Source organism: Sciurus carolinensis, chromosome 11 (genome assembly GCF_902686445.1).
Source record: "Sciurus carolinensis chromosome 11, mSciCar1.2, whole genome shotgun sequence".
In the NCBI taxonomy this organism is placed as follows: Eukaryota; Metazoa; Chordata; class Mammalia; order Rodentia; family Sciuridae; genus Sciurus; species Sciurus carolinensis.
This window is the reverse complement of record NC_062223.1, coordinates 29,266,144-29,338,232: the sequence shown is the minus strand read 5'-3', so window position 1 is coordinate 29,338,232 and position 72,089 is coordinate 29,266,144. Positions and strand designations below refer to the sequence as shown.

The 72,089-nt window shown below is 36.6% G+C and overlaps 3 pseudogenes; 1 reads left to right on the top strand and 2 right to left on the bottom strand.

Annotated features, from left to right (window-relative positions):
* The first annotated feature begins 26,346 nt into the window (after positions 1 to 26,346).
* Positions 26,347 to 27,214, top strand: LOC124958139 (olfactory receptor 4C6-like; annotated as a pseudogene).
* Positions 27,215 to 39,460: 12,246 nt separating this feature from the next.
* On the bottom strand, positions 39,461 to 40,372 carry LOC124960656 (olfactory receptor 4C11-like; annotated as a pseudogene).
* Positions 40,373 to 52,604: 12,232 nt separating this feature from the next.
* LOC124959887 (olfactory receptor 4C15-like) lies at positions 52,605 to 53,541 on the bottom strand (annotated as a pseudogene).
* Between the last annotated feature and the right edge of the window lie 18,548 nt (positions 53,542 to 72,089).

Here is a 72,089-nt window from a genome sequence, read left to right as displayed (position 1 = left end):
TAAATACCTGATTATTCATTCTTACATGTTGCTGAACATTTCACATGTAACTTGAATAAATTATTTCCTTATTTGTTTCTTTTTTCCACTTTGGTTTTATCTTGAATATGAAACATTGACCAGATTGATATTCTTATAATATCAATAATTATAATAATAATTTTTTTTCCAAAATTAAACACAGACCTGATAGTAACAACTACTACTGACCGTAAATCAGTTAGGAGTAGAATGTTTGGGACCACAAAGCAAAATGAAAGTGCACAATTAATTCCTTTTACTTTTTATTTTTAATCACAGACTTTATTACTATAGAATGAAATTCTACTTTTTTCTTTTGCCTCAAAATAATAAAAATTTCCAATCTTTATGGCATAGTTCTTTAAGGTTTTTAAAATGCATATATGTATGATCCATTAAAGTATATAAAATTCATCTCTTAATAATATTTTTGTTTTCTATTTATTTGTGGAGTTTATTTGGACATCTCTAGAAAATGGTGACCATTGATAAAGGATCTAGGTAAATTTCTCCAGAGATGTTGAGAAAATATTTCCAGGAGAGGGCAAGACACAGTAAGAGGATTAAGAAGAATTTGGAAGAAGGATACTGGATCAACTTAAAAATAAATGAATGAATAAATTGAACTCTTAAAAAATAAATAAAAAAAAGAAAATAAAGTGCAGGGGCATCCAGAATTCCATCCAGTGCTTGACAAAGATCCTCTGGAGGATGATTACAAAGGCTCATCCTAAAGGGAATTGCTGGATGTTTTGATCTGGAGCATGGTGTTTTTTCTGCTGTGTTTTTCTGATAATATATTACTCATTTCAGTCTGAACAGATTGCTTAAGGGGATGAGGGGAATACAAAAAAAATTCCAGAAAATATTACTTACAATCTGAAAGACAATGGGTCTTTACCACTAACAAAGTTAAAAATAATTTTGCGACCATGCAATGAGTCCCTGAAAGACTCTGGATAAAATAGATATAGATCTGCCTTTGTCTCCAACAGGCTGGTTAAATTCTAACGATTGTGGTGGAGTAAAAGAATAAGGTTTTACAACATTCCTTCCTTCCTACAAAGAACAGGTCACCCCTATAATAAACGGTGCACAATGCCCTGTTCTGGAAAAAAAGAGCTACATAAACCAATGTAATCTATTCAGTAAAAAAAAAAAAAAAAAAAAAAAAAAAAAAAAAAACTTGGCCACAAGAACCACTGCGACCATTGCCCTCCTGTAGCCCTTAACTCAGCAATTTAGATATTAACCAGATGGAACTAGTAGAGATGGTCACATGAGATTACTTGTCTATCACTTTAACCGGGAGAGTAATAAGAATAGTCTTAGGTCACATAGACTTTAGATATTAAGGAAATAAACATTGTATTAGCTCATTGACGTAGTTAGATATTCTTAAAACAATTGTGATTAGGTAAGGATAATCTGTAAGATTGCTGTTTTCTGCCTATGCTTTGGAAACTTCTTTAATTTCATTAACCACAAGACTGCCATTATAGCCTGAAGAAAAATGTATATAAACCCAACCTCCCCAGGATAAAGTGGGAGTGACTGCACCAGAACTAGAGTCTGTGTCTTTCATTCTCCATCCATCGCCGACACTGTCTCCCCGCGCCCCGTTACCAGTGTGGAACCCATGGACTCCTGCTAGGGCTGGACCCCGGCAATAATGTATTTGGAAAAAGGAAGAAAACAAACATTTTATTCATCTATACAGAAATGCTCTGGGTACTAGTTTCAGTATCCATAAATATTTCCTGGATATTATCTCTTGATTAATTCTCAGCACAGCATGCTCTACCACATATTGACTTAAGGTTTTCAACTATGGTTATGATACTGAAGAGTCAATGATTGGATTTCTATCCTTGCTGTGTAACACAATGCTGTTTAGTGCATAGGGAGCCCACCATAAGATTAGTGGATATGGTCAAGTTAACCCCTTACTGTGATGTCTGGAATCACCTCTGTGAAGTAGATGTTCCAGGTCCCAGGCCACTAGGAACATGGTATTAGAGCTTCCCTCACTAAATTACAGGAACCCATAATAAAATTGCTCTCAGAATGAACTTTGGTTGGATTTGGAATCTTTGTTATGAGTTTATTCTTGTTTGTTTTCATATAAGCTTTGACAAAAAATTCATGTAATTTAACCTCAGGACCTATTGGTTCTTGGTATAGAAGCAAATGTCATTCATTATGTACTTGGTCACTTTTGCTTCCACTTCACCTGTCAATGTGACAGTTTTGGTTATCTGGAATTAAGATTTATTAATGACCTTAGTTAACTTGATTTTCTAATTATATTATCATCAATTTTAAATTAGTTCTGAATTATTTTTAAAAACACAATTTATCATGTGTGCTGTTGTGAATCCTTTCAGTATTTTTTTCTTTCTGATAATGTGAGATGGCAGAGTGAATATTCTGATTTTTAACTAATCACTATCGATTATGGTTTAAATATGATGCATCCCTTAAAAACTCATGTGTCAAACAACACAAGAATGTTCAGTGAAATGATTAGATTGTGAGAGTTGTAACATAATCAGTAGATTAATCCACTGATATGAATTAACAGTGAATGAAGGTAGGGTGAGGCTGGAGGGCAATGACCACTTTGAGGTTTATATTTTGTCCCTGGTGAGTGGTGCTCTCTCTGGTCCTGATTGCCATGTCCAGAGCAGTTTTCCTCCAACACATGTGTCCACCATGATGTTCTGCCTATCCTGAGGCCCAGAACTATGAAGTCAGCCTTCTATGTACAGATATCTCTGAAACCATGAGTCCCAAATAATCTTTTCTTCTTCTACATTGTTCTTGTCAGTCCTTTGTGTCACAGGAACAAACAAGCTGACTAAATCAGAAATGAGCACTGAAAAGTGAGATGATTGTGGTGACAAACCTGACCAGGGAGTTCAGAAGTGTTTGAAGCTGGTTTGTGGGGAAAGGAATTTTAAAAGGTTTAGAGATGCAAGCTGGAAAAGTTTTAGAATGCTGTAAACAGTGGTAAATGTTTAATTCTGGTGGAAGCTTAAAAAGACAGAAGCTGACAGGACTGTGGATATTAACAACTGGACTCATGAGATTTTAGAGGAGATGGAGGACTCTATTGAAAACAGGACTAGAGACCATTTGTGTTACATTCTGGCAAAGAAGATGTCTACATTTTTTTCCATGACTTGGGACTTTCTGTGAGGCTGAATTTAAGGGTAATAGACTGATCTGGTGGAAGAAAATTCTTGGCAGCATAGCATTCATTCAGTGACTTGGGTATTGTTGGTGGCTTTTAGCCAAGTTTACTGTGATAATCAGGAGCAGAAAGCAGAGCAGAGAGATTTGAAAATGCTGGAGTCAATCAGAAGAGTATGAGTAATACCGGGACTAAGGAAGATGTGGTTGGTAAAGCGATTATAGCCACTAAAGTGATGCTAAATATGTTATCCAGAAACAATAGGAAAGATGACTTGGAAGTCTCAGGAATTGACAAGACCACATCAGTTCCCAACTGAAGGATGCAAATGTAAAAATCCTTTGTGAAAAGAATATGGGGACACCTGGCTTGCAAAGGGGTGCTTAAGGTCTTTCACTGTGCTCTGTTTCCCAGGTACTCAGAGGATGCTAAAGGCATGGTATCAGGAGATGTGAGTACTGCTCAAGATGGTGTCAGACCTTGGCATCAACCATGTGATGCTGATTCTGTAGGATTTAGGATGCTACAGTTAGGGAATTATGGAGGCTTCCACCAAGATTTCAGAAAAAGGCCTGGTAGATCATGGAAAATAAAGGCCAGAAGTCCCTCCAGGTAGCCCCTGAGAAAATGATGAATGAAGATGTGAGAAGAAAGCCTAAGCTACAGTAGATACCCCTGAGATTAAAACATGCTCATACTTAGAACAATTGGGAAAAGTTGCAGGAATCAAGCAAAAACCAGTGAAGGAGAGACCATATAAGATACAATCTGCAAGTCCACAGAGGCAGAGCTGCAAAAGACTTTTGGAGAGACAATTGTATACAACCATAGAAAAAAATAATGTACCCCATTTGTGGACAATGAATCAAAATGCGGTCTGTAACAAATCAAAAGATAAATTAAAATAATAATAATAAAAAAAAAATGCCAGATGCCCCAAGTGCTGGACATGGAGCTCCAGGACTTGTTTGCCCATTTGGATCTCAAACTTGCTTTGATCTTATCTGTCCTTTCTATACCTTCATTTCAATCTTTGGAATGGAAGCGTTTACTTTGTGCCTTTAAATTTTGAATGTATTTAATTTGCTTGTGATTTTTACGGGAGAAAATGTCTAAGAGTTTGCCTTAAAGCTCAGGAGACTTTGGATTTTGACTTTTGTGGAATGCTGTAACTGTTAAGACCACAGGGATTCTTGAAAGTATTCTGGATATATTTGCACTGTGAGATGGGCATGAATTTTTGGGGGTCAGAGATAGAATGTTATGGGTTAGATAGTATATGTCCACCAGAAGCTCATGTGTGGGATGATGGAAGAGCAATCAAAGTGAAAGGAAGATTATGAGAGTTGTAACCTAGTTAAACTAGTCAGTGGATTCATCCACTGATAAGGATTAACTGGGTGGTAACTGAAGGCAGATAGGATGTGGCTGGAGGAGATAGGCCCCTGGGGGCATGACTTCATATTTTTCACCCTGATGAGTGGAGCTCTGTCTGCTTCCTGATTGCCATGTTCTGACCTCTTTCCTCGCCATGCCCTTCCACTGTGATGATCTGCCCTATGCCAGCCCAGAGCTGTGGAAGTGAGCCATTTATGAACCCAGACTTCTGAAACCATAAACCAAGTAATCTTTTCCTCCTCTAATTGTCTTTTTAGGTTGTTTGGTCCCAGAAATGAAAAAGCCGATTAAAACAATATACGATGGAAAAAATTTTCCCAAAAATGCTTTTTCTGGAAGAAACCCTGACCAAAGTGAATTAAATATTTTAAGTTGAAATAAAATCACTGGCTAGTTTTATTAGTTATAAAAATATGATTTTGTGTATTTATTAGCATTTTTGCTATTATTTATTGATTTAGCTGTGGGATTGAGCCCAGTGATGCTCCACTGAACCACATTCCCAGTTCCCCCTTTTTATTTTGAGGCAGGGTCTCGCTAAACTGTTCAGCTGGCCTGGGACTTGTAATTCTCCTGTCTCAGCATTCCAGGTAACTGAGACTGCAGGTATGTGCCACTGTTCTCTATCCCTTTTTTTAATTGACACATAATCGTTCATATTTATGGAATACAGTGTGAAGTTTCAGTAAACATATATGGAAAACAGCAACCAAACCTGCGTACTTGGCATATCTATTATCTCATGCCTTTACCATTTTTTTGGTAGGGAGCACATTCGAAATCCTTTTTCCCCCCTTTTTTTTTGGGGGAGGGGACAGTAACAGGGATTGAACTCATGGGCACTTGACCACTGAGCTACATTCCCAGCCATATTTTTTGTATTTTATTTAGAGACAGGGTCTCACTGAGTTTCTTAAGGTCTGGCTCTTGTTCAGGCTGCCTTTGTACTCATGATCTTCCTGCCTCAGCCTCCCAGGCCACTGGGATTAAAGGCATGTGCCACCACACCCAGCTTTTTCAGCTGTTTTGTAGTATTCAATACAATACAAAATTTTTCCAATGATTTCTAACATCTAGTAACTCTTATGGTCCACCTCAGGGGTCTGCATTCACTTGCACTGAGGTGTATGTATGCTGTATTGTTAATTCAAAATTTTTATAATTATTACAGCTTTGTGATAAATGTTCACATCTCACAGATCTTTTCCCCATTTTTTTTATCTGAACTTGTCCATGCTTTGAATATTTATTTTTCAATATTACTGTTTACTTTCAGTCCATTAAAACATATATTGTTAATGATTTTTCTAGGGAACTCTTTAGTATGTGGGTTAATGCGGGGCATCTGGAATTCCATACAGTGCTTGACAAAGATCCTCTGGAGGATGATTGCAAAGGCTCATCCTAAAAGGAATTGCTGGATGTTTTGCCCCGAAGCATGGTATTTTCTCTGCTGTGTTTTTCTGATAATATATTACTCATTTCAGTTTGAACAGATTGCTTAAGGGGATGAGGGAAATACAACAAAAATTCCAGAAAATATTACCTACAATCTGAAAAACAATGGGTCTTTACCACTAACAAAATTAAAAATAATTTTGCAACCGTGCAATGAGTCCCTGAAAGACTCTGGATAAAATAGATATAGATCTGCCTTTGTCTCCAATGGACTGGTTAAATTTTAACAATGGTTTTGTTTATGTGTGGTGGTGAGGTAAGAGAATAAGGTTCCACAACATTCCTTCCTTCCTACAAAGAATAGGTCACCCCTATAATAAATGTTGGTACACAATAACCATTGGGACCGCTGCCCTCATGTAACCCTTAACTCAACAATTTAGATATTAACCAGAGGGACCTAATAGAAATGATCACATGAGATTACTTGTCTATCGTTTTAACCGGGAGAGTAATAAGAATAATCTTAGGTCACATAGAGTTTAGATATTAAAGAAATAAACATTGTATTAGCTCGTTGACGTAGTTAAATATTCTTAAAACAATTGTGATTAGGTAAGGATGATCTGTAAGTTTGTTTTTGCCTATGCTTTGGAAACCTCTTTAATATTAACCACAAGACTGCCATTATAGCCTGAAGAAAAATGTATATAAACCCAGCCTTCCCCAGAATAAAGTGGGATTGATTGCACCAGAACTAGAGTCTGTGTCTTTCATTCTCCATCCATCACCGATGCTGTCTCCCCGAGCCCCGTTTACCTGTGTGGAACCCATGGACTCCTGCTAGGGCTGGACCCCGGCAGGTTAATTTATGGATAGTTGATACACTGAGGATTTTGATATCTTTGAATCAGCAAGATTAGTTAATTTTAAATGGAACAAATCCTGGTACTCACACAGGACATGGATCAACTTGTACTTTTTGCTCAACAGAATGGAAAGTTTCATAATTCACAGTGTACAAAATAGAGTATTCAGAAATGTCTGGACTCAGTAGTGGAGGAAATTTTACATAAACACTCTTCTAGTCCCATTTAATTAAGCTGTAGAATATTGATAGTACTCCATGACCAGTGTAAAATTCATAATGTCTAGCATACAATAATATTTTTTTCAAGTATGCAAAGAAGCAGGAATACATACTCTGTAATAAGGAGAAAATTCAATAATTTCAAATAAGCGCAAAAATGATGGTGATTACAGAATTTTTAAATGAGTGCATTAAAACACATTTTGTTCAATATTTTTGAGAAAAATAAAAAATAGAGTGAGCATAATATGCAGAGATAAGAAAAATATAAGAACTTCCAAGGTGAAATTATGGCAATAAAATATACAAAAAAATTAAGAAGTACTTGATGGCAGATGAGCATAAACCTGGCCATTGCAGAAGCCTGGTCCCTGAAGCCAAAAGATCAGTAAAATTAAAGATATAGTAATAGAAATCCTGTAAAATTAAAAAAAAAATGAAAAAGAAAAAAGAATGAACTGAAAAACAAATGAACAGAACATCAGTGGTTTGTGAGAAAATATCAAACAAACCTAACATGAGTGCTGTCATCAAAATCCTCAAAGAATAGCATGGAGAAAGGAAAGAATAAACAGGAAATAATGATCTTATCCAAAATTTGATGAAAACTATAAATACCACAGATACAATAATCCAATAAATCCCAAGCACATAACCTAGGAAGAGAAATACACTTTAAGGCATGTCATAATAAACGGTAAAACAACGATTAGAAAAAAAAAAAATTTTAAAGCAGGTAAGGAGAATGGATAACTCAGGTACAGTGGCATAACACTGAGAAGTGCATGGAATTCTCTGAAGAAATGTGTAAACCAGAAGTGAGAGGACCAGCATCTCTGCAGCACTCAGATGAATTTGTCAACCTAGAATCAGTACCCAGCAGATAAGTCTTTCCAAGACTCTGGTGAGATAAGGACTTTCTGAGATGCAAAGTCAAGGAACACACCTGCACCAGACTGGGCTACAAGATGTGCTGACCTGGTCCTCTAATCACAAGGGAAATGATTCTAAATGGAAATCTGCATCTGCTGAAAGGAATGGAGGGCAGGATGAGTAAATGATGGTGTGAATGCAGATACTATGCCTTCTGTCAGCTGAAGTCAACATTGATTCTCTCACTTTGCCTTTAAAAATATAAAAATATTGTCACAAAATAGAGGAATGTCTATCAAATATTCTTCCAACCACATACCAAATATTAAAAGCAAATTTGTAAGTAATCATGGTACTGGGGATTGAACCCATGGGCACTCTAACGCCAAGCTACATACCCAGCCCTTCTTTATATTTTTATTAGTGAAACAAGATCTTGATAAGTTGCCAGACTGACCTCGAACTTTCGAGTCTCCTTTCTCAGTCGCCCAAGTAGCTGGGATCATACGTGTGCCCCAGAGTGCCCAGCTAAATATCCAAATTGTAATATCCCCTGGATACACAAAACTAGGTGTATCACCTCTTTTAATACAGTTCCAAACAAGAGTTAAATATTGAGCTTTTTATAGTTTTAAGTTTTTATTTTCAATTGAAAAACACAAATTGTAGGATTTATCGAGTCCAATGTGGACTTTCCATGCATTGTGAAATGATCAAATTCCACAATTAACATACCTAGTCCCTTACCTTACCCTGTAGTTTCTGTGGGTGAGACCATTTAAAATTCTTTTTAATCATTTTGAAACACATTATTTAGCTCATCACATTATGCAATGGATCACCAGAACTTGTTCCTACAGTTGAATTAAAACTTTGTGTCCTTTACCCAGTGTCTCCAGGTTTCCAGTACACTCTCCACCCTGTCAGACTCTGGAACCCACAACCTATTCTGTCCTATGAGTTCAGCTTTTTTGATTCCACATAAACATGAGATCATGTGGTATTTATCATTTTTAAAACCTCATGAACTATGAGAATGAGCATCAATTTTTCAAAACCATCTTTACCTTAAAGGGAAATAAGTCAGTTTTAAGGAAAGCTTCATACTAAATAATTCTACTTTGACAGATCTCCATCTGCTTAGGTAACTGCCTGTCCTCTGAGATTAGGAACCTGTGAGATTAGAATCCTGGGGTAAGCAGAAGTTAATGGGTTGGCTGGGGATCCTAGAATTGTAGTGTTCTGGGAGGAAATGAAAGCGTGTGAGGAAGGTATCTCTAGCAATCTCTTCAGTGAAAACTGATTGGAACCATATTTACATCAATAACTACAAAACAGTGGAGGAATTTTGTTAATTATAGGAAGATTGGAAAACAAATACATAGGATAAAATCAGAAGCAGATGTTTCTTAGTGTTCCCAGGGCAGCAGCAGCTGCTTTGGTACTAGGTTGCTTCCAGATTTAAGATAATTGGAAAGGTGCAAGAAAGGCACTTACTCTCAGTTGAAGCCCAACAGTGTTCAGACTTTTTAGAGAAAAACAGAGAGACTCTTAACTAGAAGGGAAAATGGAGCTTTGTTATTAAGAAAGTTGCCAACACATCTTTTAAAGTAGAAATTTATCATGTTTGTGGATAAACAAATTAAAAATATGATATAATAAGTGCTTCAACATGATTTCCTAAATAGGAAATGGAACAAACCATGCCCTCTAATCCCTGATCAGATTAGAATAACCCTGTTAATTTCTGAAGTTTTACTAGCCTTTTGATTAATTTAGCCCTTATGTGATTACCGCTAGGTGGCGCTCAAGTCAAATACGAAACCAAGTCTCAGCTTAAAATTTATCCAATGATTTTACCAATTTACCTGGTTTCAGAAAATGATAATAGATTGTGTGCTTTTTTGAAAAAGTTGAGTTTAATTCTGTGAGCACTACTTTGGGACCAATAACTGGTCTCGTATTAGAATCATGACCTGGGTCTCCTGTGAGCTCTTAAAGTTGCTAAAGCATGATCATACCCTTGGTCCAGTCTGATAGGACTCTTTCACATCATTGGTTCTACCTTTTACACTTCAATAGTGCCTGCCTTTTTCTTCAAGTCCAACTGATGACATCACTTTCTAAATCATAGAAATACCTTGAGTCAATCAGAACAGAATTTTCTTTCTTTCTTTCTTTTTCTTCCTTCCTTCCTTCCTTCCTTCCTTCCTTCCTTCCTTCCTTCCTTCCTTCCTTCCTTTCCTTTATACCAGGCACTGAACCCAGGGGTACTTATCTACTGAGCCACATCACTTACCCTTTTTTTTTTATTTGTTTGTTTGTTTTTCTTAAATTTTGAGACAAGTTCTGGTAAAGTTCCTGAGACTGGCTTTGAACTTGCAATCCTGTTGCCCTCAGCCTCCTGAACCGCTGTGATTGCAGGCGTGCACTGCAAGAACTTCCAAAACACATACCACTCATCTATCCACCAGCATCTGGACTCACATAATCTCCCTGCCTATTTCTACAGAATCCTGCTGCCTATGAACTGCATTGCTTATGCCCAAGTTCCCACAGCCTAAGGAGTAGATGAAGTATTCCAGTTCTTAACTTCAAAATCCAGTATTCTGCATGTTGATAAACAACTTTATTTGGTGTGTATATCTCCCTACATTCGGTTAATCCAAATGCAATTGTATTTTTAGTCATGAAACAATAATTTGACCAACTTGTTGAAAAATCTTGACAAAGTTGTCACAGCACTCCAAACTCTGTGTCTTCTAACAATAATGGTTTGTCATGGAAATTAAAAATAGACACTTCAGAATGGAACATGTAAAGATTCCTTGAACTATATACTTTCTGTTAAATATTCTTATTTTCCCAAAACCTCCATGGGTCTCTCAACCTCTTTTGAATCTGTTGAAGATTGACTAATGGCATTCCCACTCCTGGGTAACTGCAGGCTTAAGAATAGCTGTACTGATTAATTTTAGAGCAGTTCCACTTATTTTTAGAAATTATAAATCCTGAAGAATATCATAAGCAACAATTGAACAATTCAAAGCTGATGATAGTTGCAATTGTTGCTGAAAATTAGATGCAACAGAAATAAAAATATGAGGTAACACATACCCTAATCATTTAATTCAATGTTATCAATTCCCAATATGATCATATTTCAAAACAGCTTGTTGTTCATAAAAAGTAAATGAAATTTTTATTTGTCAATAAAAATAAATAATAAATATGAGCATATGTATATGAAATAAATATAAATTTATAATAATGAATGTAAATATTTTATTTATATAAATATTTGTAAAATGTTTACATTTCTAAATAAATTTATTATAAATATTTAATTATAATACAAAATGAATGGAATCAAATATTTCTTATCATGGTGAGTGTCACTTCCTGCTAGGGAGGTTGATATACAACCAAGGGCAAAGGTCAGCTTTGGAGAATAATTGGAAAAACTTTATTCAATCCAAAACATAAGTAAGTTTAACAAAAAATATTAATGAATGTGGGTCTGACTGAAATGCCAAGAACCCAATGAGGAATGTGCTAAAATAATTACAGCTGAGATACACACACACACACACACACACACACACACAAAATAGCAAATCTGTAAATGTACACACACACACAAAAAAAAAAGACAAAAACAGCAAATCTGTAAATGACAGAACACCAGGAGGCCACATAAGTAATTTTGACAATCTCAGGATAAAAGGTTTCTAGTTCATGAATTTACTTAAGGAATCAAGTCTCTATTTTTGCTTATGATACAGAACTCCTCAAGGATGCAATGGTCATCCAAGACATCTACTTTACAAGGAAATAATTCCAAAGGGAAAAAATAAACAATGCATATTAAGAAGCATATGACTCTGTTTGGAATAACAGGATAAACCTGCACATTCCATTAAGAAATGTGATCTCATGTGGATACTTAACCAAGGGGATGAACAAAATTTCATTCAATACTCCCACGAGCCAGGTTCTTTGGAATGTGCTTTACAAACCTTTGAACTATCCCTTTCTTTCAATGCACGATGTTAGATGAGCTTGACAGCTTGTCATCACTGTCACCAAAACACCTGACACATAACTTGAAAGAGGAAATAATCATTCTAGCTTACGGTTTCAGAAGTTTCAGTCCATGGTTGACTAACCTCATTGCTCTGGACCTGAGGTGAGGCAGAACATCACGGCAGATGGGCATGCCTGAGGATGGAAGAAAGCAGCTCACCTTTGGCAGCTTGGAAACAGAGACAGTGGGGTGTGGGGAGGGGCCAGGTGCATGATGTGCCTTTCTAGGCCACACCCCCATGACCTACTTCCTTCAACTGTGGCCCATCCCCTACAAGTTCCACCACCTCCCAATAATTCCATCAACTATGAACCCCTCAATATGTTAATCTGCAGATGAGATCAGAGCCCTTATGATCCAATCACTTCCCCAAATGTTTATTTCAGAAAACTGCTGCATTTGGGGAAAAAAACCTTTAATACATAGGTTTTTGGGCAGCAGTTAATATGCAAACCATAAGATGAGAACCACACTTGTAACAAAATTTTTATTGAAGAGTGTGTTACTGATAACTATAAACTTAATCATGCACAACAGATTTTTAGAGCATTTTCATACTGATCAACTGAAACTTTGTACCTATTGAATAGCATTTCCCAATTCTCTTTTCCCCTAACCCCCTGCATTCCCCTGACTACCTTCTTTTTCAATGAGTTTTGCTACTTTAGACAATTCATATAAGTGGGATTGTGAAACATTTGTGCTTTTATAACCGACTCAATATTCATCCATGTAGTAGCATGACAGGATGTCCTTTGAATGGATGAACAACATTCCATTATATGTATCCATACCACATTTTCCTTATCCATTCATCCAATGGGCATTCAGGTCCATTGAAGTTCTTGGCTATTGTGAGTAAGGCTCATTGAAACTGATTTCAATATCATGGATGAATTCCCCAAAGTGGAGCTACTGGAATTTTTTTTTTAATTTTTGAGAAAATTCCATATTTTTTTCCATAATGACTATTCCAATTTGCATGCCCAAAAACAATTCACAAGGGCTCAACATGTTTTCTTTCCTTTTTGCTTTCTCTTCTTCCTTTCCTTCTCTTTGTTTTCATCTTTGTCTTCTTCATGTTTATATTTTTCTTCTTCTTTCTATGGATAATAGACATTTTAACTTGTATGAAGTGATATCACATTGGTTTGATTTGCATTTCCCTGATGATTATTCATATTGAACATGGCTACTTATGTCTTTCTTGGAGTAATATCTATTCAATTTCTTTGCCCACTTTTTAATTAAGTTGTTTATGGATTTCTAAAATGTTGTTTCTTTGGTACTTATTGATTTACTATTAGGTTGTAGGGATTCCTTTTATGTTTGGTACTAACTCCTAATCAGGTATATGGTTTGCAAGTTTTTTCTCCTATTCAAGCTTTTAACTCTAAAATTTTGCAACAGGATTATGAGTTAGTTTTATATCTCATTTTACATGTGTAGGAAAACAGGTCATATGAGAATAATTGAGAGCGATTTTTAGGACAGTGCCTGTCTTCTTTCCACAATGTTACATTGACATGTTACATGGTTCTGAGATAACAAAATGCAGGGATGACCTTAGGCCACAGTGTCAAAGTCATCTTTTGTGCTATAATTTCTGGATGACTGTCTTTCCACTTAACTCTCAACTGATCACCAGCTTTGCACATTCCCCATCCTCACTTCCTCTTGTCGAAGGGTAAAGCAAACTGATGGTTTGTTACCAGTGAAAAGTCTTCCTCCATTATCCTATTTACATTTTGGAAAAGATATACAGTTGATAATACATTGACTAATTTAAAAAAAAATGAAAAGCCAGCTAATTGTAGACTCTGAGATGATATGGCACTGTATTTGCTTTACTGGAGATTTCAAGAAGTAAATAAATATTTGTGTATTACTCCTTATTTTCCCCCATCATGAATAGGAAATACTATGTCTTGTCTAAGTGGCTCCAGTGATCATGAAATGTGATTAATTAAAAAAGAAGTCCATAGAAAAGACTGTGCACACTCTGAAAGATTTAGGTTCTGAAAATTGAGATGATCATCCTGTTCTTGATAGACTTATAGATGTTGAGCATACAGGAGTCAATGTGAATGAAATCTGGTGGAGTGAAGGGCTGTTGATTTCTATGGTCATGATTTCTTTGTCTTCAACTCTATCATGAGAAGGGCCATGGCCCTCCAGCTGCACACCCAAGGGATATGCTTGTAAATATTTACGGCACACCCTTCATAGGAACTTCTTTATCCTGACAGATGGTCTAATGCCTAGGTTTCTGACTGTGCACTGGTGTCCCTCATAGGAAAATTCATACTGTCAGATATCCTTCAGGCTCTGAACCCACTTATGTCCAGATTTTTACTGCCATAGTAGCCACTATTTAAGAGGGTCTTGAGCAGGAAAAAGTCAGATTGGGGTGTGCTTGTGTGTGTCAGAGGAAAAACAGTCAGAAATTGACAACAAGATTAATGCAACAGAAGAAAATTATTATTCACAAGTCCCAGAGAGGTTAGCAGTGTCCATAGAAGATGAAAAGCAAGTCCAGGGGTAGCAGAGATCCCAACCACTGAACTGGGGATCAAGAATAAGAGGACATATAAGACTGTGCTTTTGTTAAAGTTCATGGGCTTTATTCCTTAGGTTTTTGGGCAGTGGGTGTAGGTCGGGTAATTTAAAGAAAACTCATGAGAAAGAACTAATTTATGAGAATGGAATAGTTACTGGTTTTATCATAGTCAGCAGCAGATTTGGGGTACATTGGGTTGTGGATCAGTAAGTTGAGGAGTAAACTGGGTACATCACAACCAGACACTGATGATGGGACATCTGGATATTAATTTAATTTAAAGTAAATGTCAGGGGTGATCCAAGATGGCGAACTAGAGGGTGACTGCATCCCCAGTTGCTCCAGAACCCAGGAGTCAAGAAGGGGAGGCATTGAGAGACTCGGACTAAAATAGAGCCACGAGTGAGTCTGCCCACTGGGTAAAGCTCAGCCCGGGTGGCAGGCCCAGATAGAGGTGGCTTATCGAAGCAGGGCAGGGCAGCTAGAGTCTTCCACAGGCAGCCCTGTGCACACCGACGGTGGGCCCCTCCCACACAGCCAGCTTCTCCAGGTTCTCGGAGCAGGCTTGCTAGTGAGAGACTTTCTAATCAGAACAAGCTCCAAGTCCCGGAGCCAGCGCAGTGTAGTCTGACCACAAGTGGCTTCAGGGACCAGGACAGGGTAGCTAAAGACTTCCCCAAGCAGCCCGGTCCCCTGCGGTGGGAGGCACCTTTCAAGGCTAGCTTCTCGGAGCAGACTGCCCAGTGAGAGCTTTTCCACACAGAGCCAGCCACAAGTCCCCGAGCCAATGGAGAGCTTCGATCCCCAAGCAGCCTCTGGGATCAGGGCAGGGCAGCCAGAAACTTCTCCAGGGACTCTGCCCACTCCGGCCATAGGTTCTTTCCACAGGGCGATCTAAGATGGTGGCCTAGAGGGTGACTGCATTTCCAGTTGCTCCAGAACCCAGGATTCAATAAGGGGAGGCATTGAGAGACTTGGACAAAAATAGACTCACGGGGTGAGTCTCCCCCACTGGACGAAACTTGGCCTGGGCGGCAGGCACAGATAGGGGTGGCTTATCAGAGCAGGGCAGAGCAGCAAGAGTCTTCCACACTCCAGTGGTGGGCTCCTCCCACAAGGCCAGCTGCACGGTGCAGGCCCCCAGTGAGAGCCTTTCTGCACAGAGCCAGCTCCAAGCCCTGGAATCAGTAGGGGGCTAGGGGCAGCTTTCTTCAGAAGCACTTGATTATCCAAGTTCCTCCAAGACTTCAGGCTACTGAAGGTTGGGAGGTGATACACTGGAAATCTACTGGGACACTATGAGCCAATAGAGAAAATCTGCAATATCTCAGAGTCCCACTGACATCTGACCAATATGAGAAAACAAGGGAAGAAAATGTCCCAAACCAACCTAGATACTACATCAATAAAACCCAATGACAGAACAGCAGAAGAAATGTCAGAAAGGGAGTTCAGAATGGACAAAATTAAAACAATCAGGGAAGCAAATGAGGAGATGAAAGAGCAAATGCAGGCATTGAAGGAGGAGATGAAAGCAAATGCAGGCATTAAATGATCTCACCAATCAACAGTTAAAAGACCAAATACAGGAAGCAAGAGATCATTTCAATAAAGAGTTAGAGATACTGAAAAAAAAAAAAAAACTGAAATCCTTGAAATGAAGGAAACAATAAATCAAGTTAAAAACTCCATAGAAAGCATAACCAATAGGATAGAACACCTGGAAGACAGAACCACAGACATTGAAGAAAAAATATTTAATCTTGAAAACAAAGTTGACCAAACAGAAAAGATGGTAAGAAATCATGAACAGAATCTACAAGAATTATGGAATATCATGAAAAGTCCAAAATTGAGAATTATTGGGATTGAGGAAGGCTTAGAGAAACAAACCAAAGGAATGAACAATCTATTCGATGAAATAATATCAGAAAATTTCCCAAATCTGAAGAATGAAATGGAAAACCAAGTACAAGAGGCTTACAGGACTCCAAATATACAAAATTACAACAGACCCACACAAAGCCACATTATTATAAAAATACCTAACATACAAAATAAAGACAGAATTTTAAAGGTCACGAGAGAAAAGAACCAAATTACATTCAGAGGTAAACCAATAAGAATATCAGCAGATTTTTCAATCCAGACCCTAAAAACTAGAAGGGCCTGGAACAACATTTACCAAGCCCTAAAAGAAAACGGATGCCAACCAAGAATCTTATACCCAGCAAAACTTACCTTCAAATTTGACGATGAAATAAGATCCTTCCATGATAAAAAAAAGCTAAAGGAATTTACAAAAAGAAAGCCAGCATTACAGAACATTCTCAGCAAAATGTTCCATGAGGAAGAGATGAAAAACAAGGATGCAAATCAGCAACACGAGGCACTAGCCTAAAGGAATAGCCAAATAAAGGAGAAACCAAATCATGTCAAAAACAAATATGAGTCAATTGACTGGGAATACAAATCATATCACAATAATAACCCTGAATGTTAATGGCCTGAACTCATCAATCAAAAGACATAGACTGGCAGATTGGATTAAAAAGAAAAATCCAAAAATATGCTGCCTGCAAGAGACTCATCTCATAGAAAGAGACACCCATAGACTAAAGGTGAAAGGATGGGAAAAAACATACCATGCACACGGACACAGCAAAAACACTGGAGTATCCATCCTCATTTCAGATATTGTGGACTTCAAGCCAAAACTAGTCAGAAGGGATAAAGAAGGACATTACATGCTGCTTAAGGGAAGCATAAATCAGCAAAACATAACTATCATAAATATTTATGCCCCGAACATTGGCTCATCCACGTATGTCAAACAAGTCCTTCTCAATTCCAGAAATCAAATAGACCACAACACAATAATACTAGGCAATTTTAACACACCTCTCTCACCACAGGATAGATTGTCTAAACAAAAATTGAATAAAGAAACTATAGATCTCAACAACACAATCAACAACTTAGACTTAACGGACATATATAGAGTATACCATCCAACAAAGAACGAATACACTTTCTTCTCAGCAGCACATGGATCCTTCTCTAAAATAGACCATATTTTATGCCACAAAGCTACTGTTAGCAAATACAAGAAGATAGAGATACTACCTTGTACTCTATCAGATCATAATGGATTGAAATTAGAAATAAATGACAGAATAAAAAACAGAAACTTCTCCAATAGCTGGAGATTAAATAATACACTATTATATGATGAATGGATAACAGAAGACATCAGGAGGGAAATAAAAATAATTCTTAGAAGTAAACGAGAACAAAGACACGTATTATCAAAATCTCTGGGACACTATGAAAGCAGAACTTAGAGGAAGATTTATTTCATGGGGTTCATTCAACAAAAGAAGTAGTAATCAACAAATAAACAACTTAACACTACAGCTCAAAGTCCTAGGAAAAGAAGAGCAGACCAATACCAAAAGAAGTAGAAGAAAGGAATTAGTTAAAATCAGAGCCGAAATCAACGAAATTGAAACAAAAGAAACAATTGTAAAAGTAACAAAATAAGTAGTTGGTTCTTTGAAAAAATAAACAAACTTGATAAACCCTTAGCCACACTAACAAAGAGAAAGAGGGAGAACACTCAAATTACTAAAATTCAGAATGAACAAGGGAACATCAAAACAGACACTAGTGAAATACAAAACATAATTAGAAGCTATTTTGAAAATCTATACTCCAACAAAACAGAAAACCTCGAAGACATCAACAAATTTCTAGAGACATATGAATTACCTAAACTGAACTAGGAGGACATAAAAAATTTAAATAAATCAATTTCAAGCAATGAAATAGAAAAGGTCATCAAAAGTCTACCAACAAAGAAAAGTCTGGGACCAGATGGGTTCTCAGCCGAGTTCTACAAAACCTTTAAAGAAGAGCTCATTCCAATACTCCTCAAAGTATTCCATGAAATAGAAGAGGAGGGAACCCTCCCAAACTTGTTCTATGAAGCCAATATCACCCTGATACCTAAACCAGAGGGAGACACATTGAGGAAAGAAAATTTCAGACCAATATCCTTAATGAACATCGATGCAAAAATTCTCAACAAAATTTTAGCAAATCACATACAAATATATATTAAAAGAGATAGTGCACCACAATCAAGTGGGTTTTATCCCATGGATGCAAGGTTGGTTCAACATTTGGAAATCAATAAATGTCATTCACCATATCAACAGACTTAAAGTTAAGAATCACATGATATTTCAATAGATGCAGAAAAAGCATTCGATAAAATACAGCACCCCTTCATGCTCAAAACACCAGAAAAAATTGGGGTAGTGGGAACATTCCTAAACATTATAAAGGCCATCTATGCTAAGCCCATGGCCAATATCATTCTAAATGGTGAAAAACTGAAACAACTGGAAAAACTGGAACAAGGCAGGGATGTCCTCTTTCACCACGTCTATTCAACATCGTCCTTGAGACTCTAGCCAGAGCAATTAGACAAACCAAAGAAATTAAAGGGATATGAATTGGAAAAGAAGAACTCAAACTATCCCTGTTCGCTGATGACATGATTATATATTTAGAGGAACCGGGAAATTCCACCAGAAAACTTTTAGAACTCATAAGTGAATTCAGTAAAGTAGCAGGTTACAAGATCAATACTCATAAATCCAATGCATTTTTATACATAAGTGATGAATCTTCAGAAAGAGAAATTAGGAAAACTACCCCATTCACAATAGAATCGAAAAAAATAAAATACTTGGGAATCAATCTCACAAAAGAGGTGAAAGACCTCTACAATGAGAACTACAGAGCACTAAAGAAAGAAATTAAAGAAAACCTTAGAAGATGGAAAGATCTCCCATGTTCCTGGATAGGCAGAATTAATATTGTCAAAATGGCCATACTACCAAAAGTGCTATACAGATTCAATGCAATTCCAATTAAAATCCCAATGATGTACCTTGCAGAATTAGAGCAAGCAATTATGAAATTCATCTGGAAGAATAAAAAATCTAGAATAGCTAAAGCAATCCTCAGTAGCAAGAGCGAAGCAGGGGGTAATGCAATACCAGATCTTCAACTCTATTACAAAGCAATAGTAACAAAAACAGCATGGTATTGGTACCAAAATAGACAGGTAGATCAATGGTACAGAATAGAGAACATGAACACAAACCAAATAAATATAATTTTCTCATACTAGACAAAGGGTCCAAAAATATGCAATGGAGAAAAGATAGCCTCTTCAACAAATGGTGCTGGGAAAACTGGAAAACCATATGCAACAGAATGAAATTAAACCCCTATCTCTCACCCTACACAAAACTCAACTCAAAATGGATCAAGGACCTCGGAATCAGACCAGAGACCCTGCATCTTATAGAAGAAAAAGTAGGTCCAAATCTTCAACTTGTTGGCTTAGGATCAGACTTTTTTAACAGGACTCCCATAGCATAAGAAATAAAAGCAAGAATCAACAACTGGGATAGATTCAAACTAAAAAGCTTTCTCTCAGCAAAGGAAACTATCAGCAATGTGAAGAGAGCACCTACAGAGTGGTAGAATATCTTTGCCACTCATACTTCAGATAGAGTGCTAATTTCCAGAATCTATAAAGAACTCAAAAAACTCTACACCAAGACTACAAATAATCCAATTAACAAATGGGCTAAGGAAGTGAACAGACACTTCACAGAAGAAGATGTACAAGCAATCAACATATATATGAAAAAATGTTCAACATCCCTAGTAATAAGGGAAATGCAAATCAAAACTACCCTACGATTTCATCTCACCCCAATCAGAATGCCGATTATCACAAACACAAGCAACAATAGGTGTTGGCGAGGATGTAGTGAAAAAGGAACACTCATACATTGCTGGTGGGATTGCAAATTAGTGCAGCCACTCTGGAAAGCAGTGTGGAGATTCCTCAGAAAACTTGGAATGGAACCACCATTTGACCCAGCTATCCCACTCCTTGGCCTATACCCAAAGGACTTAAAATCAGCATACTACAGAGATACAGCCACATCAATGTTCATTGCTGCTCAATTCACAATAGCCAGATTGTGGAACCAACCTAGATGCCCTTCAGTTGATGAATGGATAAAGAAACTGTGGTATATATATACAATGGAATATTACTGCACAATGAAGAATGATAAAATTATGGCATTTGCAGGCAAATGGATGAAATTGGAGAATATCATGCTACGTGAGATAGGCCAATCTCAAAAAACTAAAGGACGAATGATCTCGCTGATAAGTGGATGAGGACATGTAATGGGGGGTGGGAGGGGTTAGCATTAGGGTTAGTGTTAGGTTTAGGGTTAGGGATAAGGAGTGTGGTAAGAATGAAGGAAAGAAGGACTGTATAGAGGGAAAAGAGGGGTGGGAGGCATGGGGGGGAAGGGAAAAAAATAATGAATCAAACATCATTGCCCTATGTAAACGTATGATTACACAAATGGTATGCCTTGACTCCATGTACAAATAGAGAAACAACATGTATCCCATTTGTATACAATAATAATAAAAATTAAAAAATAAATAAATAACATAAATGTCACATCAATAACTTCATTAGGCAAATTTATTACTGGAAGGAATAAACATTTGAAAATGGTAAAATACTATTTGCAAGTGACATTCTTAACTATCTGAAAATGATTTAAATAATTTTTAAACCTGGACAAAAATGTTCTGATCACAGTGATAACTTTTTGGGCTCAAGTATGCCTCCTTAGTGAGAAATGAACTATAGACATGATATTTGACTAAAGTCCCTTCCAGTTCATATATTCTAGTCACTTTAAGATTGTGGTAATCATGTAATTGGGGTTCAGATCACAGGGAAGGAGCTAATAAACGAAGGGTTAACACTGAGGTATAGATTTTGGCCTGTGGAGAGGCCTATTGGTTTGACCCCAGGGACACTCCTGCCCAGGAGAATACCCTATTAGAAACCTAGGTGGGTAAGATTTGGTTTAGAGATCTGCACCTCCTTCAGGTAGAACCAGTCTCATGGGGTGCAACCCGAGTGACAAATGGTGCTGTGTCATCACTCCTCAATGGCCACTGCATGCTCTTACAGCCCAGGTCTGGCACCCAGAGCAGAGTGCATACTCTGATGTGCCTCCTAAGAAGGATGAATGAAGACATTCTGCTTTCATTTGAAAATATACCACAGAAATTTGAAAGTGAAGATGAAATGCATTAGTGAAGGCTCTACTTAGCTAACACTTTAGCAGTTGTTCCTTAATTGGAGAGAAGGCAAATCCCTTGGTGACCAGGAAGGTTATTTCCTTATTAGGCTCAGAGAGTTGTAAAACTTCTGCTTTAAATCTTTCTTGGAAAGCAATAAAAATATCCTAGTTCTATGAATTTGACCAAGATTGAATTGATAGATGATTTTCCCCCTGTTCCCTAGGTATCTTTCCTTTACAGTTAGAAGAATCCAGTTGAAATAATTTCACCTGTTCTTGGATTCTTTGAAGAAGTTTACTTCATGTGAATGAAATTTGGATGTGGTATGATCATAGATGACCTCAGAATTTTACAGTCTCAACTTTCGAACATCTATAAAACCTACACTCTAACAATCATCTTATTCATCTAAGTATTTAATAGGTAGATTTAGTCATTGCATACAATTGTAGCATAGGGATTACCTGAAAAGTATGATTAATTGAATTGATTTTGTATTAATTTCATTTAGGTACATACATACCTGTTATTCTAAAGTATGTCAGTCATTCATACTCAACACTTATTTGCTTTATCTATAAATGTTACTAAATCTTTGGAAAAGGAACTTGAAGGACTTCAGTTTATACTTGTGCTTAAACTTGTGTTAGATCAGATGACTTTCTTTTTCTTATTAGTGTATTATAATTATGCATAACTGTAGCAATTTTGACATATTTATAAATGCATGTAACATGATTTGTTATTTTAATATCAAGTACTTTCCCTGTACTTTCCCACTTCCTTTCCCTGATCTCCCATCTTTAATTTACTGATTTTTCTTTGTTATTTATTTTTTGATGGATGCATTATAGCAGTGCCTATAAGTGGAAGGGTGACATATTCATACATGTATCTAGCAGTTTGGTCAATTTCATTCTGCAGTTCCTCTCCTTTCTCACCCTCCTCCTTCCGCCTTGATCCCACTTTGTCTACTGCCCAGTTCTCCCTTCTACTTTCAAGAGTTTCTCTTTATTTTTCTTTTCTTCATTTCTCTGTAGCTTCCATACATGAGAGAAAACATTCTTCTCTTAACTTCTGAGTCTGGCTTATTTCCCTTGGCATGTTGCTCTCCAGTTCCATTTATTTACCAGCAAATGACTTAATTTTATTCTTCTTTGTGGCTAAGACTCCACTATGTACTGATACAACATTTTCTTTATCTATTTGCCTTTTCAATGAAACCCCCTCTAAGAAAGAAAATAAAATAAAAATTGAAAAATAAAGTGTATGACTTCCAAAATTTCTCACAGGCAGGAAGAAAGGTAATACATACATGAAAATGGTTACTAAGAGACAATTTTCTGCATTTTTTTCAATTTTACTTTAACCTTTCTTTTCTCTTTCTCCCTTCTTTCACACATACCTTCTTTTTCTCCCCCTTTGCTTACATATCTTTTTCTCCTGCTCTCTTTCCATTTCTTTCCATCTCTCTCTTTCCTTTACACAGGTCCACAAAGTAATTTCTCTCCCTCCTTCCATACCATTGGCCTTTAATTTTTGACCAAAAAAAAAAAAAATGCATTGTTTCCCTTAAAATTTAAACATGTATAATATTAAGTACTAAGTTAGATTGATGGTTTTAATTTTGAAAACTTTTTTTCAATATTTCCCTATGTGTCAAAACATAGCTTCCTCATTTAGTCATGTCTCTGTCTACAACAATGGCTGCTAGTGTTGGTGGCAGTGGAATGACAGAGACAATAGCAGTGGCATTGTTTTAAACTCACAAATTCTTCCTCATAGCTAAGAAAAAAGGCCATGTACAGCAAGTTTTTAAAATGCTTGCTGTTGATGTCAGTGCTTAGGCAAAGCGAGGGAAGTGGACTGGTGCAAAGAAAAGCATTAATTATAATTATCCCTGTCCTCACCAGCACAACTTTTCAAAGAACAGCTCTTCACTGATGCACTGTGAGATAGCTGAGAGTCCAAGGTACTGTTTGTTGTTTTGATTTGAGCTCAGGCATGTCTAGAAATACACATGCTAAAGGACAATATAGCAAGTTAATGGTTTCACTGGACCTGCTTACCAAAGAAATAGCAACCAGACTCTGGTAAGTGTGATGCAGTTACAGTTTCTCTCATCTTCAGTTGCTGCTTGTGAAATTCAGTCAATAAAGATACACACTTCATAAGACTATGATAATTAAGTGGGAAAAAGTCCTTTGCACATTGCCCTTAATTATTAGGAGGCAATATAAGTATGGTAGCTATGATGTATTAATTGCACTGCTGTAGAAACTTATTGGAGTCTTCTCTGCCGCATCCTGCATGGAGGAGGAAAGTGTTGACTGCCCGAGGAGGATGCTGGTGGTTTTTCTTTACAACAAATGGATCTCCCAACTCTCCTTTATTTACAATATGCAGGTTAAAGGGGGCAAGTACTGGGAGGAGCTTCTTCTGTGATGGACAGAATAGGGTGGAGTTAGGGGAGCCATCCTCTTAAGGGGGGAAATTCCAGAAGGAGACAGGGAACCACTCCCAATGAACCACCCCCTAAGGAAATCTTACCCAGAGATCTAAGCAATAACTGTTAAAAAACAAAAAACAAAACAAAAAAAAAAAAACATGAGTGTTTATGTTTGAGGAGAACAGAGACCCTCCTATTGCTACTCCTCACTGGGCCATCCTTATACTGCAGATGAGGAAAACAAGGCTTGGGGAAGCCAGCAGGGTGGCCATGTGACAGACTACACTAAGAAGGCAGGTTAGAATATGATCCACTTTCCATTTACTGACTCCTGAAATATTGCTCCTTGAACTCACAAAGGTTTTTGCAATAAAGGCCTTAGTTTTGGGGCAAGATGGAGAGACTTTTGTAATGCAGGGCCTTCAAGCCCCCTGTGAATGCTCTGGGCTTTGTGTAAGGGATGGATCTGAGGTAGATTACCAAGCACATCCTCATTCATGGCAAGATGTAATCTACATTTCACTTTAGAGTTTCTACAAAAACCTGGCAAGGCAAGCCATGTTTCCACTGCAGCTTCATCTTGGTTATCATAGCAATCCTCTTGAAGTACCACATAATGTGATTTTCTCTTCTCTGATAATGGAATATAATAGGTAAAAATTTGAGTTATGTGATAAAAACACTGACTCCACAAAGCACTCATTATAAAATTATAACATAGCTTCCAAGGTTTCTGGGTTTCTTTCCCATGGGAGGAATAATGGTTCCTACCTCGTGTGGTATCATCCAGTTTACATGAGGTAATACACCTGTCATACCTGGCACAGTGCCCAACAAGGAGATCAACCTGCAAGCTAATTGTTTAGTTGTCATAATTATGTTCAGGAATCTTTTGCTGCATTGAGGGGACAGAGAAACTTAAAGAAAAAACTTGGGTTAAATTTTCATCATTAAACAATATGTTAGTTGGGCATTATATAATCACCACTTTTAGGTATATTTGCAATGCTATATTTGTTTTAATCTTTTTTTTTTTGCTGCTGTGACTAAAAGATCTGATAAGAACAATTAGAGGAGGAAAAGATTATTTGGGGGCTAATGCTTTCAGCAAGTCTCAGTCAATAGATGGCTGACTCCTTTCTCTGGAGCCCAAAGTGAGGTAGAACATCATGGCAGAAGAATTTGGCAGAAGAAAGTGGCTTAGGACATGGCCACCAGAAAACAGAGAGAGAGAGAGAGAGAGAGAGAGAGAGAGAGAGAGAGAGAGAGAAACATTGTAGACCATAGAAAAAATAGAAACTATGAGGCATGACCTCAGGAACCACTGTCTCCTCCAGCCACACCCTAACTGCCTACAGTTACCACTAGTTACCACTCAGTTAATCCCTATCATGGAATTAATGTACTGATTAGATCAAAACTCTCAGGACCAAACATTTCACCTTTTGGGCAATGCCTCATATGTGAACCATAACAATATGCCTTTGAAAAAGAGCACAAGAATAATTCATTTCACTAGGTTGTTTTAAAGAAAAAACAGGATAATCGCTCCATCTCTAACAGAGAAAGTGTACTGATGTTGGAGCATACTGAGTCTGGAGTTAGAACATGCAGTCCACATTCTGACTGAACTGTTTGTTCACTAGCTATGCAACCTTGGCTAAGTTTCCTAAACTCTGTTGGAGTTAGTGTCTTCATCTGAAAGATAAAGCTAATCATATCATTATTCTACTGCTTGGAATGAGGTAGGTGGTCAGAAATGTAGGCTACTATTAATAAGAATTTTTAAGTTAGAAGAAGGAGGAAGAGAAACCAATTAAACATGGAAGAATAATTTGAACACAGAAAAGACACGAGGTGAACTTTCACTAATGAAGTATGCATCTATAAATTCTATATTTAACACATTTTCCTAAAAGTCGAATTCGTGGATGGTGAACAAATTAGTAATAAATAGACAAGTTCCTAGAAATCAACTAGGAAGTCAACTAATCATGAACTATAAACCATATGTTGCTTTTTTGTAGGTGTTAGCTTTCAAGAAAAGCTCACACACACCAGGTAGATGGGAAATCAGAATTATGTGACAGAATTCATCTTTTTGGGTCTTACCAAGAACCAGGAACCAAGGAAAATATTTTCTGCTGTATTCCTAATCATGTATGAGATGACAGTGCTGAGATATCTACTTGTTGTGGAGACCATGATTACAAGTCAGAGTCTGAGGTGGCCTATGTACTTTTTTCTCACCTTCCTGTCCTTTCTGGATATCACCTACTCTTCCGTCATTGCCCCCAAATTGTGGACTCCCTCTGAGAGCACTGCCATCTCCCTCGAGTGCTGCATGACCCAGCTCTTTGCAGAGCATTTCTTTGGTGGTGTGGGGATCATCCTGCTCACCGTGATGGCCTGTGACCCCTACATGGCCATCTGCAAGCCCCTGCACTACAGCAGCATCCTGAGTCCTCGAGTGCACTGCCTGATGGTGGAGGGGGCGAATACAGCTTCTCTTCATGTACAGAATACCCTTCTGTGGCCCCAATGTCACTGATCACTTTATGTGTGACTTGTTTCACTTACTGACAATTGCCTGCATGGACACTTGGACTCTGGGTCTCTTAGTCATCCTCAACAGTGGGATGATGTGCATGACCATCTTCCTCACCCTAATTGCCTCCTACGTAGTCATCCTCTGCTCCCTGAAGTCTTACAACTCTGAAGGGAGACACAAAGCCCTCTCCACCTGTGGCTCCCACCTCACGGTGGTCATGTTATTCTTCATGTCATGTATTTTCTTGTATGTGAGACCTGTTGCTATTTACCCCATAGATGAGGCAATGGTCATGTCTGATTCAATCATCACTCCCATGCTGAATCCCTTGATCTACACACTGAGGATCACAGAGGTGAAAACTGCCATGAAGAAACTTTGAATGAAGCAGGGGACTTCAGTTGGCAGCTAACTCTCATGCTAAGAACCACGCCTGTTTCCCAGAAGAACTAGTGGTTCTTTCAGAAATGGGTGAGAATTAAGCTGTCCATTCTCACCAGGGAACTCAGAAATTTAAAAAAGTTTAAAAATCTATGTTGTAACTTATGATGTGAGCAACATGGAGTTTTTGATGCCCTCTTGCTTGATGTCCTACTTTGTTCCCCATCACCTTAGAATCCCCTCCCCCTGCCCTTGAATTCTCTGATCCATCTTGCTACTGCCTCTACCTCTCCAAGCACATTGTGAGCCCTATCCTCTCTCAAATAGCTGTGCAACCCTTTCCTTTCCTTAGGGTTTTGCTTCTCCACCTAAAAATGAACCCTCATCTCTCTCCAGTTGTCATTTCTCTCTGACTTCTGTCCTCGGTTAAGAAATTAAACCTTATCTTCCTTGAGAAGCCAACCCCCATGGTTCAGTTGAAGAAGATTCCCTCCTGCCCTGCTTCTCCAACCCAACACTTTCACTGCATCAGTGACTCTGATCAAAAGTAAAAATACCTCATATGACCATGGTTGACTTTCACTATTTTCTATCTGTCTGCACCCCTGCCCCAGGGCTGGATATCCATGAGAGATGAACTTTGCATTTGTTTATTCTTGGTCCCATATTAGTATTTTGTTGTGGTTGTTGTTGTTGTTTGTTTGTTTGTTTTTGTGTGTGTGTGTTTGTTTTTCACCAGGGATTGAATCCAGAGAAGCTAAACCACTGAGCCACTTCTCCAGTCTTTTTTATTATTGTGTTGTTTTTGAGACAGGGACTTACTAAGTTGTTTAGGGCCTCACTAAGTTGTTGAGGCTCACTTTGAACTTGCAACCCTCCTATCTCAGCCTTCTGATCCACTGGGATTACAGGCAAGTACCAACATGCCAGGTCTGACTAGACTTTTAATCAATATCTGATAAATGCTTATAAAAGACAAGAACCATTTAAAAAAATAACAGAATGCATATAATTGGGGGGGAAAGAAGACAATGATTAAGTAACTATAAAGTAAACAGAGAAAACAATAGAACAAGTTTATGGAAGTGGAAGGCTATCATTTTGGAGGCTACTTCATATTGAGTAAGTCCGAGAAGGATTCTATTAGCAGGTTCAGCTGATTTTTTATTCTATTGAGAGTTCATCAGGACAAGTGATTAAAGTTTGATACCAGAATTACCTAGTCAGGAAAACTTCCAACTGTAATATAAGAAATGTAAAACTAAAGCTAATGTCATACTCTTTATTCTATTGATCTTTATACAGTCATTAATCCTATCAGATTATACAAATATAAATGTAAGAACTTTAAGATCCTTTATAATATTCACATTACTATAATAATATAAAACCATCTTATGGTTTTCATAAAAATCAAAATAATCACATTTTTGTGGATTTTTCCTTCACTGTTAATAAATGGAAAAAATAAATAAACATAAAGTTTACTATACTCTGAAGTATTCAAGAAGTTATTCCAAAGTGAATTCTACAATTGAAAGTTAAGAGAAAAATGGAAGCTCAATACAAAGCCTTTTCAGAACATGTAAAGACATTGCTCAACTCTTCTATAGCACACCATATCCAAGAATGTTTTAACTTTGGATCACTTTAAAGCAGTCACAATAGCCTGCATTCCTCAGGGGTTTCAAGAAGGGCTGAACACAGATGTACTGACAATACCTTGCCTGCATTTGAGATCCCTCTTCTCTCCATTCTCTAAATGGATCCTTATATTCAACTCTCTGATCTTATATAGTTCCTTGACAATGCCCCAGTCATTCCTGTGTCAGAGTCAGAGCTTTCTCTCTCTGGCATTTTTATCCTACTAATCTTCACATGGCCATCTCCTTTTCATCATTTTTGTCAGTCGCTGGTGCTCATCATTCCTATTAAACTTATTCACTTCAAATAGGTAAGATTTGCTGTGTGAAAACCCAAATTCCTTTTCTCCTATGGTGAAAGTGAGAAAATCTTTTGATATCATAGTCAAGCCTGGAGGCCAGGGTAGTCTTAGGAGGCAAGATGCTGTTCTCATTCTGTAGCCCCATTCTGCTTATTCAGGTACTAACCTTCTACCTTCTAAGGCAATGGTCTCCTCTGACTCACAGGTGGAGTAAGGGGATGGAGACTGATTCTTGCAGTGTGCCCCAAAATAGCGTGATCAACTGCCACCCTCTTGGGCCTACATCACCCCTCTGTCACCCAGCTATTTGAAGTGACCAATGCTGAAATTACTTCAAAATTAGCATTTCCTATTATCTGTTGACACTGTAGTGATGATTCTTTCTAATTCTTTCCTAAATCCTGAGGGTTATTTGTTAATTAATTTATTTTGAAAAGAATCCTCAAACCTAAATAGAGATAGGGAACTATAAATGACCCTTTTCACCATAAAGATCACAAAATGACTTTACTGGAGCGGCCTTGGGTATTTTATGAGATCACCTCGACTTCTTCCTCTAACCCAGTCAGAAATGATCTTCAAACATCGTTTTCCTCCACCCACATTTCTGCTTTCCTCTTCACCTCTAAAATTAGTCCTTGTTCAATTTGCTTAGCAGTTTTCTGTTTTCAGATAAGTTTAAGTTTACAAAAAGTTGTCTCTAAAAGGTATCTTTACAGTGGATGCAAAGAAATGATTATTGCATTAAAATAATGTACTGCCCCTTTCTAAATGAAAATTAATTTTCTCAGATCCACCATTGATATAAACAAGTCATTCATGAACCAACACCTCTCATGTTTTAATATGTAAAATTTTAAAGTCTGACTAGATATAGTGCATGTGAAATTACAAAGTGTGTCCAGATCACACTGCCTATTTCCATACCAGATGGCCTTATGCAGGTATGAGTTTGCAAAACTAGGAAAAGGATTTAAACCCTTGGTCAATGTGTAAAGTGGGAAAATGGTTTGTGAAAATAGCTTTGGAAAACCTTGTGGAGATGTGCCTGCCACTCATTTCAAATTGATGTCTATGTGTGTTTGTGTTGTGTGTGTGTGTGTGTGTGTGTGTGTGTGTGTGTGTGTATGTGTACCTGCATGTGTGTGTATTGTTCTGAGAGCATAGAAGCTTCCCCACTAATGGTCCCAGGAGACTGAGATCAGAAACACCAAGGTAGAAAGAGTCACTGGCCAATTTAGTAAAAATAATAATAATAATAATCAGGTGAGGGTTGCTGGTGACATGAACTTACAGTGTTTCTATATTGATAGACATCAATATAGATGTCAGGATAAGACATCCATGGTCTGCCAAAGGGAGTCATAGGAGTGTTTTAGGTACCAGCCCCAAAGAGTCACAACATTTTAAAGGCCTAAGGAGGCATCACCAGGAATCACATGGAGTAGACATTTTTCTTCCACATCAAAGAAACTATAATAGAAACACCAAGGTAGGTATCTTAAAAAGACTTGGGGAGAAAAATCCCAAAAAAGAGTGAAAAAAGAGAATTTTAACATCTGTCAGGTGCATAGACAAGTGAGCCAGCTTATTAAGAAGTCAAGACAAACAAGAGTTTTCTCCCTTCTGAATAATTCTCTTTCCTATATTCACTCAGACTTCACCATCTAGTTTTCCTTTGTCATGCTTTTGCGCCTCAGTGGAAGGAAATTTTGACAGTTGGAAAATAATGTGTCTGGGACATTTTAATTTATTTTTTTTAATTTTGTGGGTTTTTTTAATTGACACAATAATTTCATGGCATTACATTGTACAAGGTGATATCTCAACATATAATGATCAGAACATTGTAACTGGTATATCTATCACTTAACCATTTATTGTTCCTTTGTTCTGTGATCATTCAAAATTTTCCCTATTAGTGATTTAGAAATAGACAATTAATTGTTGTCAACTATAGTTCCCTTGTTGTGCTGTAGGGGAGGGCAGATGGAGAGAGGGTGGTTCATGGATACATGGGTTCATTTGGATGGGTTTTAAATTTCCGATAGAGGACTTGTTCAAAATCCATGGGAATTGGGACTGTGTGCTATCTAACAACAACAGAAAATTCATGAAACTTTCTGAATTTTCATTCAGACATTGATAAAATATTTTCTCATACTATATTATTTGATGCATCAGAGAGAGGCAAGTAATAAAGTTTTATTTTATGATGTCCTGCTTATGTAAGATGCAGTTAAATTTAAATATAACCTTCTTAGGACTAGAGTCAAATGTTTAAAAACAGAATTGGGGAGGGGGGTTCAAGATGGTGGACTAGAGGGCGGCTGCATTTCATGTTGCTCCAGTGCTCAAGATTCAAAAGAGGAGATAGTGACTTGGGACCAACTCAAAGCCGCTGGGTGAGTTTCTCCCATAGGGGAGGCATCCCGGATGGGGCAGTAGCCCCGGAACGCAGAGAACTTTGTGAAGAAGAGTGACTTGGCAGGACGCCCCTCCCCCGCCGGAGCGGTAAAAACGGACAGCAAAGCAGAGCGAAAAATGGCGGATTAAAGTTTCCAGGACCGCGGGCAGATTCTCTAACCTAAGGAGACTCGTCTGCGAAGGGTGAGGCTCCCAAGCCCAGGAGGGAGGTCCGGGCCCCTGGGAACATTGCCTGCGAAGGCTGCCCTGCCCAGGCGGCAAGATACACCTCCCCCACTGGAGCAGTGAACTCAGAAAGTGGGGAACTTTGCAAAGGAGGTTGTGCAACACACTGCTTGGTTTTGAAACGATCTGCCAGGGCTCCAGCGGCTGCCAGAGAAAGAGTGGGGCGGCGAGTTGTTTGGATCCAGCAACCGCCTGAGCAATGGGGAGGGGGCTGCCCAGAGGAGGTGGAGGTATGCAGTGAGTGGCTTGGTCTCCAAGCGCCCACACAGAGCACTGAGTGGCTGCCTTGAGGAAGAGACGAGCGATGGGTCACTGGGGCTTGGAACATATGTAAGAGGCTCCAAGTGACTGGTCAGAGGGCGGGTCGCATAGCCAGGCGATTAGGTGCATAGCAAGGTCCGGTCCAGGGACCTAGGCACCTTTTCTTGAATGAACTACACAGAGACAAGCTGAGGGGCGAAGTGAAGGTTCCAGGACTACGGGCAGCTTCTCTAAGAAGGGACAACCTAAGGAGACTCGTCTACGAAGGGTGAGGCTCCCAGGCCCAGGAGAGCTACACAGAGACCAGCTGAGGGGTGGAGGGAAGGTTCCAGGACTACGGACAGCTTCTCTGAGGAGGGGCCACCTAAGGAGACTCGTCTGCGAAGGGCAGGGCTCCCAAGCCCAGGAGGTAGGTCCAGGCCCCTGGAAACGTTGCTTGGGAAGGCTGCCCTGCCCAGGCGGTAGTTGTGGACTGAGGGGAACCTCTAGGAGGGGAACGGACTAGCGAGACCTCCCCACCGGGTGGGTCTTCCCTGCCGAGTGAGGTTTTCCCACAAAGAGGGTAAAACCAGAGACACAGGCCCAAACAGGCATTGCCTCAGCCTGCAGTCTAGTTCCCCTTTGGATGACCATTGGTCAACAAGTAGAGGCACCTCTGCCCTCTAGCAGGGAATATACCCCATCTGAAGACCACTACCCCTAGAGAGGCAGCTACCTAGGGGAACACTGAAGTATCAACTTCCTCTAAGACTTCAGGCTTCTGAAGGATAAGTGGGGATACACTAGCAATCTTCAGGGACATTATAAGTCAATAGAGGAAATCTGCAACATCTCTGCAGTCCACTGATACCTGAACAATATGAGAAAACAAGGGAAGAAAATGCCTCAAACAAATCTGGATATTATATCAATAAAATCCAATGACAGCATGGCAGAAGAAATGTCAGAAAGGGAGTTCAGAATGTACATAATCAACATGATAAGGGAAGCAAACGATGAAATGAAAGAGCAAATGCAGGCATTGAATGAATGCACCAATAGATAGTTAAAAGAGCAAATACAGGAAGCAAAAGACCATTTCAATAAAGAGTTAGAGATATTGAAAAAAAACCAAACAGAAATCCTTGAAATGAAGGAAACAATAAACCAAATTAAGAACTCCATAGAAAGCACAACCAATAGGATAGAACACCTGGAAGACAGAACCTCAGATATTGAAGACAAAATATTTAACCTCGAAAACAAAGTCAAACAAACAGAGAAGATGGTAAGAAATCATGAACAGAATCTCCAAGAACTATGGGATATCATGAAAAGGCCAAATTTGAGAATTATTGGGATGAGGAAGGCTTAGAGAAACAAACCAAAGGAATGAACAACCTATTCAATGAGATAATTTCAGAAAATTTCCCAAATCTGAAGAATGAAATGGAAAATCAAGTTCAAGAGGCTTACAGGACTCCAAATACACAAAATTACAACAGACCCACACCAAGGCACATTATAATGAAAATACCTAACATACAAAATAAAGACAGAATCTTAAAGGCTGTGAGAGAAAAGAACCAAATTACATTCAGGGGGAAGCCAATACGGATATCAGCAGATTTTTCAATCCAGACCCTAAAAGCTAGAAGGGCCTGGAATAACATTTTTAAAGCCCTAAAAGAAAATGGATGCCAACCAAGAATCTTATACCCAGCAAAACTTACCTTCAGATTTGACGACGAAATAAGATCCTTCCATGATAAACAAAAGCTAAAAGAATATACAAAAAGAAAGCCAGCATTACAGAACATTCTCAACAAAATATTCCATGAAGAAGATATGAAAAACAAAGAAGCAAATCAGCAAAGGGAGGAGATATCCTAAAGGAACTCTCAAATAAAGAGGAACCAAGTCGTGTCAAAAATAAGCAAATAAATGAATAAAATGAGTCAAATGACCGGGAATACAAATCATATCTCAATAATAACCCTGAATATTAATGGCCTGAATTCATCAATCAAAGACATAGACTGGCAGATTGGATAAAAAAGAAAGATCCAACAATATGTTGCCTGCAAGAGACTCATCTCTTAGAAAGAGATACCCATAGACTAAAGGTGAAAGGATGGGAAGAAACTTACCATGCACATGGACCCAGCAAAAAAGCTGGGATATCCATCCTCATTTCAGATAAAGTGGACTTCAAGCCAAAGTTAATCAGAAGGGATAAAGAAGGACATTTCCTAATGCTTAAGGGAACCATAAATCAGCAAGACATAACAATCATAAATATCTGTGCCCCAAACAGTGGCTCACCCATGTATGTCAAACAAATCCTTCTCAATCTCAGAAACCAAATAGACCAAAATACAATAATACTAGGTGATTTTAACACGCCTCTCTCACCACTGGATAGATCTTCCAAACAAAAATTGAACAAAGAAACCATAGATCTCAATAACACAATCAATAATTTAGACTTAACAGACATTTATAGAATATACCATCCAACGAAGAGTGAATACACTTTCTTCTCAGCAGCACATGGATCCTTCTCTAAAATAGACCATATATTATGCCACAAAGCTAATGTTAGCAAATACAAGAAGATAGAGACACTTCCTTGTATTTTATCAGACCATAATGGATTGAAACTAGAAATAAATGAAAGAGCAAAAAACAGAAATTACTCCAACACCTGGAGATTAAACAATATGCTATTATATGAGGAATGGATAACAGAAGATATTAGGAAGGAAATTAAAAAATTCTTAGAGGTAAACGAGAACAAAGAACATCGTATCAAAATATCTGGGACACTATGAAAGCGGTACTTAGAGGAAGATTTATTTCATGGAGCGCATTTAATAAAAGAAGTAAAACTCAAAAAATAAATGACCTAACACTACAGCTCAAAGCCCTAGAAAAAGAAGAACAGACCAACACCAAAAGTAGTAGAAGACAGGAAATAGTTAAACTGAGAGCTGAAATCAACGAAATTGAAACGAAAGAAACAATACAAAAAATTGACAAAATAAATAGTTGGTTCTTCGAAAAAATAAACAAAATTGATAAACCTTTAACCACACTAACAAAGAGAAGATGAGAGAAAACCCAAATCACCAAAATTCGGAATGAACAAGGAAATATCACAATAGACATGACTGAAATACAAAACATAATTAGAAGCTATTTTGAAAATCTATATTCCAACAAAATAGAAAATTTTGAAGATATCAACAAGTTTCTAGAGACCTATGAATTGCCTAAACTAAACTAGAAGGACATACACAATTTAAATAGACCAATTTCAAGTAATGAAATAGAAGAAGTCATCAAAAGCCTACCAACAAAGAAAAGTCCAGGACCTGATGTGTTCTCAGCCGAGTTCTACAAAACCTTTAAAGAAGAGCTCATTCCAATACTTTTCAAAGTATTCCATGAAATAGAAGAGGAGGGAACCCTCCCAAACTCATTCTACGAAGCCAATATCACCCTGATACCTAAACCAGACAGAGACACATCGAGGAAAGAAAATTTCAGACCAATTTCCTTAATGAACATCGACGCAAAAATTCTCAACAAAATTTTAGCAAATTGCATACAAGAATGTATTAAAAAGATAGTGCATCATGATCAAGTTGGTTTCATCCCAGGGATGCAAGGTTGGTTCAACATCAGGAAATCAATAAATGTAAATCACCATATCAACAGACTTAAAGTTAAGAATCACATGATTATTTCAATAGATGCAGAAAAAGCATTCGATAAAATACAGCACCCCTTCATGCTCAAAACACTAGAAAAAATAGGGATAGTGGGAACGTTCCTTAACATTGTAAAGGCCATCTATGCTAAGCCCATGGCTAATATTATTCTTAATGGTGAAAAACTGAAAGCATTCCCCCTAAAATCTGGAACAAGGCAGGGATGCCCTCTCTCACCACTCCTATTCAATATCATCCTTGAAACTCTATCCAGAGCAATTAGACAGACCAAAGAAATTAAAGGGATACGAATTGGAAAAGAAGAACTCAAACTATCCCTATTTGCTGATGATATGATTATATACTTAGAGGAACTAGGAAATTCCACCAGAAAACTCTTAGAACTCATAAGTGAATTCAGTAAAGTAGCAGGATACAAGATCAATGCTCATAAATCCAATGCATTTTTATACATAAGTGATGAATCTTCAGAAAGAGAAGTTAGGAAAACTACTCCATTCACAATAGCATCGAAAAAAATAAAATACTTGGGAATCAATCTCACAAAAGAGGTGAAAGACCTCTACAATGAGAACTATAGAACACTAAAGAAAAAAATTAAAGAACACCTTAGAAGATGGAAAGATCTCCCATGTTCCTGGATAGGCAGAATTAATATTGTCAAAATGGCCATACTACAAAAGTGCTATACAGATTCAATGCAATTCCAATTAAAATCCCAATGATGTACCTTACAGAAGTAGAACAAGCAATCATGAAATTCATCTGGAAAAATAAGAAACCCAGAATTGCTAAAGCAATCCTTCGCAGGAAAAATGAAGCAGGGGGTATTGCAATACCTGAACTTCAACTGTACTACAAAGCAATAGTAACAAAAACGGCATGGTATTGGTACCAAAATAGACAGGTAGATCAATGGTACAGAATAGAGGACATGGACACAAACCCAAACAAATATAATTTCCTCATACTAGACAAAGGGTCCAAAAATATGCAATGGAGAAAAGATAGCCTCTTCAATAAATGGTGCTGGGAAAATTGGAAATCCATATGCAACAAAATGAAAATAAACCCATATCTCTCACCGTGCACAAAACTAAACTCAAAATGGATTAAGGACCTCAGAATCAGACCAGAGACCCTGCATCTTATAGAAGAAAAAGTAGGTCCAGATCTTCAACATATCGGCTTAGGACCAGACTTTCTCAACAGGACTCCCATAGCACAAGAACTAAAAGCAAGAATCAACAACTGGGATAGATTCAAACTAAAAAGCTTTCTCTCAGCAAAGGAAACTATCAGCAATGTGAAGAAAGAGCCTACAGAGTGGGAGAAAATCTTTGCCAATCACACTTCAGATAGAGCACTAATCTCCAGAATCTATAAAGAACTCAAAAAACTCAACACCAAGACTACAAATAATCCAATCGACAAATGGTCTAAGGAAATGAACAGACACTTCACAGAAGAAGACCTACAAACAATCAACAAACATATGGAAAAATGTTCAACATCTCTAGTAATAAAAGAAATGCAAATCAAAACCACCCTAAGATTCCATCTCACCCCAATCAGAATGGCGATTATCAAGAACACAAGCAACAACAGGTGTTGGCGATGATGTGGGGAAAAAGGAACACTCATACATTACTGGTGGAGTTGCAAATTAGTGCAACCACTCTGGAAGGCAGTATGGAGATTCCTTAAAAAACTTGGACTGGAACTACCATTTGACCCAGCTATCCCACTCCTTGGCCTATACCCAAAGGACTTAAAATCAGCATACTACAGAGATACAGCCTCATCAATGTTCATTGCTGCTCAATTCACCATAGCCAGATTGTGGAACCAACCTAGATGCCCTTCAGTTGATGAATGGATAAAGAAATTGTGGCATATATATACAATGGAATATTACTCAGCCATAAAGAATGATAAAATTATGGCATTTGCAAGCAAATGGACGAAATTGGAGAATATCATGCTAAGTGAGATAAGCCAATCTCAAAAAACCAAAGGAAGAATGATCTCGCTGATAAGTGGATGATGATACTTAATGGGGCGTGGGAGGGGTTAGTTTTAGGGTTAGAGTGAGGGTTAGGGAGGGGGGCAAGAATGGGGGAAGGAAGGACTGTATAGAGGGAAAAGAGGGATGGGAGGGGTGGGGGGAAGGGGAAAAAAATAACAGAATGAATCAACCAATATCATCCTATGTAAATGTATGATTACACAAATGGTATGCCTTTACTCTATGTACAAACAGAGAAAGAACATGTATCCCATTTGTTCACAATAAAAAAAAAAAACAGAATTGGAAGACTAAAATTAGAAAAAATTGAATATTCATCTAGGAAGGGAATAAACAAAGGTACCACTTGCCATTATGAAACTGAGAACTTTCACAGATATACTCCTTGGCATGTCATATTCTCCTCTGTCACCAATTGCCTATGTCAGAGTGATTGCAAGTCTTTGTGGAACACAATGACATTTTATGTTCAGTTGACAGAAATGCCCATTTACATACAAAGTACATCATGCTCTTTGTTCATGAGCCTAAGTCACTTAGAGTGGTGTGTCTGGGTGCCAATGTGGTTGCACTCCTATGCTCAGGTATAGAAAGAGCATGACCATATTTGATTGTGAGTTTATGAGGTGGGGTGGGGTGAGTGTGCATGATACACACAGATTAGTTGATTTTCAAAATTAAAATACTTCAAAATGAGAAGTGCTTAAAACACATTTATACAATGCTAAAAGACCAAAGGTGAGAAACATTAGACTGGACCATTACTTCCAGGTTATCTAAAGTTAAAATTTAAGAAACTATTAAGAGAGAAAAATAAGCATTTCTTTCTTCATTTCTGGAAACTAAATAAGCACAACAGCTGAGAAGCTAAGCTACTAAGGGCAGGGATACAGAGATATCCTGAAACTCCATCAATTCCTGTATATTTTCATATGGTCATATATGAATACCAACAAAGCCCTTTCTACCTGGGGAAAATTTGCCACTTTTCTTTCACCTTCTCTCTCTTCTTATATTGATCTTTCTCCTACCTCTGCATCTTCCAACTGCCAAACCCTCTCAGGGCCTCCTCCCTCTCTTTTGTGAAGAACAATGTGAAAAATACCCCCTACTCCCACCCCAAGAGACAGGCTGGCTGACTCTGCCAATCTCAACCAAATAATGGGTTCCTCCTCCCTCTCTATTCACTGAATTTTGACAGACTTTCTAGGTAAGGCCTAGGTTCCCATTGGACTTTCATCTTTTTATAGGAGTTTGAGCATGTATCACTCCATACTTCCTCCAGGAAACAGGCAAATTTCCAGGGTAGCATTTTGTAGAAGCATTCTTTCTAATCTTCAGGTTGACAACAATTTTAACTCTCTTCAGTTTCTTATGGATTACTCTTATGATCACTTTCAAAGGGGCTAGAATAAAATCTGGGAAAGGTATTAGTATACACAAATGTACATCAAAATTATTTTGTGATTTGTCAGGTATAATATATATATTACAGAGGATTGGATGTGATTATGATTTATGCACACACACATACACAGAGATCTTGTTTATCACTAATATTTTATCTTTCTATTACATGTAATAAAAACTAAACTGGTGACAGAGTATACATTAGAATTCTCATATATCATTTATCAAGTAAAGTCATACTTTGCTACACCATAATTTTTTCATGGCATTTTTCACTTCTGCATTCCTCAGCGTATAGATCAAAGGATTCAGTAAAGGTGTCCCAATTGTATAAAATACAGTCACCATCTTGTCTATTGGAAAGGTGTTTGGTGGACGAGTATATATAAATATACATGGACCAAAAAATATGACAACAACAATAAAGTGGGAGGTGCATGTGGAAAGGGCTTTTCACCTTCCTTCTGCATTGTGGTTTCTCAGAGAATATAGGATAACAATATAGGACATAAGTAAGATTGTGAAACTCACCATGCAAATAACCCCACTGTTAGAAACAACTAGCAGATTTATTACATAAGTGTCCATGCAGGCAAGTTTCAACAAGGGCTGCAAATCACAGAAATAATGATCAATCACATTGGGGCCACGGAAGGGCAATCTCAAAGTCAGGAAAATCTGTGCTGAGGAATGGATACAAGATCCCACCCAGGCCAGAGTCACCAACACACCACAGACTCTCTGGTTCATGATGGTTGTGTATTGCAGGGACTTACAAATGGCCACATAGTGATCAAAGGCCATGAGGATGAGCACAAATATCTCCATGCAACCAAAGAAATGGGCTGCAAAAACTTGAGTCATGCACTCATTGTAGGAAATAGTCTTCTTCTGAGAAATGGCATCCGCAATCAGTCTGGGGGCTGTGGTTGTAGAGAATCAAGCATCAGCAAAGGACAGGTAGAAAAGGAAAAAGTACATGGGACTCCCAAGTGTCTGGCTTGCTTTAATGGTCACCACAATAAGAAAGTTCCCCATCAGAGTCATGAGGTAAAGAATCAAGAAGATTCCAAATATTGCCTTCTGTTTGCCAGCATCTTGTGTCAGCCCAAACAGAATGAATTCAGTCACGCTGCCATTATACATCACCATGTCAGTACCTGTGGGCAGCATGCAGTTGACAAATGTTTAGCTTGCATAAAGAAGAAAGTAACAGACATCTTTAAAAGATCAGTATGCTGATATACAAATTCTTTGATTCTACCACATGCGGTTACCTCCATGTGCATTTGTGGTGAGACAAAATTCCCTGGCATCTCTTAAGACTGTGATGTCCTCAAATCTTCTAGATTTCTCTTTTGACCCCAAAACTTACGGGGCTGGAGAAAATTTTGTTTGTTTGTTTGTTTTTTTTTTTTTTTTTTTTTTTTTTTTGCATTTGGAAAATAAGATAAATGTCCTTTAACTATAGTGGTTCTTAACTAGTTTGAGATCTGCAGAATTTGTTCTTTCCTTGGATGAGTGATTGTTTTGCAACTCAGCCTTCCTATATCAAAATTGGAATGCAAATACTTATTCTACTCTATTCTGAACTTCAGAATTAAAAAAAGCTTTCATATCCACATATATAAACTCATCTATGCACATATTTCTTGTATCACAATTTTAACTCTGCACTTTGCAATCTTTAAAACACTCTTCTATAAAATTAAGCATTAATAATACTGAAGAATCCTACCCAACAAAACTCTTCTCAATTAATTTTGCTCACTTTTGTGTCCATTTTATCTTCTGTCCCATTAGTATCTTGGATTCAACACATTCTCTAAAATCTATTTTCACAACCTCTTACCAATGCACCTTGGTTTTAGAAATCAGTTTACTGATGGTTATACTAATTTAAGGAAATGCATGATAAAATGTCTTTGATAATACTTCAAGATGGCATATTAGAAAGAAACTACTCTTTACTCTCTTGATTTTATACTTAAATTTATTTCATACATTTTTGGTGGAATTGCAATTTGGTGCAGTCACTCTGGAAAGCAGTATGGAGATTCCTTAGAAAACTTGGAATGGAACCACCATTTGAGCCAGCTATCCCACTCTTTGTTCTATACCCAAAGGACTTAAAACCAGTATACTACAGTGATACAGGCACACCAATGTTTATAGCCACTCAATTTATAATAGCTAGATTGTGGAACCAACATAGATGCCCTTCAATAGATGAATGAATGAAGAATTGAATAATATAATATAATAATAATAATTGAATATTATTCAGCCATAAAAAGAATAAAATTTGCAGGTAAATTGATGGAGTTGGAGAATATCATCTTAAGTGGGATAAGTCAATCCCAAATAAACCAAAGGCCAATTGATTTCTCTGATTTTTCTGTTATGATGACAAAAAAGAAAGGTATGAGATCTCGTCAGAGGGAAGAATGGAGAAATTGTGAATTGTGTAGAGGGAAATGAAGGGTAGGGAGGGGGCAGGGGAAGGAAAGATAGTAGAATGAGACAAACATCATTACTCTATGTACATGCATGATTACACAAACGTTGTGACTCTACTTCGTGTACAACCAGAGAAATGAGTAGTTGTATACCATTTGTACGATGAATAATAAATAAATGAAGCAAAAAATATTTCATTAGAATATTGAGTTTTTCTACCTATAATTTTTAACCTCATATGTTTTCTCATAGGTCTATAATCTGGGAAGTGCTCTGTGAAAATCATATAATGCTTCTCTTACACATATATACTGAATTCCCTAGAACATTGTTTTCTAAAAACATTATTTTAAAAATGTTTCCATAATTCCAACATAAAAATTTACATTTTTACTATTTCAGGAGCTTGTTAATTATATGATTACATGGCTCATTAATTATATTATTAAAATAATCACAGTGTCACTTTATATTATGATTTACATTTAGAATCATGCAAATAAATATTCTCTTTTTATACTTAGTATAGCTTAATTACCTATTTTATAGTGTTATGATGTATAAATCTTTGAGAAATTTTACTTTGACTTTTATCTCCTGGAAAAATAATAATACTTTTCCAAGTGCAATATTATTGCACCAATGCTAGAGATAATCATTGTTATTAATATGTATTGTAAACTCTACTTTCAACATTTTGTATCACTGTACTCAATCACTATACATTTATTATAGAATAAATCATGTTATGATAAAATATTCAAAGTAAACTGAGGAATTTGAGAAGAAAAATTGAAATATTGCTGCGAATGGTGGGGGAACTGAGAAGGATTGCCAAGGTCAAAGTCAGCCTGGGTAACTTAGTGTGACCTACCTCAAAATTAATACTAAAAAGGGCTGGAATGCAGCTCAATAATAGGGTACCATGGGGTTAAGACTTAATACTGAAGAAAAGTTTCATTCCAAGTCATTTAAATCTATAGGCTCACTCTCCATAATTAAGTGTTTTTACTTTGTTATATCTACTTACAGAAACATTTACAAGTTTATTTGCATATGCACATATCTCTGTATCCTTATTTTATGTACAAATATGAAATGTGTTTCAATGTTGATTATTTTTTAGAAAACTTTAAAAGCATGCCAAAAGTGTATTATTTTGTGACATTATCATCTTAACAGCCTAACAGAAATAAAATTATATTTCATTATAGTCATATACTCTTCATCAATAAAATTTACATTTGTACACATGCATTTCCTTAAATTATTGCCCTTATTATATTCTTGAACTTTTTGTCAGATTATTGTTAGAAATTTTAATATTTATCTGAGTGGATATTAAGCTAACAAAGAAATAACTATATTTCTTAGTTATGAATTCTAAATTTGATTTTGGTCTGTGTTCTATTATTTCTCTTTTTCTGTGATGTTTTCCACTTTATATAGTCCACTTTGCCAGTTTTCCCATTTTAACATGATTCTTTGTTTCAAAATATTATAAAATTTGTATTTATTCTCCATTCTTCTATAAAAGTTTTTTGTTTGAAATCCTGAATCAAAGTTATCTAAAATTGGTGAGAGGAATAGAAAAAATGTTCTCCTGGCCTTATCAACTTCTATGAGTACTAAAATAAATGTACATACACTTGTCAATCATTTAAGCCACTATATGATTGATATTAGAAAAAAGTAGATATCCTCTGTAGCTAGAAATGGCAGCACCTAATATTTTTTAATAGATATAAAAAGCAAATGAATTAAAAGTTCATAATATCTTGATATAGGAAACCCATAATGAGAGAAAAAAATCTAACCAGTTCTTTTGTTGTGCAGAAGGGTGAAATTCAGAGATATGACAGAAGAGTGTGGGAATTTAGGTTGAGGGTCATCAAATCAATTTTAATGTAAATAAGTAGGAAAAAAAATCTTGAACTAATAGATCAGTACAAAATCTCTGGTAATCCAGACTCCAAAGATAATAGTAGAAAAGCTTTGAAAGCAATTTGTCATTCTAGTCACAGTTCATGAAAGCTAGACTGTGAATTTTGGATACCTTGTCATTGGTAAACTATAAAATCTGAAGCATTAAGCATGAGATCAGCTTTTATTAAGATTTACTCAGCACAAGGAACAAAAATTGCCCAGTTATTTAATGTATTTAACAGGTTATGTTTGAGGGCACTTTGAAGAGCTTATATATAATGAAGACTCTATCTCCTAAAAAATTTCAGAGTCCAAGTTAAGATATCTCTTTTTCTGTCCCCTGCACTTAAAAACTTGGTGAAACACAAAACAGTGAATTCACTGTGGCACCAATAAAATACAGCCTGGCCCTGCAGCTTGCAGTCAAGCAAAATTATGACCCATCACAGTTTCAGACTTGCTACTTCCTTTCTTAAAAAGAGGGACCAGATATGCTCTTTCTCAACTGTTCTGTATAAGAGATTGCAAAATTAAAGACCTTTCATCTGCTTTTACTTATTGGTTCTTTTTAGTGACACATGGCCATAGAATCCTTTTTGACATAATTGTAGATGCATGGAATATATCTTGTTCTAATTCAGACCCCAGAACCTCTCCTTCCCCTTCCCTCTCTCCACTGTCTGCTCCTTTCCCTCAATTGATCATTCTGCTGTTTATCTCTAGTTACTTTTTAAATTAATTTCTTGTTCATATACACAATTTTATCTGCTTTAATGGGAACATTTTATAGTCACAAAGCCAGGATATTATTCCTTTTGCATAGTATCTTGTACTTCAGTTCTAAAGTGATTTTGGTGCATACCTATGTGAGTTTTCATCAAGAATTATTAACACACATGCAACAGAAATTTATGCTGAAATTCCACAAATGTCCATATTTTCAGTGGCCATTCCTAGCATCCTTCAAGATCCTTACAGGTTCTTACTGGGATATCTCTACTATGGTATAGAAGGACCCAAATTCAGATATTCCATTCTTCTTACTTTTGACATTCTCTCCTTTTTTTTTTGCCTCCTTCTTATCCTCTAAATGAGAAAGTGGGCACTTAAAAAATACAATAATTAATACAATAAAATAATTAATAACTAATACAATAAAATATTTGCTATGCTTTTCAAATACAATAGTTGAGGTGCTTGCTATGACTTTCAAACCCCCATTCCCTGTAGCACTTACTTGTCCTTTATCCTCCCAAAGCTTCCCCTTATACATGCTCCAGTCACGTCTAAAGTTTCTGCCCTCATAAATACACCCACAATCTCATTTCCCGAATCTTCCATACCTCAACGTATGATGGTATTTACTCTTCTGTAATCTCCACTCTCTACTTCTCTTTGGATAGAGTACCCAATTCAAATACCATCTCCTCAGCAAAACCTCCCCAGGGTTCTCCAGTCAAATGAGTTTCTGATTAACAGTCTTGTTAAATTCTTTATTTATTGAATCATGTAATCCCCAGTATATCTTTCTCTCACTTTTGTTTTACCATTTTGCATTCATTTGATTTTACCATACCTTATAAGGCAGTCTTGTGCTATTTCAATTTGTACACTTTAGAATAACCTGGGAGACAGAGTTTAGCACAGAGCAATCAGAGAAGACCCAGGACCAGAACACAGACCTTTTTGTTGCATTGAAATCTCTTAACACTCCATCCCCACTGCCATATGAACTATCACATCCCATCCATCCTGGTGGAGCCAGCACAGAATCAAGAAGCCACAAACAGATAGCAAAGAAAACCATGTAAAACGTTCAGGACATTTCCTAGTTATTAAAGGACTGCAGTCTTCAGGATGGGTCAAAGAGACCAGCATTTTACAGGTGTATCTGAAAAATATCACTGATAGGAATAAAAAGGTTAGAGAATAATAGGAGGAATCAGAACCAAAACATAAAAAAAATAGTGTTATTATGAACAAGAGTCAGAAAAGGGAGAATTGGGAGATAAAAGTGGGATACTCCCACCAGGCAAAGATTAGCAAAGAACCAGAGATAAAGTGTATTCTTCTGAGGTTTTGCTGAAGAGTTTTACTGCTCCCCACTTCACTCCTTGTGTTATTCTTCCTCTAACACCAGAAAAAGCAAGGCTTACAAGAGACCCTGGACAGTCAACACTAGAATGGTCAATATCAAGATACTCAGTACCAGCAGCCTCATTGCCAACTGACTGCATCTGATCAATGTGCATTCCTATTTTTATCTTGACTTCAGTCTTTGCAAATAAGAGATGTGCAGGTACCCCTTGTCCCCTTTATCTTCAGTTGGAATTGAGCCTAAGCCAGTGAAAGCTGAACCACCCTGAAATACTGAAAACTTTTCAACATCAATTGGAAAAAATATACTTACAGTATTTTAGATTTCTTAGAAGATGGAATCAGATGACAGTGACTTGGTCCTGAATGGGAAGAAAAAGAAAGAAAATTCAACTGGATTTGAAAACTTACCTATTTTCTTGGTTAGAAAGAGATGATATGTAACGAGATCATCATACTTTTCTATTTTTCAATTCCGGTTTACTGTGAAGATGAATAACGGTACAGTAAATCTGTAGCATAAAAAATATGCTTTAGATTCATTCACTCTTGCTTTCCATTGTAGAATCTATGGCAGAGGAAATGATCCAGATATATCTTTATAGGAGGCCTAAGTTAGAATCTACCAAAGAATTTGGAATATTGACAGAAAATTTATTACTTCTCTTTCTAAAAATTTCTAGAAAAAAAAGAAAATATCACCACAGTTCCATGAAGAAGTACTCTTGAAGTCAATTATGTTACCCCAAAATATTCTCTTGCAGAACATCTCATTTTCCTCCATCAAGTATGTATAGATATTTCATAAAACTCACAAGTGCCCAGCCTCCAGAGGGTAAGTACCACAACTCTTCCTAGAAAGTCCTGAAGGATTTGCTCAATGAACTACTCACCATGGTTAACCCAGGCACACAGCAAACCCTGAGCCAATTAGTTCCAGGGAAGGATGGCAGGAGGCAAATTCAGTTGCCTTTCTGTTCTCTTGGTCTGTCCTTGAGGACAACTGCCCTTTCAGCTACCCAGTGAACCATCCCAGTATGCATTAAAAGTCTCATGGAGGTGTACACTATTAAAGTTACCAAAGGCTTTCTCCTGTAAGTGGAATCATTTTGAATGGTAGTCACAACACTCAGCCCAGTTAAAACACAAGTAGACCAGATGGAATTGAATTCTACCTTCATTGCTTGTGTTTCTGGGACTGTAGGTACATTTCTTAACTTCTCCTAGATTCCTATTCTGAAACATGTTACCATCATGGCTGGTGGTGTACAGGGAGGTGCAGTGCTTTTTCAGGACTTGGGCTTGATCCCCAGCACCACACACATACACATACACATGCATTATCAATTAATACTAATGATTTAATAATTGATAATTTTTAATTAATCCTAATAATATTGAGGATATGCATTATAACACAAGTAGTAAGAAATAAAACTACTTCCCAAAATCTGCATAATTTTAAAAACATTTTGAAGTCAGTAGAGAAAGAGAGGATTTCAATAAAAAGTATTTTTGCACATTTTCATTTTTAATTAGCATCTTAAAGTATAATTTATACATAATAAATGAAGCATTTTTAAATGCATAAATGAATTTTGAAAAATATATAGAACTATGTAACCACAACTGCACTGATGGAAAATTGTCAATTTTACTACTCTATTAAAGGAGTCAAGTTTTGGCTCTGTGTTCTCCTCACTTTTATGTTCTATTTCTTTGCCTCCTGCTATTTATTTATTTATTGTTACATGGTTCTTTCTGAAGACCATGGTTCTTTCTGTGATTCTTTCCTACCATCAATGGATGCTGTTAATCTTTGGAGGTCTTTGACTTTAGTAGCATCCCCACCACCACCTCATCTTCACTTGGCATTCTCTCTGAGCATATATTGGTCTTGGTGTTCATATTCTTTCTCATTATAAGGGCACATTTATGTTGGATTAGAATTCAGTGTAATAACTTCCTCTTAATTTGGTTATCTGCAATTACATTATTTGCAAATAAGGGCATGTTCATAGGTACAGGCATTTAGTTTTCAGTATCTTCTTGGGAAAATACAGTTCAATCCATACATCTTTTTGAGAGAAAAAAATACTAGGTCTCTTCAAATTTCCTCCAAAGCTCTTCTGGGTTCTCTGCTTCAACTCTTTTTCTAGATATGACCCTGCTTCAGTACAAAGCCCTGATTCCTGACCTGTACATGCCCAGAATCAACAAGCATTCCCAGGATAAAACCAGCCACAGAACAAGTCACTTCAGTGAAATTCTCTTCTTCTTGGAGTCATACCCTTTTCATGGTGGTTTACCCAGCAATTTACCAGTACCTTATATGGTTGATTTCTTCCACTCTCTGGCATTTTTAGTTGTTCAGGACATAAACATTTGGACCACAAAAAAAAATACACTTTCTAAACTTTGTTATTTATTTATTTACTTTAGAGGTGTGGTTTTGCTATGTTGCCCAGGCTGGTGTCCAATTCCAGATGTCCAGTGATGAGTCCACCTCAGTCTTCTGAGCTGCTGAGACTATAAGCACATGTCACCATGCCTGCTACTTCCTGTACTTCAAAGCTGTGTCATTCGATCTCTTTTTTAGAGTGTAATATTAGTGGAAGCAACTATAAAACTCAAAATACGTACAAGTCCTCTTTCCATTTTATAATTCTATACTCCTGGAAGGGATTTCTACTGTGTCTGAAGTGCTCAACAATTGCACTCTAATTCCCCTCCAAAATAAGCAAAAATGTTTACCTTCTTGGAGATTGTGTTATGTGAAGGTGGGAACAGACAGGAAATAATAAATAAAACAAGTAAAGTAAAAAGTTAGATAACAAATACAATAAAGAGAAAAAGTGCTTATTTAAGGGCTCTTGGTTTCAGAGGTCTCAGTTCATAGAAGTCCAGCACCAACTCTCAGGGCTTCAGGTGACCCTGAATATCATGGTGGAAGAGTGTCGCAGAAGGTAGCAACACAAAGGGTCCTGAAGTTCAGTTGTGTAGAGAGGAGTCCTATCACATACTGTCACAGAAATCTCACCACTGACCACGAACTCTCCACATGAGGAGACACCCCTCACCCAAGATAGGAACTTCTACAGGCTGTTCTCAATGCCCTGATGAAGCTTAATCCCACTCATGAGAACAGAGAGGATTTGGAGGGACAGTGAAGCTTTGTGTGGAGGTCAGGGAAGCATTAACAACTGTGGGCTATTATTCTCCCCATTGGTGGAATTCCCCATACCCCAGGAACTCCAACTTTCCTGGAAGACACAGTGAGATAGATTTTATTAGAAAATGAGCTCAGTCTTGAGCCACCAACATGAAGAAAATATTTTTAAAATGTTGAAAACCTTGCTTCTTTGCTTATGAGCAAATAAATGACTTTGAATAAAGTACATTTCTCATACTTTCCATTTAAATTTACTTTAAATAAAGATCTTATGAAATTTGGGAAATCAAACTGTACTTTATTGACATTTATCAACATTTTCTCTCAGAAGGAGTTATAGGGTGAGGGTAGTTTATTAGAATGGACTTTGCATGTGGGCATACTTCACAAGCTTCTTCCAGAAAAGTAAAACAACATAGTCTATCTCAGAGTGGGGAAAAGGACAGGAAAAATCAGAAACGTGTTTAAATTTGTTTCATGAAAGTATTAGGGAAGAGCCGGCACAGTGTGGCATGCTTACAATCCCATACTCTTGGGAGGCTGAGGCAAGAGGATCACAAGTTCAAAGCCAGCCTCAGCAACTTAGTAAGACCCTAAGCAACCTAGCAAGACCCTGTCTCTAAATAAAAAATAAAAGGGGCTTGGAATGGCTTAGTGTTTAACTGTCCCTTGGTGGAAGAAACTATTCTAGTGATGTGAGAAAGAAAGGCTTCTGAAGTTCACTCTCTTCTCATAGTCTCTTTTTTGAAATAGCAGAGTTAAATATTGTTCTCTTTTTGCATTGAATATTCATATTAATTCTCATAAATTTGCAGATGCTTAAGGCAGGCATTTACCCTCAGGATCCCCAAGGATACCATACCCTCCAACCCAAACATGAAGATCATCTAGTAGGCTACTTTATTGGGACAGAACAAGGGCAAAAGCAGGTATTAGTGTCAGTGAGTTAAGCTTCAACATACTCTGAGTTTAGGGTGTGTAAACTGTTCACTTCTCCATATAATTTGTTTAAGTTCATCTCTTCGGGATGAAAGAAAGTCTTTGAAGATAGTTTTATGCTATCTCCGTGTTAGATATGATTCCAGGTCCCATCACTTATCTGGTATGGGAATCTAAGCAACTGTCTTACTCTCTTTAATTTTTGATTTCCTATTTTTTGTAAAAGTCAACTAGTAAGAAAAGTATTTATTTTAATATTATTGATGTTAATTTCTCATATTTCTAATCTTGTCTTTGTTTTTAAATTACTATGGGAAAGATACAGAATGAAGAGGGAAAAATTTATTGAATACTTGCATGGGGATATTTATTTTACTTTTGAAGATATGTGATTTTACACTTTCCAGGGAAGAGCTGTATCTGACAAGGTGTTGAAGATTAGAAAGATTACATTACAAAATCGCTTGCCTGCCTTGGAGACAACATTACTCAGCATACTTTCTAGGTATGCAATTGCCTGCAAGGTGTCTGTAATGAGGACTCAGGGAGAGGTCCAGAGATGAGGGAAGAGAGGAGGGAGACAGGGATTAAGGCAGGTAAATGACATGAATAGGTTGCATCATAATTTTGCTGCAGAACCTAGAGGCAACCAGCAAGCCCAAGTGTCTAAGAGAAATGTGTCAGAGAACATCACACCTCAACTCTGGGTTGCTGTTACTGATGTGCTGGAAGAATCTTTAGAAAGGTTAGTGATGTGTCACCTAAAGAATCTGAGACTCAGCTTGCTCATCAATTAAAGGGGAGCTTGAAGACATACTCTTACAAGATTTCCATAGAAGTTTAATAGATACAACATATGAAGAGAAAAAAAAAATCTTTAGTTCAGATGAGGGCAGAAAAGTATTTGTATGTTGTCATTAGTTCATCTTCAAAATGAGAAATTGAGACTCTGAGAGTGAAATAAATCACCATGTTCCCATAGTTAATAACACAACAGTCAAGATTCCTATCTTATAATTGCATGTCTAAAGAACTCTTATATTGATAAGATATCTATAGTACTTTCCTTAAAATTCTAGATTTGGAAAACTTTATTAGTCCCAATGAAGGTGCCTTGAGTGTGTGCCTGAAAATAAAGTCAGTGACTGGGAGGATGAAGGCCAAGGAGGAGTGGGAGGGAACATTGTGCTCCCACAGTGTGCTTTGTTTTAATAAACCCTTTTATCTGCTTGCCAACCTCTTGCATCTCGCTAAGTTTTTTGTTTTCATTGTCAAGAATTTGGATCCTGACTGGGTCTGGTGGGGCTCACCTGTAATCTCAGAAGCTTTGGAGGTTGAAGCAGGAGGATAAGAGAGGCCCCAAGCAACTTAGTGAGACTCTGCCTCACAATAAAAAAAAATAGAACTAGGGACACAGCTCAGTTCAATCTCTAGTACCAAAAAAAGAAAAAGCACCCTGTCCCTCCCATGCCTCTGGGGGCTCTTGGTCTGCTGTAGAGCACATGCTTTGTCTGGAGGATGTTTTAGACTCTAGTCTTAATCACTCCTTCACTTGCCCAAGAGATAGGAATGAAATCCACCTTCTGCTCTACCTATTCTGAATCTAGCATTATGTACTTGTCTACTTTAGGCCTATCATGAGAGATGAAGGAAAGGCTGAAAAGAATATTATATAATATTTTCTTCCACAAATTCAGTAACAATACTTTGATTTTACATAATGGACATTTTGATTTTACATAATGCTGACATTCTAGGGTAAGCTGTTTAAATAAATGTATTTTGTAAGATGCTAAGTAAACTGAGACTAACAAAATTTAGCTATGGTTATGACATGTAATGTATCTAAATTTCAATAATCTCTATATTGATTATTGCTCAAATAGATTTGTTTTTACTTGAGTAAAAAAATTAAGATCACCAAGTAAATTGAAATGTAATTCTCTGGTGAAGTCCTATTACTTATTACCTTGGCTTCTATTCTCCTCTTCAGGAGAAAAAAATATCAGTTCACTCTAAAGACAAGTTTGGTATTGACTTTGCTAATAATATGGTTCATCAAGAGTTTTCTATTTTTTATACACAAAAGAGATGTTCATTACTGACTCTCTTATGGACTTTGCCTTCTTTTCTTCTCTCAAGCAGGTTGGTAAGAGGTGGTCACCTGACCAAAGAGGAACTCATCCATGAGCAGGACTGTACCAGTCAGATAGTATCTCCCAAAATTCAAAAAGTGACTCAAATTTTGTAGCAGATGGTAATGGAACTACTGAATGATGGAGTCCTGTGTTCCATGGAGACCTATAGATAAGGTTCTAGAAAAACTTTGCTGTCTGTCTTTGTTGGGTATTGATTATTTTTTCTCAGTGTTTAGATCATTGTCCTAAATATAAGCACTATTTCACTCTAAATATTTTAAATTTCTGTTTCTTAACATTAAAATATTTTATTTTCTCCACAATGCTTTGTCAAAACATTGGGTTAATGCCAAACTCATTGATGGGGAATTTATCTTTTCACTCTTTTTTTCTTTGATGCGTACCTTCTAAGTACCATAAAGTTCAACTCTTTTTAATTTAAAAATGAGGATACTGAGTTGAAACTCAAAGTTTTCAACTGAGTAATCTGAATGTGGACATGTTATTTCCAGACTCCCCATGGAAATGCTTTTTCTAATACATTGCATTTCCACCGATTATATGACATCGATCTACACAACTATTTTTTCTGAGACCTCTGTGACTTCTTTGAATGTAGATTTACATATTTAAAAAGTTTAATGCTTTATTTTTCATCACAAAGAGCCACCCATCTCTTCCACACTTTTCTTATGGCATTTTTCATGTCCTTATTCCTAAAAGTATAAATCAAAGGATTGAGCAAGAGTGTTAGAATAGTGCAAAATATTGCAACAATTTTGTCAAAGGAGAAGGCAGATGGAGGCCTTGCATACATAAATGTGCACAGGACAAAGAACAAAACCACAACAGCAATATGAGATCCACAGGTGGACAGAGCTTTTTGACGCCCTTCAGAACCGATGGTCCTCAGAGAGAAAAAGATGACCCCATAGGAGACAAGGAGCATGGAGAAGATTATGATGCAGATAGACCCACTGTTGGCCATCACCAAAAGGTGGAAGATGTATGTGTCAGTGCAGGCCAACTTCAGCAATGGGTACAAGTCACACATGATGTGATCAATGTTATTGGGGCCACAAAAGGGCAGATGGAAAATAAAGAGAATCTGGATGATGGAATGTAAGAAGACCCCTGTCCAGGTCACCCCCACCAGAATGCCACAGAGCCTCCCATTCATGATGGAAGAGTAGTTACAAGGGCTTGCAAATGGCCACATAGTGGTCATAGGCCATGACTGTGAGGACAATCACCTCTGCCCCAGCAAGGAAGTGCTCAGCAAAGATCTGCAGCATGCAGCCTTCAAAGGAGATGGTCTTCCTCTCATAGAGGAAGTCTACAATCATTTTGGGGGCAATGACAGAGGAGAAGCAGGCATCCAGGAAGGACAGGACTGCCAAGAAAAAGTAAATGGGGGATCCCAGCAGTGCAGGGCTGCAGAGGATGGTCACTACAATCAGCATGTTGCCCACAACAGTTGCAATATAAACTAACAAAAATACCGTAAATACTATTTTCTCAACATTTGGATTCTGTGAAAGCCCCAGGAGCACAAACTCAGTTACAATACTTTGGTTTTTCATAACTTTGAAGGAAAAGGTCAGCAATATGGATGACAGGCAGCATCCAGTTACAGTAAGGATGAGAAGTAGTTTTTATCTCAGTTGTCAGCTTTGATTAATTAGTAGTGGCTTCATGAAGTGAATTACTGAGAAGCATCCCTGGATAGCATGGAACAGGAGCTGGATTAGTTGATACCATCGCCAATCAGAAGACTGCCTTATCTACAAAGATAAGAAATAGCATGCAGTTAAGCTGCCATAGAAAATCATGGCTACTCTTAAATATTTCTTGAAACCTCTGAACTAAATTGGGTCTTTAAGTAAATTAACTTATTCCTTTTAAAAGAGAAAGACCTAGGCAAAAGATCTTAACTCTATGTTTAACACATAAAAAGTACAGACTGTGTTGAGAGTTTTTTTTTTTAATTATTTGTCATTTTAAACATTTATAACAATAATGATTCAATGTTGTGTTGATGACTAAGTGAAATAATTCAAAAAAACAATTTTTCAGAACCCACTGCTGGAAGTGGTCAGTGGTAGGTCTTATGTCATAGATGAGAGGTTCATTATTATAGATTTAAGTTCAAGTCAACAATGGTTCCTAGATCTGGGATTTTAATATAATCCTGTGTACTTCCCAAACCCTGTCACAGAATCAACAGGGAACAAGGTGGGGATGTTTCATTTCAGCAAGGAAATCAAAGTAGGGCTGATCTTTCTGCAGGCTCCATCCACCTGTAAAAGTAAGAGCCTTTGGGTCCTTTATCATGTGTGAAAGATGCATCTTGATAAAGGAAAATGAAAATGATGTGGGATCAGAAGTTACACCCATATTTCACCTCAATAATGATTCTAGATTTTGATTTAATTTTCAATTTAACACACAATCTTGAAGGGTGACTGTGTTCTCACCTGTACCTATAACTGATATGTCTAGTAATATGATCACTAGCGTGCGTGTGTATATGTGTACAGGTATGCTTATGTTACTTATGCATGTACCGGTTGAATAGGTGATGAAAGAATGACAGAATCGGTGTGTTAAAAACGAGATGATTTTATGAATGACAGTTACCAGAAATACCTTAAAATGTCAATGAATTTTAAAAATATAGAACTGAGTATGTTAGAATTTGTCCTTTATCTTACTTTAGAACAACCATTTTCATTATTTCCCAATGTTTTAGACACCCTTAAGTTTCCTGTACTATGCACTCCATATGCAGTTAAAAATTGTCACCAAGACAACAGAAATGTAAACCAACCCTACAAGGTCATTAGACCAAGACAACAGTCATTTATAAAGAGTTAAAATCAACATATAATGCAGCAGTGGTCTGCTTAGTCCAGGGCCACAGCAGGAAAGAGAATAAAGTGACATATAAGAATATCAGTTCCAGACTCTTGCAAACCTGGACTCAGATTCAAGCCTTTCTACTTGTTGGCATTAAACATTTATTTCAAAATTCATGAAGTTCTCAAAGCCTCAGATATCACTTCTGTTAATGGGTATAATAAGAGTGCTTATGGTAGGGTTCTGTGAGACTCAGATAAGGATGGACATGAAGACACTAATACAGTGTGAGGCACACAAATATATTCACCACACTTTAGATTTCCTTTATAATGCCTTAAAACATTTTTGTGGCCTCAGACACTTTACATTCTCACAGTCCTATTTCATGCAACTTTGTTGTAAGGGAAAAAAAAACATTTTTTTATTGAGTTATGAAAGACCTAAGCTCTATATTAAATGAGTAATTAATTTTTAAGCTTACAACTTCTTTACCTAGTAAATTGTAAGAGTATTTTAGCATTAAAATGTTTATTAGTTATTAGCAAACCAACTCTTTCTTTGTTCAGAAAAAGAACTTCCAAAATTGTTGTTAAAACTTTAATGATGGAAAGTAAAGTGTCATTTTGGTTTATGGTGACAAGGTTTAGGGTTTTATGTCACTTAATGGATAATTGTATAAATATTATATGTTGTTCTGTATTGAAACCTGAAACAGAAAAGGCAGTAGTGAAAAATAAAATAAATATTGAATAAAATCTGGTGTTTTCTAAAGACACAGTTTTGACAAATGTTTCCATGGTAATGCAAAATGATAATATTGGTACTAACTGAGGAATATTCTGGAATTTTTTAGATCATCTGGGTTACTTTTCTTATAAATTTACTCCAATACAAAATGTTAATTAAAATTTTTTTAAAAACTTCAAAATTTAATTATCCTTTGTCATTCAACAAACAACTATGTCTCAGCCCCCTGTTCTATAAAGTAGTAATAATAGCACTTGTTCAAAGTCCCTGACTCTTGAGAGCCAAAGAGATGTTATTTTGAACATGCTTTGCAAATTAGAGATCAAAAACATGATGTGAAATTTTGACATCAGCATTATTTTAAAGGAATGAAAAGTGAGGTGAAGAAATAAATCAGTTTTCATGATCAGTAGATTTTATAACTGTATTTTGAGCACTGAATTTTAAATGCATTTACATGTACCTATAAGTTACAAAAGTTTAGGTTAATACTACATTCTTTTATCACCCTCCCTGATGTGCTTTTTAAACTCACAGTATTTTTAACTGGAGATTGTCTTTTTTTTTTTTTTTTCCCTGCAGCATTATAAATATGTGTCCTTTATGTGTGTAGCTGAAACTCTCCTGTCCCTGACTTTGAGACTTTCTTCAGCTTTCAGTCTTTTTCTATCCTCTCAATGTGACTCTGCTGATTTCCCCAAATGTCTTAACTTTCATGCACTTACTATTTCTGGAAATTAAAAAATAAATAAATAAAAATTACCTTTTCTCTTTGCAACTTTGCCCTTCCTGGTGGAAGTTTGAGACTTCTTTTCTGCTATCTTTGTGCTTTAGCTCATTTTAAAAGACGTGTCACCACAATGAGCAACACAGTTGTTCAGTTCTTTAAGGATTTAAGACTTTTTGAACAAATCAGCTGCAGGCATGTAACACTGATATCAAATGCACATAGCAAAAATTAAGTGGACACATTTAAAATCAGAAGACTCTTCTGTGACATGAATCACTCTTACCTTTAATGTCTTTCCAGGTACATTTGTTAGTGCATAGTTTTGGAAATAGTGTTTTAGATCCTCTTCGTAACTCTCTATGTCACAGAAGGACTTAAATTTACTGTGTTTCAACACCTGTTTCTTTTATACATCTTCAGAATATCCTACTTTTTAATGTAAAACATTAGAATGAAAAGTGTTAGAACATGTATGCTAAAGGAGAACATGTTTAAAATTGTAAATAAAAGGTAACCAGAGATCTAAGACAATAGCAGGCATTAGTTGTATTTATAAGCTATTTGAATTTACCTTGAAAATGCAAAGCTGAACATAGTTTCATTTTTACGAGATTTGAAGTAATCTGCACCCCTTCATAAAATGCGGTTTACTCTGTTATAATAGCTGCAGTCTATTGAGTATTTATTATATTATCAATTCCTGTCTTATAGGCTCAAAATATATTTTATCTGTTTCCATGTATTTAGAGCTTAGTAGTATTTAGTTTTGCAACTATTAAACACAGACACTCACCTCTCATAGATAGATCCATGCATTGCCTTTAACCTGGCACCCAACCACAACAGCTTATGTCACAATTTAAAACCATTTCTCAAAATGCAAACATTTGAATTATAAATCTCACCATTTATCAATTCCTTTAAAATTCTAGTGATGATAACCTCTATTGTCTGTGGAGAAAAGTCTATTTGGTGGTGGCCAAAATGTGGTGTTTGCATGCAACCCCTCCTTCTACTCCCAAGAGAGAGAGGAAGAGCATCTCTTGCAGTCCAGGTGAAGAATGTTACCCCCGCCTCTCAGTGCAGCCTTCAATGTGGTCTCAAGGAAAAAAGAAACAAGGTACCCTCATAGATTCCAACTGATTTTAAAGAGGTTTCCCTGGGAGGTCATGGACCAGTAGAATTGCTTTTCCCCAGGGTTTGGATATTCATGTGATCTTCTAAGACACTATTTTCCCTGGATTTTGTTCGCAAAATATTTATGTTCCTGAGCAATTAGTGTGCTTTGTTAGTTGGCAAGTTTATAGTTTGTTCCTCTTTATTTTTTTTTCTGTTTTTTTTTTTTTTTTTAATATTGATTTTGAGTTTGAAGATGTTTTCACTTTCCTTCATGTTCAGGAATAGAAAACTGTATTCACAATGTATTTAAGAATTTATACTTCATCTTACCTTAAAACAACCATTGTCATTATTTTATGGGGTAACAATGAGTGCTTATTAAAGAATAATATATTTCTGTGTTAATTTGCAAATATTTAAGGATTAAATCAAATTATAAGCTTTTCTCTCAACCCCAAATTCTGATATCCCATTATCTCAAAACTAAAGAAACTACATTTTTAAAAAAGGAACTGGATTTTTCTGTTCTCATTTTATTAAAAAAACAAGGTGTGGCAGGTCTGTTTGCTCTGTTAGGATATAATATTGATACCAAGGCTTTAGGGGTCATTTGGATTTAGCTCACTGAATCCCTTTAGAGAAAAACACACTAAAATATTTGTGATTTTTTTGCATTTTTTTTGCACTTTTTTGTGCATTTTTAAACAATTTCCCTTACCTATTTTATATTTATTCATACCCCATAGAAAAATGCAGAACTTAAGTGATTCATCAGAAAACTTAAGGTACAGAAGGACCATCACTTCATCATCTGTAGAATAAAAGAATTAGCATTATTTCCTTTAAGTGAATTTTTTAACGTTTGCTTTTACATAAAGAAGCAACAGACCTGGACGACACACTTGATGGGAAATGATGTTTTGAAAATGTGACTCAGTAGCAAGACTCTAGCAGTTCATTCTGAAATTCCAGTTCTCACTTCTAACTGCCCTTCCCATCTGCCAGGTGGTTCATTAAGACAGAATAAGATGCCCTTGGCTCTTCTTTCTTATTTACCATATTTTTATGTTAGAGGAACAGAGTAAGATAACATGGAAATAAGACTGCAAATACTGAGTAGGGCAGAAAAGAGTGACAAAGATGGAAGAAGCCACAGCCAAGGAGAGGTGAGAAATTTTAGGGTGTAAAAGAGGTAAATACAGCAATTTTCTAAGCAGAAGTTATCCAATATTTGATTTTTCCCACCAGTTTATAATTCCATCCTCATCATTTTTAAGATCACAACATGGATACTAATTTTCTGAAGACATGGGACTTAATTTCTGGGTAGTTTCTCTCTTCTTTAGTATTTTTGTTACTTAGATTATAGAAACTTTATTTTTAGAAAGCAAAGATTTAAGAAATACTCTAATATCTAGTATATCTAACCCCACATTACTGTGCTTCTCTCACTGTATTAGGGCTGCTATCCACACACAGGCACACATCAAAATGACTCACTCATTGACTAAACCATTTCTGTCAAAAATGGTTTGTCCTCTGTGTTACTAATTCACCATAAAATTATTATTTCTAAAAATAGGGCTTACCTTAAGGTGTGGAGAGCCAGACAAATACATATTTTCTTTGTTTGCTAGGTTACTTCTTCATTTATTTTTATGGAACATCATCTCTATAATCAGTTCAATGTTAAAAAAATACTTTTAACTTAAAAATATATTAAGAACTTCATGAGAAAGTGTCAGATATAATGACTTTTCTTGATAAGGATTTAAGCTGTAAGCAAAGACTATATATTATGTATTTGTTTGTCATTTAGTTGGAACAAAGATTGCAGATTGCTAGTATCAAGTCAACTCTCTTCTGATTTCAGTCCAAAAGACATCTCTTCTGGTTGTCTACAGGACCTGTGTATGTGTAAATATTGCCTCTGAAGTTCCCACTTCCAGTTATTGAATGCTATACTGTATTATTACACATGATAACATACATTTATTAGAATGCCCATGAACACTGACTTCAAATGACCCTCTTTTTTTATTGTAAACAAATGAGATACAGGTTGTTTCTCTGTTTGTGCATGGAGTCAAGGCATACCATTTGTGTAATCATAAATTTACATAGGGTAATGTTGTTTGATTCATTCTGTTATTTTTCCCCTTCCCCCCCACCCCTCCCACCCCTCTTTTCCCTCTATACAGTCCTTCCTTCTTCCATTCTTGCCACCCTCCCTAACCCTCACCCTAAACCTAACCCTAACCCTAACACTAACCCCTCCCACCCGCCATTATGTGTCATCATCTGCTTATCAGCGAGATCATTTGTCCTTTGGTTTTTTGAGATTGGCTTATCTCACTTAGCATGATATTCTCCAATTTCATCCATTTGCCTGCAAATGCCATAATTTTATCATTCTTTATGGCTGAGTAATATTCCATTGTATATATATGCCACAGTTTCTTTATCCATTCCTCAATTGAAGGACATCTAGGTTTTTTCCACAATCTGGCTATGGTGAATTGAGCAGCAGTGAACATTGATGTGGCTGTATCTCTGTAGTATGCTGATTTTAAGTCCTTTGGGTATAGGCCAAGAAGTGGAATAGCTGGGTCAAATGGTGGTTCCATTCCAGCTTTCTGAGGAATCTCCATACTGCTTTCCAGAGTGGCTGCACTAATTGGCAACCCCACCAGCAATGTATGAGTGTACCCTTTTTCCCCACATCCTCGCCAACACCTATTGTTGCTTGTGTTCTTCATAATAGCCATTCTATTTGGGGTGAGATGGAATCTTAGGGTAGTTTTGATTTACATTTCTCTTATTACTAGAGATGTTGAACATTTTTTCATATATCTGTTGATTTCTTGTACACCTTCTTTTGTGAAGTGTCTGTTCATTTCCTTAGCCCATTTGTTGATTGGATTATTTGTATTCTTTGTGTAGAGTTTTTTTAGTTCTTTATATATTCTGGAAATTAGCGCTCTATCTGAAGTATGAGTGGCAAAGATTTTCTCCCACTCTGTAGGCTCTCTTCACATTACTGATAGTTTCCTTTGCTGAGACAAAGCTTTTTAGTTTGAATCTATCCCAGTTGTTGATTCTTGCTTTTATTTCTTGTGCTATAGGAAAACCTTAGAAGATGGAAAGATCTCCCATGTTCTTGGATAGGCAGAATAAATATTGTCAAAATGGCCATACTACCAAAAGTGCTATACAGATTCAATGCAATTTCAATGAAAATCCCAATGGTGTTCCTTACAGAAATAGAGCAAGCAATTATGAAATTCATCTGGGAGAATAAGAAACCCAGAATAGCTAAAGCAATCCTTAGCAGAAAGAGCGAAGCAGGGGGTATCCCAATACCAGCTCTTCAACTATACTACAAAGCAATAGTAACAAAAACAGCATGGTATTGGTACCAAAACAGACAGGTAGACCAATGGTACAGAATAGAGGACATGGACACAAACCCAAATAAATACAATTTTCTCATACTAGACAAAGGTGCCAAAAATATGCAATGGAGAAAAGATAGCCTCTTCAACAAATGATGCTGGGAAAACTGGAAAACCATATGCAACAGAATGAAATTAAACCCTATCTCTCACCCTGCACAAAACTCAACTCAAAATGGATCAAGGACCTCGGAATCAGACCAGAGACCCTGCATCTTATAGAAGAAAGAGTAGGTCCAAATCTTCAACATGTTGGCTTAGGATCAGACTTCCTTAACAGGACTCCAATGACCCTCTTAAGGATATGTTCTTGATAATAATCACAAATCCAAGTTTGATGATCATGTATGGATGGAAATGTGAGAGGAATCATTTTCTGTTCATGTCAAATTGACTGTACATTTGTGATATAAGTGCAGAGTTACCTGCCATCTGAAGGCTTCTTCCTTTGAAGGAGTCAGACTACAATCACTGCATTTCCAGAAGACAGTACATTTTTTTAAATAGGTGTTTATTGCTCTGATCTTTCATCTTGGATCTGCTTTTATTGCATCTCATTTGTTTTGATTTTTTTTGTTTCCATTTCTGTTGTTCTGAAGATAACATTTGGTGGGATTCTAGGGATTGAATTCAGGTCCTTGCACATGCTATACACATGCTCTACCACTGAAATATACTTCCAAATCCCAGTAATATCTTTTAATTTGGTTTTAGTTTGTTTATGGGCCCATTAGTTATTGAAGGACCTTTTCAGTTCCACTTACTTGTGAATTCTCTGAATTCCTTGTTATCATTAATTTATAACTTCATATCATTGTGTTCAGAAAAGATACTTGATATAATTTCAACTTTCTTGAGTTTGTTTAAACTTGTAGTATGGACTCATATATGATTTATCCTGGAAAATATTCCTCTGTGCACTTGATAAAAATGTAGACTCTACTGCTTTGTATGTCATGTTGCACACATGTACTTAGGTCAGTTTGTATAAAGTGTAGTTCAAGTAAGATGTTTGGTATGGATATTCTGTCTAAATGATCTATTGTTTCCTGAATGTGGGATATTGATGTCTTCTATGACAGGCATTGTTCACTTTAGGTAGATTAATGATTCTTTGGTAGATTTAAGTCCTCCAATGTTGGGTGCATAAGTATTTGTTGATAATATTCTCTGAATAAATCTGTATTTTATATCCTTTAACAAATCATTGTAGCCATTAATTTTAATCTTTTTTCTTTTAGCCTGCATACTACAGATAGAAGTGATTTACACATCACTTGTTGCAATATAAGAGTAATTTAATTTTTTTATTGTTGTTTTTGGTACCAGGGATTGAACTCCGGGGCACTTGATCACTAAGCCACATTCTTCAATCCTATTTTTTTTTTTTTTTTTTTTTTACTTAAAGACGAGATCTCACTGAGTTGCTTAGAGCCTCACTTTTGCTGAAGCTGGCTTTGAACTCCCTGGCTGCTGGGACTACAGGTGTGCGCTGCTGCACCTGGCTAGAGCAATCTAAATTTGACTGGGCACTCACATTTACCAGGGTTTCATACTTTCATTTGCTCAGCTGTGTCCTTTGCATACAAGTTGAAGAACTTGCTTTACCCTTTGGGTAATAGGTCTGGTGTGATGAACTTCATCAGAGTCTATTTTTCTGGAAAATTATCTCTCCTTCATGTCTGAAGGATAGATTCTCTGGGTACAGCTTCTTACATTGACCTGCTTCTGGGACTTTCTGGATCCTGATTGTGAAAATTTGTGGTGTTTATAATTTTGGAAATTATAATTAAAACTGCTGAAACCATTCATGTTCCAGTTTTGTGAATGACTAAGCCACATAAGTTGATAGTCTAGTTCAAGTCCACTACATCATCATAGTCACCTCTCTCCTACTCATTCAATTGAGAGTCAGGTGCTGAACCCCAACTATATTTGTGGATTTCCTTATTTTTCCTGAAGGCTCTACAGTGGTTGTTCATGTTATTTGAAGCCCTGGCTATAACCATTTACACAGGTGAACACTCCTTGTTTGCCTGATCACTTGGTCATTAAGAAATGAAGTTCACTACCCTTGACAATATTCTTTGCTTTGAAAATTTCTGTACATAATTGGATAGCCTCTCCATCATTCTTTTCACTGGTAAGCAATTTGTGTGTGTGTGTGTGTGTGTGTGTTCTGTTAAGTTATACATGATAATGGAGTCAATTTTGACATATTTACAATCATGGAGTGTACCTTATTTTAATCAGGATCACAGGATTGTGGATATACATGAAGTGCAGATTCACTATGGTTTATTCACATATGTACATAGGAAAGGTATGTCAGATTCATTCCATTGTCTTTCCTATTCCTTTCCCCCTCCCTTCCCCTCATTCCCCTTTGTCTAATCCACTGAGCATCTATTCTCACCCATCCCTTGTGGTGGGTTACCATCCACATTAAAGAGAACACTTTACCTTTGGTTTTTGGTGATTGACTTAATTCTCTTAGCATGATAGTTTCCAGATCCATCTATTTACAGACACGTCAGAAAATCATTCTTATTTATGGCTATGTAATATTCCATTGTGTGTGTGTGTGTGTGTGTGTGTGTGTGTGTGTGTATATATATATATCACAATTTATTTATCCATTCATCTGCTGAAGGGCACTTTCAGTTTAGTTCCACATTTTGGCTATTATGAGTTGAGCTATAAACATTGATGTGGTTATATCAGTATAGTATACTGTTTTTAACTCCTTTGGATATAGATGGAAAAGTGGTATAACCAGGTCACATGTCGTTTCAGTCCTAGTTTTTTGAGGAAACTTCATACTACTTTTGAGAGTGGTTGTTCCAATTTATAATTTATAGTCCCACCAGCAATATATGAGTGTACTTTTTTCCCCACTTTCTCACCAACATTCATTGTTACTTCTATCCTTGTTAGTTGCCATTCTGACTGGAGTGGGGTGAAATCTCAGTGTAGTTTTAATTTGAATGTAACTAATTGCTAAAGATGTTGAATATTTTTTTATGTATTTGTTCACTGTTCATATTTCTTCTTTTTAGAAGTGTTTGTTTAGTTTCTTCACTTCTAATGTATTTCTGTCTATTATCTAAGTACATTTTCTACATTCAGAATGAAGTTAGACTGCATTTTGTTTACCATTTTACAAATTGACTTTTAAAAAAGTATTTAGATTATTTAAATTTAATGTAATTATTGATAAGATTGCATTTAATCTCTCATCTTGCAATTGATTTGTTGGTTATTTTATTTAAACTTGTCTTGTTTCATGATTTTTTTTTTCATTTTTCACTGTCACTCTGTCTTGCTATATTAGTGGTTACCTTAGTGTTTACAATATACCTTTTTAACTTCTCACACCTATCTTTATGTGATATCATGCCATTTCATGTATAGGATATCAGACTTGCAATAGTACACTTCACTTTCACCTTGCTAGCTTTATGTTATAGTCACACATTTTTACTACTAATATGTAATTTATAAAGACAAAATAGATGAGTGTTATTTTGAAACAAACCCTGTGATATTGAGTACATTATTTAATTTCTAGGAACTTCATTTTCTCATCTGAGTAATGAGGAAAGTAATCCCATAAAAATATTTTTAACATTTATGGCAGACTATGTAGGTCTGATGCATAAAATATATTAATTGACATACAGGAAATTTCCAAGAAAAGTTATAAATATGGTGATAATCTTACTAAGATGTGCTTTATAATGGATGTTCTAAAATATTGATTCTGTGAAGACTTGGGTACCTACAGTAGTACTCAATCTTTTATCACTGTAACAAAATACTTGCACAGGCTCATTATGAGGAAAGAGTTTTAACAGCTCATCATTTTGGAGGTATAATATCCAAACAGCAGAATGAGGGCTCTGCATGGCCTCCCCTTGGTTGTACCTCCTCAGGGCACAGCAGTCATGGCAGGAGTGGGGAGGGAGATATTGCATCTTTGGACAGGAGGGGTCAGGCCTGCTCCTGTGTGACACCCCTACCAGAGGAGCTCACCTCCTCATAACAGGCCCCAATTGTCTTCACTAATCTCACCTCTTGAAGAAGAATGGAATGATGGCATTTGTTGGTAAAAGGATAAAGCTGGAGAACATCATGCTAAGGGAAGTAAGCCAGACCCAGAAAGTCAAGGGTTGAATGTTTTCTTTCATAAACAGAAGCTAGAGCAAAATAAGAAAGAAACAAGTGGGGGGACCTATGAATATAGAAGAAAGATGGGTCAAGTAGAGAAAGTGGGTAGAGGGGAAGGTAGGAGGGATGGGTATCGGAGAAACTGTGGAATGAAATTATCCAAATTATGTCATGAACATAAATGAACACAACACAGTGAATTTCACCTTTATGTATCTCTATAAAATACCAATGGGAAAAACAAATGATAGGAGGAGACAACAGAAGAGAGGAAGAAGCAGGGGAGATGTGAGGAAGTGAAGCATGGGGAGGGGGACACATGTTCCTTGGGGGAAAGCTGGGTCATCTTGTGGTTCAAGGGAGGAACTTAGATGATCACAAGGGGAATCAAGACCCTGAAGGGGAAGTCCCTGGTATTGGGCTTTTAGCCCTAGGGACTGATCTGAAGTTAACTTGTTGCTAGTTTACACATCACTAGCATGGTGGATTGCTCCTCTCTGCATTTTCAGGGATAAAAAACATGCATGGGCAGAGGAGAAGGAATTATTCAAATTCTCCTATCACTCAAGGTGTAATCAACCCTATATCATCTCCCTCCACAGGAGAAGGGGAAGACCTAGCACAGCACAACAATGGCGAGAGCCACTGTGTTGACCATGCTTAGAGCAACTTTGCAGCTCAGCCCACTCTCTCCTCCCAAAGTGTTTTTTGCTATTTTTCTGCTTGCCAATGTCTCACATCTGTCTCAGTTCTTTTTTCTGGTTGTCAAGAATCTAGACCTGACTGGGCCTAGTGGGACTCACCTGTAACCTCATAATCTCAGAAGCTCAGGATGCTGAGGCAGGAGGATAACCAAAGCACTAAGCAATGTAGTGAGACCCTAACTCAAAAAGGAGAAATGAAAGGACTAGGGATGTGACTCAGTGGTAACCAAAAAGTAGAAGAAGAAGAGGAGGAGGAGGAGGAAGAAGATCCTGTACCTTGGATATCCTGGGAATGCTTGCTGTGTCCCCCAGTACCAAAAGGAAGAACGAAGAAAGAAGAAGAAGAAGAAGAAGAAGAAGAAGAAGAAGAAGAAGAAGAAGAAGAAGAAGAGGAAGAAGAAGAAAAAGAAGGAGGAGGAGGAGGAGGAGGAGAAAGAGGAGCAGGAGGAGGGGGAGGAGAAGGGGAAGTAGAAGGACCTGCACCCTGGGCATCCTGAGGATGCTTGCTATGCACCAGGTTAGGGTGATGAGGAAGGAGAGGAGGGGAGAGAAGGCACTGGGAACTGAAATGGAGTGAATTATATGCTATGCCTGTGTGGCTATGTTGAAATGAAACGTACTATTATGTATAACTATAATGAACTAATAAGACATTTTTAAGAAAAGTTCTAGCACTTTTTAATAGTACTGCCTGGGGAATCACCAACAAATGAAGCTTTGGGGTATAAAATTAAAACATATCTAAAACATAGCAACCATATTTGGTGTATAGATATTTTGTTTAAGGAAGAGAGATCAACTAAATTTTAGTGAAGATGTTTTTATGTCTATATACCTGTAGCTCTGCAAGTTCCTTAAGGAAATTGATAGTAATCAGAATGCAAGTGTTTAAATGTATGGGTATGTGTATATATGCATGCATATATACATAGGTACATACACATACTTATATTTGTATGAATTCTCACATGTGCATATAAAATGTATTTTTGGTTCTTGACTTCCTTAAACTTTCTATTGAATTTTCAACAACGTGTTTAGATTCTGTGTCTATGTGCCAACAGGAACAGAACACTTGTGTTTATTTTTATTTGTTTTGTTTACTATGTGATTTTCCTTTGTGTCTCAAACCCCAAATCATCCACTGCAGAAAGAAGAGCTCATTGCTGTTGTGTGGCCACTGGCCCAGGAGAATAGTTTAGCAGATCATTGACTTATTAACTTACTCTGATGAAGTTGTACTTCTAGTGTCCCTGATGAGATTTTGGATATCTATTTCTCTCTGTTACTCTCTTACTATGTCTCTATCATATCCCTATCTATCCCTCTGTTTATCTTCTTTCTATCTACCTGTCTGTTTGTCTATGTGATTTTCTTTTGTCTCTCCTCTCCAGAAATACAAACCTTTTCTATGAAAATCCAAAATTCCTGTAGAGCTACCCAAGGTTTCTCCTACTCTAAGAGGAGGAGGTTAATCAGAACTAATAGGATTCCTGAGCTGCTCTGGATCTGGGTAACAATAGTACTAGCCTCCAGAGAGACAGTGCACAGAAAGTGGTTATTGCAAAAATGTAAGGTAAATTTAGTCTTAAAATTCCCAGGAGAATTGAGAATTGGGTAAGTGAATAGCTGTTTTTTTTTTTTTTTCTTCCTTAAATGAAGATCTTCTGAGAAATATTTAGGTGAAACAATGTCTCATTACTTTCATAATAAAATAAACAGCTATGAACTCTTCTCAGTTTGTAGTTGGCTCTTGCAGTGTAATTTTTTTTCAAACTTGGGGGTAAGAGATTCCTAGAGCATATATATAGGCATGATGATTTTGTTTACCTTGGAGCATCAGCAGGTGTCAGGAAGTTTTATGGCAATTTAAACTCTAGATCATTTTCTTGTGGGATGAACAGAGAGTTAACTGTGAATCCAGGACAGTTTTGAGTGAGATTTAAACTTCACTCTCCTTGCAAAATAGTGGACTTTTCCTTTTCCACATGAAGGAAAGCAATCTTGAAGATATTTTCTAAGAAATGGCACAAATATGTTTGAATCAACAATTCATAGTTTTATCTTTCATTTCAGGTGGAAATGTTAGGAGAAAGTAAATTAACTGTATTACTGAGGCAGATTAATGTATAATGTATGACCAAGTTTTTTTTTTTTTTTTTTGAGTAACATAAAGAGCAACTTGAAGATCATCCACAAGTGATGTGCAGGTAATCTTTTTCAGAATCCTTATTTTAGGGTCAGTAGATCTGTTTGACACTTGTTCTTGTTATTTTATGTGTATGCATTTACATGTGGTCTATCAAGTTTAATTGAAAGCAGAACACACTTTTTGCAATTTTTGGCTTTAGGGTGTATTAGAAGCAGAGTCTGTCTTTTGTACATTATAATTAAAAAGAATGAAATGCTCCAGGCTATGAGAGATCTTTCAGCCTTTCATCTTTAGAAAAATTCTCACCTTTCAAAAGACTATTTTCAGACCTTCTCTAGGTTTACTTGAATCACAAAAAGTAAGTTTATAGAAAAGACAAATTCTGATTTCACCAATAAGAAAGTATAATTTTAATATTTGTCAGAATTAGGGAAATGAGAAGTATTCTTAACAATGTTGACAGTAACTTGTACGGGGAAAGCAAGATTGTTTGACAGCACTACAAAAGATTAAAATTGATGTTTTAACTTTGATAGTGGAAGCATTTAGCCATTTAAAATTAGGTGTTATGAAATCCCCCAAGTAAACAATAAAGCCATGCTATTTTTTTCTTTTATTTTGTCAGACAAACCATATCTACCACAAGTTTTGTTTGGATTGCTTAACAATTCTCATACATTTTATTCAAAGAAAGAAGAGGAGAGGAGTAAGGTAAGTAATTCTTGGTTAGGTACCTTTTATTATACCAGGATATTAGGCTTTAGAATCCCAGGTTTGTCTCATGATTTCCCTAAATGATATCTATATTTTGATAGCTTAATCAATGTTGAAACTAAAACTTGGAGAAGTTAAATATCTTGTGCAAAAGAAACAACTTCTGTGAAAAATGGAGAAATTCACAATAATCCTACTTTGCTATCTCAAATCCCTTGTAAATAGTAACAAAAATAAAATATATAAAACAATTGCTGGGAAAAGCATTTGCATATTGTATAAATTCACATTGGGTGATTAACTGTCATCTCCTTATTTGAAAACCTGCTTTCACTTGATGTACATTCTTTAGAAAACCTAAATATCTAGACAGGAGCAAAAAAAAAAAAAAAAAAAAAAAAAAAACAAAGCTGCAAATTCATGTTATTCCATGTAATGGCAAATGCATAGATATTAGTGATATCTAGGTGCTCATTGTTCTGTGTATTATAAGTTAACCAATGTACAGACACTTGAATGAAAAAGGTTTGTCTTCTATTTCTTATTTATTTATTTATTTTACTCTATAATTTCTAATTAGTTCTTCATTGATTTTATAACATTCACACTTTGGTTTACGTTTTCCTCTTTATTTACCTGTTTGATACCTGAAAGATTTTTTTCTTTAAATGTCATTTCTTTCCCTGACTATATTTCCTTTCACCTGAACTTGTTCCTGTTGCTCTTCTCCCTGTGCCTCCAGGAGTGATGGTTGCTTATTTCCATAAGTATGCAGGTTGGAACATTGCTGCTTATACTGGTCAAATTGAAAGCCCAATGCTACATAACATTTGCAAAGTAAAACAATTTGTACCACATGTTTATTCAGATAAGCGATGGTGTAGTTGAAAGTGATCTCATGGTATGAGTGTTATGGTGGTAGTTTCTCCCCTGCTGTGTCTGATCCATAATACTATCCTTATGGAGCATAAATAAATAAGTACTAGAAGATCCATTTTTTTTAATTCTACAATATTAACTCTCTGAACTGAGGAATTCACTGTTTTTCTTAATTGTTTCCTTCTATATGGAAACTGATATGGTTAAATTTGTTAGGTATTTTAATTCTAAATTCACTCTAATAGCTAGACTTACTATTTAAATTGGTTTTCAAGATCACTTCTGTTTTATGTACATTTATATAGGAATGTAATATGTTATTTACAATGATTGTGACAATACAATAAAAGGAATTAAAGTTAAATATTGTTGAAGTACTTATACAACTTATACAAAATTTCGAGGATAAGTCCTGCTGTCTTCATACTAAAGAGGGACAGTATGGAGTATTACTGAGATATTGAAAGAGTAAGGCCAGGTTGAAACTGCCCCCTGCTAATGTATTCAAATATATGCAGGTAGAACAGAATGTGTTATGCAAGGGTGTTTAGAGCTATAACTCTTTAGCACCTGAAATAGTCATAAATATCACAAGAAGCACAACTACAAAATTGCAAAAATACTGATCTTATTACACCTTATGTTGCATTAAAATTTCTGTGATACTAAAAACCTGGTATCTATAGGATCAGATATGGATGCCATATTCAACTTAGAAGTAAGGTAGAAATTATACTTATAAGCTATCTAATTCCTCACCAGTGAGGCAAGAAGGCAGAAGCAGCACATGCAATGTGTAGTGCACTCTTCCATTGATTTTCTGAATCCAACCCTAATCTTACAGGGAATAATGTATGTGGATCCATGATGTAATCCATGAGTAAGCAAGGCAAAACTTAATAGCTGAGAATTCCCTAAACACAACTTACATGTACCTTGTATAACATCTTTTATTGACTCTTTATGTTCAAAATTCATTCTAGTAGAACAAATGAAATATACTGAAATCAAAGTACCTGTGAACCTAAAGTAGTTTTTTTGTGTATTTGTGACATTAATATTAATGATTCTACAGTTTAACTTAAGACATTCTCTTTTACACTAAAATTTAAATAAGATAAATTTTCTTACGACATTTAACAATATGAGTAATGGAAAAAACCCATACATTTTTGCTATAGTTTTATCTATTCATTGTTTTATATTCAGCAAAATTGCTATCTTATATTTAATATGCAGTGTCCACAATCCCAAGGACCTCACCTGGGATTCAAGGAATATTATTCATCAGATAGTTGTTCTATTTCCTTCTAGGGAAAGGTAACATTACATAAAATGAAAGCTAAGTCATGAAGAAAGAACATAGTTAAACTTATAAAGTAATTTTGCATGATACTAAATTATTTTTGTGATTTTAAATGTTATAAATAGTAACAAAAGAACATCTTTTAGGTAAATTTCAATTTTAAATCTTACATTTAAAAATTAATAAAATATATTATTTGTATTACCAATATCACAGAACATTGGGAAAAAAATTTTAAAAATTGTTAAATCAGTTATGTATTTGAAGATCAAATATAATTAATATATTGATTTATCAGTTACCTTTTGTGATTGGTTAGACTGGATTCTAGGACTTGTTGATAATGTTTAGATGATTGTGATCCTATTGCAAATGCTTTTTTTTTTTTTTTTCAAATTCATTTTCCCACAGGTACTCAGATGTTTGCACAGGGCAAGCAGTATATGGAAAGTCAGATGAACATATCAGATATCACTTTCATGGGCCTTTCTTCTGTTCCAAACATACAAACATTTTGTCTCGTATTCTTTTTACTTTGTTATCTTGCCATCTTGGTCGGAAACCTTCTGATCCTCATCTCTATTGCATGCAGTTCTCTTTTTCACCAACCCATGTACTATTTCCTTAGTCACTTATCTTCTATGGACATCTGCTACACCTCCTGTGTGACTCCCAAACCGATTGGTGACCAGTTAGTGGGAAGAAACACCATATCCTATGGAAACTGCATGTTGCAGGTCTTGGTCATGCACTTCTTTGGACTGATTGAAGTATTAATCCTGACAGCCATGGCCTTTGATCGCTATGTTGCCATCTGCAAGTCTCTGCGCTACATGACCGTCATGAGCAGAACCAGTTGCAATATCCTGATCCTTGCTGCCTGGGCCCACTCCTTTTCCCAGTTCTTTATGATAATCTGGTTGCCCTTCTGTGGCCCTAATGAAATTGATCACTACTATTGTGACATTTTTCCTTTGCTGCAAGTTGCCTGTACTGATACACATATCACTGGTGTCCTTATGGTTGCCAATTCAGGAATGGCTGTCTTGGTACCATTTATTTTCTTGTTTGGGTCTTATGTCATTATTCTATTCACATTAAGAAATCAGTCAGCAGAGAGAAGATGCAAAGCCCTCTCTACTTGTGGATCTCACATCACTGTGGTTATCTTATTCTTTGGACCTTCCATATTTGCCTGTTTGGGTGAATACTGGATGCATGACAGGTGTCAGTTATTTCTAAAATGATACACTCTCTTTTTTATTCTTTCTATGAATAGCTGGTGGTCTTTGC